At 31.5% G+C, this 72089-nt stretch overlaps 4 long non-coding RNA genes across 5 annotated transcripts; all 4 read left to right on the top strand.

The window, feature by feature from the left end:
• Positions 1-6325: 6325 nt before the first annotated feature.
• LOC134719641 (uncharacterized) lies at positions 6326-11403 on the top strand. Of its 2 annotated transcripts, none has more exons than XR_010107642.1 (5): positions 6326-6364; positions 8862-8987; positions 9353-9494; positions 10308-10378; positions 11321-11403. It is a non-coding gene; the product is annotated as an uncharacterized LOC134719641 (long non-coding RNA). The 2 variants fall into 2 exon arrangements; XR_010107641.1 differs by having other exon boundaries at positions 8884-8987; positions 11321-11400.
• Positions 11404-15364: 3961 nt separating this feature from the next.
• Positions 15365-19923, top strand: LOC134719642 (uncharacterized). Its single transcript, XR_010107643.1, has 5 exons — positions 15365-15439; positions 16684-16760; positions 17602-17746; positions 18508-18579; positions 19853-19923. It is a non-coding gene; the product is annotated as an uncharacterized LOC134719642 (long non-coding RNA).
• Positions 19924-36979: 17056 nt separating this feature from the next.
• On the top strand, positions 36980-38791 carry LOC134719645 (uncharacterized). The gene is made up of 2 exons (XR_010107644.1): positions 36980-37139; positions 38720-38791. It is a non-coding gene; the product is annotated as an uncharacterized LOC134719645 (long non-coding RNA).
• A 13143-nt stretch (positions 38792-51934) lies between these two features.
• LOC134719646 (uncharacterized) lies at positions 51935-56263 on the top strand. The gene is made up of 4 exons (XR_010107645.1): positions 51935-52075; positions 54850-54926; positions 55737-55878; positions 56202-56263. It is a non-coding gene; the product is annotated as an uncharacterized LOC134719646 (long non-coding RNA).
• The last annotated feature ends 15826 nt before the right edge of the window (positions 56264-72089 follow it).

The following is a 72089-nucleotide window of genomic DNA, read 5'->3' on the forward strand; positions in this document are numbered from 1 at the left end:
AAACAATTTACCATCTATGGCTTCACTACTTCCTAACTCATTTAAAACCCGAGTATTACAAATTCGAAATACACGTAAATTTGTATCATATCAACATTTGAAAAAAATACAGCAGTCCTTTGTGTTACGTTTTTCCGTTCTAATAAAGCTTAAGTAAACGTATGGATTATGTATGCTCGATGCGCTGCTCTGAATCCTCTATTATGAATTTGATAGCACACAATCATCATACTACCATCGGAGTTGCCGCATTATGTTTTTTTTGGCAAAGTTTAAAGAACGTGATCTGGTGATCTAAAAGAGCGAGGCTGAAATCATACAAATCTAGTTTGACATAATCACATGTTCATAAGCATGTCCCGATCCCGGAACTTGTCAGTTCATGAAGTTAAGGTTTGACATACTTTTATGAATACGTTACTTAGATATTTTTTCGTTGATATATATACAAAAGAAGATGTGGTATGATTGCCAATGAGACAACTATTCACAAAAGACCAAAATGACATAGACTATATAGCTTTTGTTTTAATACAGGCTGAATTTTGCACGAACGAGAGCTTGCCTGATTGTATAGACTTGGGTGTTTGGCGGCATACTGCATGTTGTCTATTAAATAGTTTTTGGTTTTTGTAATTCTGTCTAATTAACATACCCAACGCAACCTATTTCTATTAATAGACGTTTTATAAACTTGCAAATATAGTTATAAACATTAGTTTCAACTCGATGTGTTTTTATGTGTTTATTGTTGTTGTAGATTTCTTACCACTCAAGTATAGTCAGCACAATTGTACAGACATTCAATTTCATAGAAACGGACACTATATGTAAATTAACTGTTCAACACATTATGGTATTTCAGCTGAAAACATTTTTACAAGTTTTAGTGCATTTGGTCTATAATTACATTTTTGGTATTGCTGTTTAGTCCTTTCCAATCATAATCATTATATTTTGATTACTTTGACTTACTTTGAAGAACGGATGCTAAAATAATTGAATTAAAGCTTAAGTCATTTAAGATACAAATCAAGTTAGATAAATGGGAAATTTAGTAAAACTATCAATTTCAACATAAATTTAGTAGTTCATAGTGACCAGAAGAATTTTACAATGACCATTATATTTGTCAATCGTGACATAGGTCAAAGATAGCTGGCTAACGTATGACGTAACTTGATGACCACACTGACATAATAAAGCCTTGTACGGGTATATAAAGAGACGGTCACCACTCATTGATACATATTTATTCATAGATATACATATAACTGGTAAGTAAAAAATGTACCTAATGGAAACGGTCAAAATATTGCTTGATGTAAACTCAGTTTTTAGTAAGGTTCATGATGCTTAGTCTTTAGTTTTCTATGTTTTGTTCTATTATTTGTCTGTTTGTCAATTTACTTTTGAAGCCATGGCGATGTCAGCTTATCTATTAGTGTTTTCTGTCAGAGACGCATTGCAATGGTTATTTTGAAATTTTAAGATATACGCACAGGTATGCCAATTGCTGTTTATTTTACGATGACTGCTGTATGTATTCTGGTAATTTGTGAAGTTAATTTGTTGTATCACAGACATTAAACTCCACGTCTGCTTATAATAATAATATATGATCAAACAATAAATTGAATTGGAATTACGTAGAATCTAAGCATACATTTTTAAAACGATTTAACTCTGTGTTAATATCTGTGTTAATATGTTTTAAACCTTACAGTATTTAACAGAGACAACGATGTAAGACACCTCGAATGAAACCGATGTTCATGAGTGCATATTTAACCAGATGGTAATGCGTTCAAAAATTCATAAATGTTCCTTATTGAATTAATAAGCACACAAAAAACAACAACTATTATGACCAAATGCGGTTTGTAGTTGTTGAACTTCTATTTTAGTGAAAGTCAATGATAAAGATTAATACCCGATTTTTTGTTGTTGTAAGTATTTTAAGTTGAGATATTCTTTTCTAATCTATTACAGATTCAAGATGAAGATGATCTTTGCTCTCCTCGTTCTTTTGCCAATTGTCTTCAGTGCTCCATCAGAGAGATTTCTTTGTGAGTATGCTGTTATGAATAGCTTAGTCGATGCCACTGCTGGTGGACATTTCATCCCCGAGGGTATCACCAGCCCAGTGTTTAACAGTTCGGTGTTGACATGAATATCAATAAATTAAATGTGGTAATTTTTATAAATTTCCTGTTTACAAAACTTTGAATTTTTCGAAAAACTGAAGTGTTTCTTTTCCCAGGCATAGATTAGCTCAGCCGTATTTGGCACAACTTTTTGAAACTTTGGATCCTCAATGCTCTTTAATTTTGTACTTGTTTGGTTTTATAAATATTTTGAATTGAGGGTCACTGATGAATCTTATGTAGACGAAACGCGAGTCTGGCGTACTACTTTATAATCCTGGTACCTTTGATAACTATCAGAAGTGTACAATTCGTATTTTCAACCATTGCAAGTCATAATGCTCAGTATATAGTATCTATCCAAGATGAACTATGAATGTGTTACTAATAATAAATAAAATTTATCCTAGTGAGTTTAAATTAAATTCGCCAATTATATTGATTCAAATTGTCAAATAATGTATCCTTATATACATTTGTATATGTACTTATCCTGGTAAAAATAATCATATTTGAAAAAAATAAATGGATACACAATATTTGTCAGATCTTTTAACCTTTAATCTGGCCTTTGTTAATCTTGTATAATTTTAAAGTTAAGTTTCTTGTGTATAATTTGGAATTTGGTATCACGTTCATTATCACTGAACTAGTATATTTATTTGCGTAGGGGCCAGCTGAAGGACAGATTTCCCATTTCCATTCTCAATTTCATTTGTTTACCCTTTTTGTGCGTCATGTTTTAGTCAAACAATTCCTTTGACATCCAATGGGCATAAAATCAGTAATTATATTTTGATTTCAGTGAACACATTTGGTTTGGACTCTGTCTTGAAACAGGTAGAACAGTTTGCTCATTCTGGTATGGCTCATGATACATGCGTTGCTGAATGCAAGAAATTAGGTGGATTCTTTACAACCTTCTGTGACCCTGCTTGTACAACGTAAATATTTAATTAACAGCCTGTATAAAATTTTATCTGTGTGAAATAATTATATTGGTGATAAACTCTAACTCGATGAGAGCGGGTAAAAATAAACTATACTCACGCAATTAAATATCGATATTTAAAGGCATACATAGATTGTAAGGCTTACAGAGCCTGGAAATACATAAAACATTATCAATTTTTCATCATTGACACGACATTTATATCAGACGAAGAGTATTTTCTTTAAAACAAATTTCTCTCGAGATGACAGTTTTTACTTATATCAACTATCTGTTGAATATAGATGAAGGAATTTTAATTCAAGTAGAAAGATACTTGATCTACAATCGACGATTATAAAAAACAGCCCATAATACCTAACAATACAAAAGAAAAATACAGCGTTATTGATATAAGAATATGTGGTATGAGTGTCAATGAGACAAATCTTCAATCCAAGTCACAATTTATAAAAAAAAACAAAAAAACATCCTTATAGGTCAAAATACAGTCTTTAACATTGAACCAGCCAGCGAATAATGGCCACACGGATGACCAGTGTAGAACCTTTTAAACAAGAAAACGCATGTTTAGCTTGGCATACATGAAAAGTATAAAATCAGATACTATTTATGGTATGTCAAATTGCATGTATAAGAGTCTTTAATGATTGGCGATTTGTAATGATTGCCTATTGTTTTATCAATTCCTTATTTTGATATAGATATGCCGGAAAAAATAACGGTTTAATATTCAAATTAATTTTCTTTTTTTCCAGAGCCCTCGCATTGGTACCAGCTGGACAATAAATGTGCATTTGTTATCACTTATCAGTCATATATATGTTTTGTAAGAATTAAATAAATTTAAAACTTAAACTAGCTTGATGTGTTTATATTGAGCACTACAAAACGAAAAAAACTTCATTGATGGTCTAGAGTCGTATGATATCTGTCAATCTAAAACGAATATGATATTTATTCTCCATGAACATTAATCTACACTGTGTTGGTTGGGTAGGGGGTCAACATATGAGTTTGCAAATCACTTCTTTTTCTTTCGACCCTCTTTAACGCTGGTTAGAATGGTATAAATGAAGTCCTGCAGTTATATTAATTTTTGAGAGCGAGATTAAAAAAATGAAAAAAAATATGACACTACATTTAAAAATGGGATTGTACTAAAACGAAGATGCAGAACATGGAGGGGTGACTGGTCATCAATTTTAACCGACTGAAACAAAACATATTTCACTGTTTTGTGTTTATCACCTTGCTACTTAGTTATTTCGGTCTTTATTGTTGATATTTATTTTATCTGATTTGAGTATTTCTTAAGGTTCCGTTGGTATGAATAATACATTGATCCTTTTCAAATTGATGCTTACATACTGCTGATAAGATATATTTTCCCGGTTATTTTGGTCATATTATATGCCACTGATTACAAAAAAAAATGTATTGCCTATACTTATATGTTTATTGATTTCATTTAGAAAAAAGAAACTAGATTAATACACAATTATTCGTCACAGAACTTAAATATTCAAGTTTGAAACTTAAAAGGAAAAATATTACTGGCTACTGTGACTATTTTTTTTTTATCGTAACCTAAATGATACAATTACAATTTGACTTACAAAATATACGAAAAAATACGCACGTTATACATTCAAACGTTAATACAAGTACGAATGAATCGCAAGGAACACCACTTCACAAAACAATTTTGTTTATATAATTTATACGTGATTCTCGTTTTTTTTATATAGATTAGACCGTTGGTTTACCCGTTTGAATGGTTTTACACAAGTAATGTTGAGGCCCTTTATAGCTTGTTGTTCGGTGTGAGCCAATGCTCCGTGTTGAAGACCATACCTTGACCCATAATGGTTTACCTTTATACATTTTATATGCATTAATAATATTTTATTTGGATGGAGAGTTGTCTAATTGGCACTCATACCACATCTTCCAACAGTATATATCTACATATTACAAGGCAATTGTACTGTAAAATTTATCAAAAGTACAGTTATTGTTTTCTTCAAAATGAAATTTGGCAATCCGGGACCTATTTTCTTTTGCTGTTCACATTAGTTTTTAATGTTGTATTTTACACACCGCTGGTTTTTATGATAATTTTTAATAATATTCAAGTGAATTCAGCTGAAAGTTTCAATACAATATAGATACCAAATACTTAACATGGATCTTAAAAAAACAAAGATCGGATACAATCACTTTGGTTGATATTTTGGCATGTACGGATACGGTTTCGTCCTCTAAATACAGATCAAATCAAAATATAAACTCATTCTTTCATTTTTTTTTTCTTTGGGAAAATCACAAAATCAAATTTTGAGCAGAAAGCTACATGTAGTTATCCTTGATTAAAAAAGTGGAACCAACTGAAACAAATAAGTATATTATTTTCATAGATTTAAAAGATAGCGAGTACACACCAAAACAAATCACGAGAAAAATCGCTGCAAACAACAGGAATTACAAAATTGTGACACACGAGATGGATGTTTGTTGGATTCGTTTTCACCGGCGGATAATTAATTAACGAAACATGTTGCTTACTAACATGACCACTTTATCAACTTAAAACTAGAAGATCCTTATTTTTTTTTAAGTAATTGGCAAAACCAAAGTTTTTCAATTGTAATTTCTTCAATAACTTTACATACGATTAGTATACTTAATATAAAGTTGTATGTACCGTGGGTTTGAAATGGCATATCTGACCAGTATCATATTAACTAACATTACACGCACAAAGAAAGTATATATCTATATTAAGTAAAGCAAGTCGTTGATCAACAACCGGTCGTCTACCTCACCACCAATATATTGGTAATGTAACTTTACCATTACAAAACAGATCAATTAAACATAGATATTAAGCAAACAACACTACCCACCTCAATCTCAACAAATAAAAAAAAAACAAAAAAACACAACACAACAAAACAAAACAAAAAGCAAAATTAAAAGAACATAAGCAACAAACAAAACTTTAGGGAGAGCCGATGTGCTCTGAAAAAGATAATGACGGCTACTTAAATGGTTTTGGGCATATATTGTCATTGTGTGTGTAATGTTAAATGTAAAGAAATTCGGTGAGCAACTGATCGTCTATCACAATACTAATATTAGTTATGTAATTAAACCATGTGTTTATCGCGGAGATAAATGTTTTTTTTTATACGTGCACTTCGAATGTATACATGCTTTCATGTAAGCATTGATCGACACAACTGTTTCTTCTTCACACAAGGTAGGTCTATTAGTGGCTAACAATCAGCAAAGCAGATAACAGATACTAGCACTTTAACATAATTCATACTAATTAAGAAGTTATATGCTTTTTCTATAATATGACGTGAAAGCTGATCAAATATACCACGCAACATTGAAAAATGTATGTATGTAATACCACGAATACGTAAATAATAAGATACCTTAAAATTATACAAAAGAAACTGCAGTTTCAAAAAATGTAATGCTTACCACACAATTGTATTTGAATATATATAAATGCAGATTCAAAAGCAACACTGACAAGAAACTAAAATAGGTATACATTTTTACGTTTTTAAATCAAGCGCTGTTAAAGTATTGGTTTATTCAGAAGTCTCAATTATAAATGTAAAACTCTGTGTTAATATGGCTGGTATGCAATTAAGAGAAACTATGATAATAAATTTAAACTATAAAAAATGATAGAAACGTGCATGTTTAACATGCATTCACAAATACGTCAATTATTTGGTAGGGTTCGTGTTAATCAAACCTCTTTGTTTAAGTAACATTTAGTAACTCTTTTAAAATTGTTGACCGACATTTTATAAATGTATTTGTTTGTGTTCTAGTTTTATTTATCACAGTTTAGTAGAACCCTTTTTGTTTACAACATTTTATAAGAACTAGAAACTATGCCGAAGTTGTCAGTGTAATTATTTAGAATACTATCGTTACGTTAAAGATATAAAATTGAAATAGAAAAAAAACTATAATAATTATCTCACGGTCTTGGATCAGCTTTGGAATGTTTATTTTAAATAGATTATTAAAATGGAAGTGTAAGTAAATAAAAATGCATACAATACAAAATGTAATACGTGTAAATCGTATAAATTGTTTCTGGCTTCAACGTACACAATACCTGTTTTTATCAGATATTATTAGTTACATAGTGTGCTAGTGACGGTATCAGTCCGGGGCATTACTTAAACAAGTAACAGTTAAAATTACCTATAAAAGTAATGTTGAAAACGAGGCTATTTTAAAAATTACTTATATAAGCAATTTTTATTTTGATAGGTGTCCAACTACACAGAATGTACTAGCTTTAACAAATTTTCACGGTCATCTGGTTATTTTCCCATCAAATATAAAATCTAATCTTTTTAAAACGCTAATTGCCTTTCTGACGCACTTATCTTTCATATCGACGCTTTTGGGTCAAAGATTGGTCACCTTGGACTATTAAAATAACAGGTTTCTCAAAAATCTTATGATATATGGGGTCAGTAAATTGCAGTTTGGGTGAGAGCGAAGCTCGAATCCCCATATGGAACTTACTTACTCAATATATCACGTATTACATCATTAACACACTATGTAACGAATTTATCGTACCGACCATCTTAACGTGTGAAATTTAGACTAGTTTCCTATCCAAATGAGCAACGTATTATTGTCATTTTGTTTTTTTTTCTTTTGGGACTTTTCTTTTGGGACATCTTCTGACATCGGACTCGGACTTCTCTAGAACTGTCTTTTAATGTGCGTATTGTTATGCGTTTACCTTTCTAAATTTGCTAGAGGTAATGGAATCGGGATTGAGATCTCCTGCACATGTTTAACTACGCCTAATTTTTGCGCCTCTCCCAAGTCAGGAGCCTCTAACCTTTGGTAGTCTAGTGTTATTTCTAATTTTTGTTTCTTGTGTATAATTTGAGGATTAATATTACGTCCACTATCACTGAACAAGTATATATATTTGTTTAGGGGCCAGCTGAAGGACGCCTCCGAGTGGGGGAATGTTTCGATGCATTTAAAACCTATTTGTGACTTTCTGTTTCTGTCTGTTCTGTGGTCGGGTTATTATCTGTTTGATACATTCTCTTTTTCAATTCTTAATTATAAGTCTTCAATACTGTTCGCATTCAGAAACTGCTTCCATTGGTCCTACAAAAACAGATGCCAACAATATCGACGTGAAAAGTTTAAATGTGTTTTATGAATTTATTTTAATCTTAATCACCAATTTCTTTGTCTGTTGAAACCTATAAGATTATTTTTTTTATAAAGGGATGTAACACAACTACTAACCGTGTATGAAATAAGCCCCGCCTCCCTTCTAATCGTATTTGAAATACAAAGGGACGCAACACCACTACTAACCGTGTATGAAATACGTTCCGTTCTCTATGCGGACGCTTTTAACCAATCATATTCCAAGAAATGTATTGGAAGTATGATAATGATATATGCACAAATCACGAATGTGACAAATATGTTCAGCCCAACTACAAAGATAGGATGTAGGAAATATATACTTTTAGAGCTCTAAATGAAATACATTTTATCTAGATATAACACAGAATAATAAATGTATTATGCATGCATTAACATTTTGGCAAACTGTTTAAAACTATGTTTATTTTTAACTTATGTTTACATCTGTGTTAATGGAATCGAATATTTACTTCTAAAACAAGTTTTCTATACGCACGTTTTACTATATTTACATGCTTGTTTTGTTTCAGATGCTATTTCATTTACTTTTAGATATTTTTTCTGTTTACCTACATTGAGAACAAAAATGAGATATGTCTGTGCATTCCTTCTAATCATACCTATTGTTTTAACCTCACCTTCAAAGCGATTTCTCAGTAAGTTATCTTATATTTTTAAATTTAAATACAAAATAAACATATTAAGTGACAACTTTGGTGCATAGTTGTCGTTTGTTGGCAATCATACAACGTCACCTTACGTACAATATATAACAGTGTTCGTCTATAATAAAATTGATTTAATTCTGTTTTTCATATTAATCCGTATTCATACCATGTTTCCTATAAATACATATTTCAATCGGGGTAAAGTGATAACAGAGGACACAACCGTAAACAAAAGTTCTTAATGTGTTATCTTTTATATCGTTTTGGCGCTCTGGATAAACTTCCATAGGGATAACATAGTTTATGATTACCATTTGTTACATACGACATAATCTATTGTACACTTATTTTAGTTGATGCATTTGGCGATGGTATAGCGATAGAAAAGATATCAGAGTGGGCTGCATGTAATCCAGATATGACTAATGATACATGTAATGCTGTTTGCCCGAAAATAATTCGATGGAGTTTTTACTGCGGATTGGCTTGCTCTAAGTAAGTTTAATTGTATAGTATCACTATATCATAACAACCTATTCGTAGTTTTTAAAATCTCAACGACGGAAACATGTTTTATTGTCTTTCAGTAATTTTTTTATTTTAATTTATCATATTTTATTGAAATCTGTATATGTGTTATTTGAAAAAAAAACATCAAGTACCGGTACCTTATTCCGGACCCGTTAACATTAGTTAATAACATATTCATACAGCTATTAGTTTTTGTAAGTGTTAAACATACAATTTTCCATACTTGAAAAAAATATATACCATTTCAGTAATATCAAAAATAATGTTTACCATTAAGATTATCAAATATAATTATCTAATATAACAAATGCACAGGTTATGAAAAATATGTGAATGGGTAAAGTAGTGAAAAATAAATTCATATTAGAATATATTTTAAATATATCTGTAGATTATTCTGAATTCAAAATAATAATAATAAAAAAAAAGAAACACAAATAAATAAATAAATAGATAATTGAAAGATAAATAGTTGTTTTTCAAAGTAATTTAAAAAGTTTTTTCGTGTGTTTTGGTTATTTATTTGCAGAGATGAAATATGTAGTTCTTGTTTCATGAAAGATTCAATATATCATATGAGAATTCTATTTCTTCTAATTTATGTACACATATACAATGTAATAGAATATCTGATCATTTACTGAAAAGAATGGAAAAGTATCCATTTATTATATTTTATGATACATTTTAGTTCAAACTTTTGTATCGTTTCTTTTGTTGATTGGTATATATCATTCAGTCTATTGATCAATCATATCCTACTCATTTTTATTTCAGTGTCCTAAAAAGGATTGACACTGGAAGTTTTAATAGAAACTGTACAACTATTTAATGAAATGTTAATAAAGGTACGGTCACTTTTGTGTTGTAAAATGAGTTTTTGATATAAACACCAAAAAAAAGAAACGAACAAACAAACAGAAAAACAAACAAAAAATAAGTAAAAAAGTAAACCATGCCTTTTCAAAAGTATTTGTAAGAACATAGTTCTTTTCGTTATACGGAAAAGGTAGAGAAAATGAGACCATCTTATAATCTGCAATTAAAAAAAAAGCATTTTGTTAGAATTCATAATTGTATTCATAATTGTCCTGTCAATGACATAAGACAGTATAATTACTAAAAAATCAAAGATACTTGCTATTAAAGATTGGAATTATGCAACGTATGAATGAAGCCCCTAAAAAAGATAGGCGAAATATACCTATATAAAGTTTGGTCTGATTAGCCGAAAACTATGTGTTAATGCCAGGACAAACAAAAGTTATAAAACACACAACAAAGATATCAAAAACTGAACAATACGTACACCATCACAAACTGGGACGCCATCAGATGTTACAGAAGGATAAACAGATTTTGCGTCATTTTGTGAAATCAGGCTTTGTGATACCAGGCGAATCAGTAATGTATTGATCTACCTAATACGAGGAAAAGAGAACTGCACTGTAGATACCCAACCTTAAACGTATTCGTCGTGATCTTGGCAACATATTTTCAACGACGGTCAAACAAATTGCGTTCGTGCCCATGGAATTAAGTGGTTTTGCTTTACAAAAAGTAGTAGCAATGTTTCGTTTGCAAACAACTTACCTACCGAAGAGTTTATTTTTTTTTTATGTATTTTAAGTTTTTAGTATTTGATTGTACCTTTAAATTGTTTGTCTTGTATATCCGTTAGTTTACACAAATCATTAGGTGATACCCGATAGTTTCTAAATTAAATATACAATACATTTATATGTATTTCTTAGGGAATACCGAACGTAGTTTTTCCTTTATCATTTCAGATTTTAATCAAGCTGAACACTATCTCATTTTTTATAATTATGTTCAGATAATCACTTACACGTGTATGTTTTATGTATACTCTTTTTGAGTCGATTTCACAATAAGCTTCCTTTCATATTAAGTAAATTTTGGCTGAATTTAAATCTACTTAAAGGGGGGGGGGGAATATTTCCGGAAAAATATTTGAATTTTATTAAAAAGAAATATCGACTTTTTTTTCCCAATTTTGGTGTAAATTGTGCTACATGTCGTCTAGTCGGATAATTCTACATCCTCATATAAAGTGTTAAGTTAAGGTTTTGCTAATTGTTTAATGCTTTACATGGATTGGTATCTGCAATCATCAACGTCATTTTAAAACTGGTTGAAAAGTGTGGACTGATGGCAATTAAGCCACACCTCCTTTATTTTTATATTAAAAGTTATGTGTGATTAATGAATACCACTGTACTGTACATATCAGTAATGTGAATCACGACACAAATGCTATATATAGCATCCCTTGTGTCTCCAGCTTCTGGCTCTTAGGGTACATATTGGAAAAGAAAAAAACATGAACTTCACTCAACCATTAAAGGGCAGACCAAACTAGAAATGATAAGGTATGACCTATTCCGAAAAAAAATTATACGTTTGGATGTGGAGCTTGTAAAATTGTATAGATAATGATTTCCAAATTTCAATCAAATGAAAGATTGCTACAAATGTACTGGTTCCAATAAAAGCTTAAGAAAACTAAAATCCCTATTCAGTATGATATAAAATGACTCGCATTAATGTCAATATTTCGATAGTGTTGATTTTAAATTCAAATTTAAATTCAACATATTATATGTCACATTTCCAATCGTTTCATGTGTCTGAGCTATTGTATTTACTCTTTGTTAAGAGACTTTCAGTGTTACATTTTGCTATTAGTTTGGTATTTTTGTTATCATACTTTATTATAAGACTTTATTACTTTATTAAAGCATTATATGCACGGAAGGCTTGAATTGTCACTTAACTATTAAAAATAGATACGACCAATACAAAAGTCCAAAAGAAAATGCACAGAGAGTTTGGGAAAAATTCCCTTTTTTTGACAATATAATCACAAGCTTCACCTGGTTTATAGACGAACAATTATAAGATGTGAAATGGAATTTCTCGATTTTTTAACATGTGATTATGTTGTGCCAGGGTCTTTATTTCGAACCGACTTTGTATTGAAAATAAAATATCGAATAACTTTACCGAACATTACTTAATGATATCAAGCAGTATTTACAGTTAACTTCAAGTCACACATATAGATTATATAACAGTACATTTTAAAATCCGTATTACGCGACCTTTGTAAAATAGTCTTTGCTCATTGTTGAAGGCCTTATGGTGATATATAGCTGATAAGTTTTGTGTCATCTGGTCTCTTGTTAAAAGTTGTCTCATTAGCAATCATACCACAGCTTCTTTTTTATATGTATATGTTTATGATTATATTTCAACGGTTTAAAAGGAAGTACTCCATCAGGTAAAAGCAATTAATTCTTTTTGTGTGATTTATAAAGACCAATGTGTATTGTATGAATTTTGTTTGAGTGCTGTCTCAATAATATGATAGTATTACTACTGATGCCGAGGAAAATAATTCAACTTCTTAATAAGTTTTATATCTGCCGTTATCAGACATGATAATTTACCATTATTCGTTGAAACCAAAGGCACACAAACAAATTTATAAAATTATGAAAAGAGAAGAAAAGAAAAACATAGCTTGTTTATTGAATGAGTGGAAAAAGCTAGTTTACAAATTAGAAAAAAAGTTGAAACAAATAAGAATTAAAAATAAAAATACTCATAAAAAAGGATTTCAGATTCCAGATAACAACGAATGATTTTCTTCGAATTTAGAACTGCATCAGTAGTGGCAAGTATGGAATTATGCTTTCAAATAAGGAGAAAGCACAGTCTTCACACAGGATGTACATATTACATTTCCCTATATTAAAGCCTATATATTCACATAGCTTGTTTTGTTGTATATGTTTTGCTTAGTGTTAGATGCCGTTCACCAACCAGTTGTTGCCTACATATATATACGAAACGTCTCCCTTGACAGTCGTCTCACACATATCGTTTAACACATTGATATTAAACTATTACATCAAATAAAGGTAATGAGCGGATAATATTGTAAAAATCATATATATGTTAGAATTGCCTTTCTACATTTACTATTTTCAAACCACACAGACCGAATATTTGAATATCAGAGATTAACACGATAGTTGACGAGCTATATTACCCTCATTATCACTTTTACGGAGTTCAAACATTAGTTCCTTAATATGTACTATTAAATTTGTGGACCACATTTTTTAGCCGGTTTGTTTTTCCATGTCGACGATCGTCAGAAGTACTATATAATAATAATTAGTTAGTGTATGTAATGTTATGTACATTATATATCTTCATATAGTACTTCAAATGTCAGAGCTTCAAACATTAAACCCCACATTCCGTAGCTGGTTTCTTACCGTCCATGTTTTGCAAGTACGTTTAGTAATTGGTCGAAAATGATTATGTATTCAATGGGGTTTGAATTTATGTCATCGGCCTGCGTCCGACTTAAAGCACCCAAAGACTCTAACTAATTATAACAATGTGCACCACTTTATCAAACTGGAACAATTAAAAAAAAGGTGAATTATAACAACTCGAAGAAATGTGTTCGATCATTAGATTGTTTACTTCCAATATTAATAAATGCCTCCTATCTCGGAGTATCCGTGTCACATAGAGACAAAACTACAAAAGAACACCAATGAATACATGTTTCGAGTCATTGGTATATTGATTTATTTATCCTCTTTGTTATTTACTCCGTTCTTGGAGCAACCGTATCTCACGGAGACAACACTAAAATCGTACCTTTCGAAAAAAAACCATTTACACCTTGATATTTGTTGTATTCTTCATCTTCGAGTAATTGGCTTCGTTCTAAGAGCACATGTGTAACTACGGGACATACTCTATAAGACTTAGTTTGGCATCAAATTCCTAACGAAGAAGAACTGACAAAATAATCAAACCTATCATCATAATGGATCAGTACTTACAAAAGTTTGAGACAAACGAAACCCAGTCTGTGTATCACCATCAACATTGCAAGCAGTCCTCATATTATGCTCGCTCGGTTTTTTTCATCAATAATTTCTTATTTTTCGCAACGCACCAACTATGAAAGCGTTTGATAATATTATTGGCTTACTATTAACAATACTGTTGTTACCCTCGTACGCGGTAGGCCAAATTGCTATTACGACACAATCATATTAATTATGAAAAAACTTAATAATTTTGTATTCGGTCAAGAGCTTTTCAGGTTAAACTCCATTAAGAACGCTCAAATTCTGAATATTAGAAAGACAAGGATGTTAAGATATGTCATATAGCAGTTGCGTCTCAATAATATGGCAGGGCTCGGGTAACACATTTCTCCTTGTTTTGTTTTTGATACATGTTTGTATTGCTTCTTGACGGAACATTTGTCAGTGTGGTTATTGTGCGCTAGACTTATGAAACACAGGGAATTGACTTAAATCTGTGAAATGATACAATATATTTTCAAATTGAGAATTACTATTTAAATGATCATGAAGTACATACTTAAACTGATTGTTTCTATTCAGTGCGTTTATTATTATGTGGTCTAGTTTGTTTTTAATTTATTATGTTATGTTTAGTGAACATTTTTTTTTAAATGGCCATGTCAGTTTGTTTTCGACTGATGGGTTTTTTAATGACCCTCTTAAACATGTTAAAGCTTTCGTCCCTTTTTTTAACCCTGTTAGAGGTGAACTTCAAAAAAAAATCCGACAATTATTTCTTTCTTTTTGTCTTGTTGATAATATAGTATAATTTATTATTTAGAATGATGTCTAATGTTAATAGAAATAAATAAATGCACATTTATATACAAATAAATCGTTATGAATGGAAGGCCGGATACAAACCGTTGATTTGTTTTGCCTTTACAATTTATTAAATCAACATGTTCTGTCCTTATCATGTATTGATAAAGGCACACAACACGAGTGTAACATACAACGTTTAAGGATTATAACAGATAAGAGGTAAGAAAACAATTCCATTACAGACCAAAACATCATATTCAAAAATAACATTAAAAAACCCAGTACATTGCCACTGCTGGTCGAGATTTATCACCCCCCCCCCCCCCCCCGGGGGGTATCACAAGGCATAGATTACCTAAGCTGTATTTGGCAACATGTTTTAGGAATTTTGGTCCTCAATGCTCTTCACCTTTATACTTTATTTGACCTTTTTAACTTTTTTGGATTCGAGCGTCAATGATGAGTCTTTTGTAGACGAAACGCGCGTCTGGCGTATATACAAAATTTGATCCTGGTATCTATGATGAGTTTATTTACAACCACTGGGTCGATGCCACAACTGGTGGAGATTTATTTCCCCCCGAGGGTATCACAAGCCCAGTAGTCAGCACTTTTTGTGCTGACATGACTTATCATTGCTATATGTTATATTTATAAATTAACTGTTTACAACATTTTGAATTTTTTGAAATACTGAGGCTTTTCTACATCAGACATTGATTACCTTAGCTGTATTTGGCAACATTTTTATGAGTTTTGGTCCTCAATGATCTTCAACTTCATACTTTTTTTGGCCTTTTTTTTTTTTAACTCTTTTGGATTCGAGCGTCACGGATAGGTCTTTTGTAGACGAAACGCACGTCTGGCGTATATACAAAATTTGGTCCTGGTATATATGATGTGTTTATTAATTGTACATGTATCTCATAGTTAAGAGTTGGTAATATTGTTTACATCTCTGTTTATTCAAACCTTTCTAGACTTCTTAATGGAATTGAATAATTACAATCAAACAGTTTCTCTGGGCGTTTTATTATATTTACTTGCTATGTGACTTTTTATATTATATATTATCGTGTAGTTTAATTTTGTTTTACAATACTGGGTTGATACCTCTGCTAGTGGACCCGATGGTATCATCAGGTCAGTAGTCAGTACTTCGGTACTGACATGATTTACAAAACGTTTTTAAAATTGTCCGTTTATAAATTTTGAAATTATTAAGAAACTATGGTTTCAAATCCCTCAGGCAAAGTTGACTTTAGAAGAATTTGGCTATTAATTTTATGTATTTTTGACGTATAGCTTTTCAACGGTTTCGGTTCTTATACATCCTCTGGTTTCAAATGTTTGGGTTTGATGGTTCCTGATGAAGGCAAATCCAGAAAAGTGCTTCGAACGCTTGAAATTATTAAAAGTGGTGCTTTCTTTTTTTTTAGATTTTTTATCTTGTTTACTTACAGAGGCAAGATGAGATATCTCTTTGTTTTTCTGGTAATGTTACCATTTGTCTTTACCACACCGTCAAAGCGGTTTCTCTGTGAGTATTCTTATATTGTTATGTTAAATGCTACAACTATTAAGTGAAAACTTTGGTGGACCGTTGTCTTAACATTTTTGGATTCGAGCGTCACTAATGAGACTTTTGTAGACGAAACGCGCGTCTGGCGATATACAAAATTTAGTCCTGGTTTCTATGATAAGTTTATTTATTGGTTATATTGCCTACCTTTATATTTACCAACATAACAAAGACTGTGTTTGTTTGCTCGTACACAATCATCCTTTTAGTACTACAATGCAACAAATGCTTGACAAAAATGAGAGAATTATGTTTTATTTTAATTTCGTGTCGTTGTTCTCCTCTTATATTTAATGCGTTTCCCTCAGTTTTAGTTTGTTACCCCGATTTAGTTTTTTTGTCCATGGATTTATGAGTTTTGAACAGCGGTTTACTACTGTTGCCTTTAATTGGTCTCTTTTATCGTTTTAATTCAACCGCAGTCTATGCCATCATGAGAACATCAATTATTCAGAATAGGCAAACACAACAATTGAAACAAAAAGTATAAGGCAGTACAACAAAGAACGAACTTAAACAAAAAACAACAACAGATGCTTTTGAGAATGGGGAATTATCAAAGAGACAATAACCTGACCAACGGGAAAACATAGCCGTATACCAGCTATATGTTATCAAACTATTGGTAAATTCAACTCTATGGATGGATTTTAGGTGGACCCTAACAATAATGTAAAATAGTTCAGTGAAAATTGCTATGTTATCAACTATATCATTTATCAGTTCCAAAAAAACTGTCTTTGAAGCTAAGCCTGATATATAATAAGAATAAATAACTAACGACTTCTGTTTATTTCAGTGGATTCTTTTGGCAGAGAATTGGCAATACACGAGATAACACAATGGATTGCCTGTAATCCAGGCATGACTCATGATACATGTGTTGCCGAATGCCCGAAATTACATATCTCCCATACTTATTTCTGCGGCCTTGCTTGTACATCGTAAGTTTAATTACAGCAACGTATCGCTTGCTCTAATAACCTAAACTAAGGAAACCATATTTTATTTTATCATGTAATTATCATTCAAATTGAATTAAACATTAGGCAAACTATTTAGCCGATTGCTATTACAAATGACACTGACATCATTGAAATACATATATTTTGGTATCTTTGTATAAACTGCAATACTAATAGAATAATATATGAAATTTTGTAAACAAAGGTTATTCCATCATATTTTAAAACGTATACGTTTATTGAATAGAAATATTAGGTAAACGAAACACAAAATAGACAGAAAAAAAATATCTTAAAAATCCGAACAAAATTCGCACAAAATGTTAACGCCCCCGAATTTAATGTTATAAGACAATTGGTAGTCGTCGCCGTTTCATTTTGCACTTTCCTGAAAAAAAAATGGGAACAGACATATGAAAGAAACAATCAGAAGAAAAATACCAACCTTGAAAAGTAATAAAAGGTTAAACCATTTGAAAAACATTTCATACAGTTTTTGTTAGACGAACCTAGCAGCAGATTATCTCAAGTAATTAAGAGATAAGACCATCATCATAGGACTAGCATTTTGTCCTTTAAAATAATGATATTAAAAAGATTTCTCTAATATAAAAAAAGAAGATGTGGTATGATTGCCGATGAGACAACTATCCACAAGACGGCTTTAATTTAATATCTTTCCTTCCGATGTATGATTAGGAAAAAAGTAAATATTTCATACTCATTTATTTTAATTTCAGGATCCTTAAGTCGATACAAGATGGCCATTCCAGTGTTACGTGTGCAACTGGATAAATGAAAAGTTTATTAAGGTATGGCCACTTTGTGTTGTATAATGAATCCATGATAATAATGAAGATGTGTGGGGAGGGGTGTAAAAACAAACAAAAAACAACAAAAATATAATAAAAAATTACACAACAATCTCATAGTAATATAAACGTGATGGCCAATCAATGTGTTCTCAATTATATTAAAAATTGATAGCCGTATACAGTTTAGTGGGGTATTTTTCCCGGGTGTAAAATGTCGCGATTTTCATTGAAAAACGATATTATGGCAGTTATCATTTTGCGGATTCAAAATATTGATCAATACCTTTGCATGTACACTTTTAAATTGGCGGAATATATTTAAACGATTTTGTTCTATTCGCGAAAATCAGCGAACATTATGATACATTCCACGAACATAACCCCTTTTTAGTATGTTGCATTTCAAAAGCCAAGTTGAATATTGACGTACAAAGCTATTCTTCGTAGATCATTGTAGAGTGCTTGCAATTTTCACTTAAACCATGTTAACTATAAATCAAACTTTCCATGATAAAATTGCAAATACTTAGGCAAATGATCTTCTAAATCCCGTGAATGTGTTTTGTTACAGTAAATTAAAATAGATCTTGGTACGCCTGTGATGCCCGACATATCACTCATGCTAGATCATTAATCTTATTTGAAAAAAGGGGACTTAAACGTAAAAATATTCGTCTTGATATCTGACATTCACTGTAGCGTTTATTAAAACCAAGAAGTTTTGTCACATAAAGGCCACAGTAGTATTCCACTAAAATTCGTCAATCGATTGAGCGAAAAACTAAATCCGGGTTATAAACTAAAACTTAGGGAAACACATCATATATGAGAGGAGAACTACGACACACCATAAACACAACATAACAATGTAACACACACCGAAACGAACTACAATAAAATAATGGCAATTTTCCTGACTTGGTACAGTACATTTTAATAATAAAAAATGGTGGGTTCATCCTGGTTTTGTGGTATGCAAAACCTCCCGCTTTTATTGCAATGTTAAATATAATATTAAAATGAATTCATTACATGATAGGACTACAAAACAAATAAATGGGAGAATATATGGGACAGAAACACACACTTATAATAGCTAACAAAAGGTGCCAGGTTTAAAATTTGGTATGACAGACGGGAACGTGTACCAACAATCATTTGTTCCGTTTACAGTTTTGTTATTATTGGGTCAAACATGATTACTTCTGAATTAAATATACATATACATGTTATTGTGAATACTGACATTGTGTTTCTATTACCTTTTCAGACTTCTTCAAGATTTCAATCAAGTTGGATATTGACTCAAATTTTAGACATTAAATAAAGTTCTGATATTTACTAACGCACGTGTGTTTTAATACACACTCTTATAGAATAATATTTACCAAACATTTTTTTTCATTCTAAGACTAATGTTGGCTTACCTTACATGCACTAAAGGCGAAATAATTCGGGCAAAAATATTGATAATTGCTATTTTACTTATTTCATCAAAAGACAAACTTTTTTTTCTATTATGGTGTAAGTTGCGCTACATGTTATCTAGTTGCGTACTATTACATCATTCTTCACAGTGTATATGTACGGTGTTGCTCATTGTTGAACGCTTTAGAGGGACACATATCTGCATTGATCCACGGTTTTTGAAAGACCGGGCGACAGATTCCAGAGAGACAGTCATACTCATAGATCGAAAATGAACTGACAAAGTCGTGGCTGAAAAATAAAAAAAGAAAGAAAAAAAAGTACTCTAAAATCGTATGTTCTTGTTAACTCGACCTGTTGATACTGTTTCTAATGTTTTTTTGTTATTTTATATTAATATAGATCTTGTTTATATACCAGCTTTGTTATTTGAAATATCTTCTAATTTTCATTTCGTACTACATTTGTATAAACTTCAAGATTTACCTGTATTATTAAAACCGGTGTTCTTCAAAAGTGATTATTTTCGAAGGGTTAAATATTTTGCAGTGTTGTCTTGCAATGGCTTTGTTTGGACTTGTTTGGTTATTGTTTGGCCTTAAATGTTTGTCCGTAATATTTTATCAACTGTGCATTTGCATTCAGATATTGCAGATCAAATTTATTCGTTCATAGTGTGTTGATTTATTTTTTTGATTGAGTTATGCCTGCCAATTGATATTTCATCGTGTTTTTCTATGTTATGCTATTGTTTCAGAAAAAGGGAGAAGATTTGATACCATTCAAATGTCTAATCCCGCTGCAAATGTTTGCACCTGTCCTAAGTTAGGAATCTGATAGATTAGACTGTTGTTTTCCCGTTTAAATGGTTTTACACTAGTACTTTGTGGGCCCTTTATAGCTTGATGTTCGGTGTGAGCCAAGGCTCCGTGTTGATGGCCATACGTTGACCTAACGTTGTTATATTTTATAAATTGTTATTTGGTCGGAAAGTTGTCTCATTGGCACTCACACCACATCTTCCGATATATATTAACAGACAAATAATAGTACACAAGACACAACATAGAAAACAAAGACTTAAACTTTAATCTCAGGTGCTCCAGATAGGTAAGCAGATCCTCTTCGATATTTGTCACGCGCTCATGTTATTACTTACCTTATAAATATTTTTATTTGGTAGGTCACATCGGTTACTGTATAGCAATGGACTCAGTTTTAATGAGAATCGCGATACAAATTTTATAGCATCTCCACGTGTCTCCAGCTATAAGGAAACATATTTGAGAAACATAAATTTTAATTTACCGTTAAAGAGCACACCAAACTATAAATAACCGAAGATATAGCCGATTTCGAACAATTAATTTAAGTTCAGGTGTTGAACTTTTTTAGAGTTATAAAGAAAACCATTTTCAAATGTCCTAAAAGCAAATTTCCTTTGAATGAAAGGTTATCTACAGTTTAGATGAATGATTTGGATAAATAAAATCGTTCATAAGAATGATGTTGAACCAATCATATCAATTTATGCGATTTTTTCTTTAGTGTTACTATTAAATTCAAATTGAAATTCATAGTATAACATGACAGTTGCCTTTAACGACACACTGTTGTTAGTAGTGAAAAAAACACATTACAGAGAAATGTAATAGCAATTATGTTATTGCTTCCGAACTTATGATAACTGATAGTTCATCATTACCTCTATGGATCGAGTGCTTTATAGAAATGTATTCTAAAATTTATCAATTTTATCGGATTCGGACGATTTCATTTTGACTAGTGATACCTCATGCTATAATATGTCATCTTTATATTATTTTGATAATTCAAAGTATGAGGTAGCAATCTTTTAGACACAGGCACATGAATAGATTGTTTTTGATTGATCCACTGACCTAACTATCACTTCAATGCATGCTTAGGAGGTTCGCTTGCGATGTTCTAGAATGTTTGTCAGATTTTCGGAATCTTCTGGTTTTCTTCATAAGAATGCCTTAAAAAAAATATTTGCCCATTGACCCTAATTTTTCTGTATATAAATCTTTAACATGTATAATTAAAGGCCATTTGTAAAAGTCTTAAAACAATTTAATTATATTTCAACAGTTTTTTTAGAACTTAAACTTGTTAATTTCTGTTCTTAGATGTAACAAAATGCACAATATCCTGGCTTGGTTTTCTTTAGTTTCCTTAGTTTATTGGAAAGAAACAGCCAAATGTTATTTTTTTTCATTCTGGTGTTATTTGTACTACCATTGTCTTGCCTTCAATTTGTACATCTACAAAGTGAACAGTTTAAGTTTTGTTCATTGTTGAAGGGTATGCGGTGATATACGGCTGTATTTATGCAAGTTATTTGAAAACAGGTAGATAGGTGTATATTAATCATGCAAAATCACATTATTATTTGCATGAAATTGATAATAGAAATAGGCAATGTATCAATACGAAAACATTCCGACCATAGAGCAGACAACAGCCGAAAGCCACCGATGGGTCTTCAATGAGAAACTCTTGCACCCGGAGGCGTCCTATAGCTGACCCCTAAGCAAATATGCATGCTAGTTCAGTGATAACAGACGTCATTCTAAACTCCGAGTTATACACAAGAAACAAACTAAAATTAACCTCATACCAGACTAACAAAGGCCAAAGGCTCCTAATTAAGAACAGACGCAAAATTGTTAATTTTTTTTTCAGATTTCAACCCTCCAACAATATCTATGTTGATAGTAATGGCTGGATAAATGTAAAGCACTATACAAAATACGGGTTATCTAATGCGTTGAAAGCTGTGATTTTGCTTAACCTTTATCAGAAATGCTCAAACCTAAACATTAAAATGCCAATGCTGTATAAGGTCCGAAATGGTTGAATGTGCTTATGACAAAAAAAAAACCATCTAAGTTAATTTTGACAGACAAATCAGTAATGAGAGTGACACAAAAATGGCATCTGATGTTTATTTGCATCTATTATGTTATTGGGAAGAATATATGAAAAACATAACACATTCATTAAATAGAGATTAATACATGGCATTTTCCATATCAACCTGGGTATCATCCCGAGACCCCATATCAGCCCGAGACAAAGAAGTTAAATTATGAATCAATTGTCCAACAACAGCATCACTACCTCCATATATATGTATTGTAACATTTTCTATAGAGACATTTTGAAACATTGCAAATTTGGAAGAGTTTTATGATCACGGTAATTATTACTCCATGTTTGTTGTACTATAAAATGATTCAAAATTTTCAATGGCATTTGTTAGCAAGTAGTAAACAATTCCCCAAAAAATTCCCGTAAGTTTTGACGTCGTCATGAAAACATCTGCCGTCACAATGGAAAAGTAAACAATCGATACCAGAAAAACCGGAAGTAACTTGCACGAGAAGCACTGTTATCGGTTTTTGCACGAGACGCCCTTGATATGGGTTATCAGCCAAGGCTGATATGGATTATCAGCCTAGGTGGGAAGTTATGGCTTGTATACTTCCGCTCATTATACATATGAAAAAGCTATCATATCAAATGAAACTAGAAATTAACTAACGTAAAATTCACTCCGACCAACTTTAGATTGTGTATTCCGAGTCAGAATTGTCTTTTCATGTATTAAGTTTTATTTTTTAAGTTATGTATAACTAGTAAATTATTAAGTCAAGTATTTTGTTACCACACAAAATGTCATCGTACACTATAGCTTCAATAGAGACAAAACGTGGTCTGAATGTTTGGCTGTACATGTTTCTGCAAAAAACGTATTTATAAAAAAAATAGCTCATCCTCCGTTTAACGGTGATGTTGTACACCGAGTCCGGAAATTTAGATACAACTCGAGTAAACTTGTCAAACCTTTATATAAACTTAAAACTGATTAAAAAAATGATACATATTCATGTGATTAAATCTTTGAACACTGTTTTATGACGGTAAATATCATTTTTTGTTGTCAGCAAATTAAAACCATACTATATATCACATATTATTACATTTTGTACTTTCACGGTACGCTTCTTAAAGTTTGGCATCTGACTACTTATTGACATCTTTACATTTAATCAGTGTTATGTTAAAAGTGTACTGATTGATTTTAATTATTAAGTAATCATGTTCATAAGTTGTTTTTTGCTTTGAAGTAGCTGGCATAAACTACTAGTACACTTAGATCGGTACTAAGGGTGTTATATTGTGGATGGGTTGTACAAGTACCCGTTCACGTCCACTTGACGTTTGAGTTAGATGTTTTCCATTTGTTTCCATCAGATAAGTTATAGTTTGTTCTTATGTTGTGCTGTAACCCCTATGTGTTCACTCCTTTGGGGAGGATTGCTGAGCGAATAAAATCAGGTTCAAACGCGCATCTATCGTATCAAGGTATACAAGATATAGGAAGATATGGTGTGAGTGCCAATGAGACAACCTACCATCCAGATAACAATTCATAAAAGTAAACCACTATAGGTCAATGTACGGCCTTCAACACGACGCCTTGGCTCACACCGAACAAAAAGCTATAACAGGCCCTTAATTTACTAGCATTAAACCATTCAAACGGGAAATTCAACGGTCTAATCTATATAAATCTGGTATATTTGATAACTATTAACCTCGCCACATTCTTTATGTAGCATTCCCTAGTTAGAAGCCTGCAGTTTAGTAGTTATTGATAGTTCATAAAAGGCAAATTTGTTTTTGTACACTGTTTTGTTTTGAATTAGGCTTTAATCTTTTCAATTGAATTTTTGATAGTTTTTATGTCGGGGTCTTTTATCGCAGACCACGAGATATAAGTATTTTTCTCATTGTCGAAAGTCTTACTGTTGTATATAATTGTTTACATCAATTTAATATACATATTGGTTAAATTGTTGTTTCATTTGCAATCATATCACATCTCCTTGTCGTTATCTACTTGGATGGATGAATTGTAACTTTTTCTAGAAGTTAAAAACACAATGTGAAAGTAAAATACTGTTCAATAAGATCGATCAGCATTTTATATTCTTTGTGTGATTTTTTTTGTAATTAAAAGTGAATGAAAGAATAATTCATTTGATTTTGCAAATAAAATATGTCTTATAATGAGTAAACACTTTCCGATACAAAGATTTGAGTGAAAGCATCTTCCTATTGAGTATACATTCCATTTTGGTCGGAAATAAGGTTATCTTAATTGTGTAATCTCACAATTCATGACACAATATCACACAGTTGTTAAACTTTAAAAATAAATAGCTTTATTTATATAAAATTGGATGTTTTCAAATAGTCATTTATTACATGCATTTAAAAATGTAATTCATCTTTAGCATGTTTAGTACTTCGGTTAAGTCGATAATTTAGCTAAGCAAAGTCACCTTTTATCACAGAACACATTCAGATGATAATAGGACTGTTTTGACTATGGATATTTTTATAACAATTAAAACAATATATCAGCGAAAATAATGTCTTTATATATTACAAATGCATGTGATGATTAGTATTGCTTTTATTATCATTGAACTAGTATATATTTGTTATGGGGCCAGCTGAATGACGCCTCCTGGTCTATGGTCGGGTGGTTGTCTTTTTGAGACATTCCCCATTTTCATTCTGAATTTTAGTATCGATGGTTTCCAAAGTGCAGTTCATTATCGTGATTTATGTTTAGTTATAAATGTGTGATACAAAGTTGATTCTAGTACAGTAGATAATATCTTCAACCCTGACCCAAAACATCAAACATATATAATGTGGTATGCACGTCTACGTCTTTAGTTCCAGTACAATCACAATAAGGTAAGCAATGCTTCTTATACGATTATAATATATGTAGTGCTAAAGGGTTACCTTTATGTTCAAATTTATTATAATACATTGAACATTGAATACTTATTGTATAAGAAGCGGTAAACTACTGTTGTCTAAATCGAAAATAATGTATTTAATTTTTAATTCAATATTTTAATGAATAAGCAATTCTTTGAAGCCATGAATTGATACTGTATTTAATGGCAAATGTGTAAGTACATTTGGAAAGGGATAAGTGATTAAAGTAACCTTGCTGAATGCATCTATCAAACTGACAGTGCTTCTTCGATTACATCAATCAACCAGATGTTTGCAATTTTTATAAAGTTTTCCTTCTAAAACAAACAGAATGAATAAAATTTTACACACAGTGAATGACAGTAGACATACTTAATATTCCCTTTTCTTGTCATTGCAATGATTAATACAATCTTGTTTGTCTAACTTGTCTTTCTATACCAACAATGAATAAATAAAAATTACATCGCTCGTTCATATTGTGTTCATGTACCTCTTTTTTATGGTAGATTACTTATGCTCCTAAATAATCATCAATTTTTTTTTTTTTTAGACAAGAACCATTTTTATTAAAGCATATAAGATATTTATCCTAAATGATTACAAACCTTGGAAAGTATAGCAATTATCTTCATTAAACGGTTAACATAATTAACTGTAGCAAAGTCATTCAAAATTGTGAGTCCCAATGGTCTTTATTTTAGATTTGTTTTGAAAGGCAACGGTCAATATCTTGAAGAAAAATTGTGTTTGACGTACACACTGTACATGTATATATGAAAAGCTTATTTATATTAGTTATACTGTGTATTATAACAATGATCTAATTCAGGTATCAAAATGAAGTGTATGTTCTTGCTAGCCGTTTTGTTGCCTTTTGTTCTTGGAGCTCCACAGGAAAGATTTCTGAGTAAGTACAATTTATTAAACGAAAGAAATCAAATGGAACATTACCAGCTGTGATCCAATTTTTAATAAGATACTATCACTTTTCATTTGATGATGTATACTGTTTATAAGGAATGTACCGAACATACATGACATATGTGTTATGTAATGTAGATCATAACCCATATAACTTAATTTCGTATGTAATAAAATGTACAAATGTAACAATTGAAAGAGAATTATTATAATACACAAACTTAAAATCAACAAGTTTTGATGTAAATATTTGATAAACAAACTTTTGTATCCGCCTATTAAGGGCAACTAACTACGAAGAAAATAAACATAAAAACATATACTTATTTAGATCAATCATTATTGAAAGTCAAAAAGTGAATTTATAAATTTTATAAAAATAATCGACGAAAGAAAGATGATACATGCAAAGTGCGTGTTCAATTTCTTAAAGAAAAATAATATCAACACTGAAATTAAAATCATTTGATTGATTAGTTCAATCTACAATAAATAAAACAGATAAAAACGATGATTAACGTTTAAAATTTTAAGTAATAATATGAACTTAAAAAATATTTGAAAAATCAAAAATGCACGAGCCTGATATTTATTTATACATTGGTCTATCTATATTTATGTTTATATCGCTTATATGGCAATCGGAGGTTTTCGAATGTCAATTTACCAGATAATTAGATAGCTTCTAGACTGAAATATACAAGAAACAAACCTACAAAATATAAAGCCTATGGCCGGTTTTTTGTTTATTTTAATCTTTTTTATAATTTGAAAAAATGGTAACATTGTTACCAATCAAATATAAGAATTTGAATTGAATCTTTGAACATGCCCTTTAGATGTGGTGAATTATACATCTATTATTAATTCCAAGAAGGAATAAAAATGTTTAATGTAAATAAGAATATTTAGGGTGTTCTTACTGTTTGTAAGAATTGACCGAAAGGAAGAAGTATGCCGTTTACTTTTCGAGAATGAATCTCAGGCACTCTGTACGTTGACGAAACCTTCTCGTGTGTCTGTAGGAAGCGGTTGTCATATCTCTCTTTTAAATACATTAAAAATTTCGGTACTTAGTCAGGTCGATCTATTTAGCAGTTCATGACTTTTGTGTTCGTTGTTTGTTATTAGAGTGAACTGTGTTCTACTGGACTTTAGACAAAGAATGCATAATCAATCAATAAAGTTTAAGATAACCTTAACACAAACCCTTACCCTAGCATAAGCAATCTGAAACCTTACTTTGACCTGTATTCTTTAAACGATACCCGTATGTTTAAACGAAAGTCATCATTTGCAAAATAAAAAACCTAACATCTTTTTTGGTTAGAAATTGCGTACAGTGCTATTGCACCATCGATGGATCAGGTATACTTATATAACTTATACATGGTATATGCCAAATAAAATGTAAAAAAAAGAAGTCAACATTTAATGTGATTGTCATTTATATGTCATTTTTTTAACTGCATGATTCAAAATGTACTCTGATGTCTTTTCTGTAGTGTCTGAAGAGATAAAGAATTTTATTGAAATATTATTAGAAATTAACATTTAATAGTCATCATCATAAAATATTGCTGATAAATTTTGTAACAGATAAAAAGTGTCTCCAACTTTAAAAAACATAATTCTTATTACAGTTGGAAAACTCCAGATCCATTTGCCTGACCTTCACAAAGTAACAGAAATTGTTGAAGGGTTTGCTCATTCTGGTCTTGGACAATCAGCATGCGTAACTGCCTGTGGTACAGCTGTTTCTGCAACAGGAGTTGGAGTCATATTGACCCCATTATGCCCAACTGCTTGTTCAACGTGAGTAGTGTAGATGCAAAATCAAAATTAAAACTTTAGCAAATAATTTTTCGAGAAATACGTACGATTCGAGGTAAATAATTATTTTATAATTTTGTTGTATATTCAACTTCTAAACTGACACCATAACACACTAATTGTATCCGCACTGAAATTGAAGCGTAAATCTGAAAAAAAAATGTCATTTACTTAAAGTTACAGTTACAGTTTTTTTCAGCTGATCTGCCATAGTTATAGTGTGTCAAAATCTTGTCCATTGAAAAAACAAAAAAATCCAAAATTTGAATCTAAATGTATATGCAAGCTACTTTGATTAATTGGAATTTTACTAAGACACAGTGACATATTTACTCAGTTCTCAGTATACCGCCACTCACGTCTCTCAATATGTCCTATAAATATCAGCGAAAATCCAAATACGATCTAAATACTACTACAATATTCCCGACCGTGCAAGAGCTGTTCAGCCAGTCAAGGTTTTTTAAAAACTTCCATTCGGCACAACAAGAACGCAGTTCCATATTCTAGTAATAAATGTGTTTATCCTCCTGGAGAGTCTAAGACTACACTCACTTTTTGTTGAGCTTTGTATTTCATTTAAGTCTTCCATCTGTTTGTGTTGGTCTGTTTCAATCCATAATAACTAATGTTTACAACAAGATCAAGCTGAATGAATAGTAACCAACTCCGTGACTAACGCTTTTTATACAGCATCACGAATATGACTAATGTATATTAATAAAATCCTTGTTTAAATAGCTAAAGCAATGTTGAAATGCTAATTATTTAATAGAATATAAATATAAGAAAATACAACATAAAGAGACATTCATCGAAATAATGTGTATGTGTAATCTACTTGTATATACTATTTGGTTACTAATGTACATTTTAAAAAATCTTTTTCAGTGTTCTCAGTAAGCTGAAATAGGCACCAGAAAGAAAAAAGAAACATATTCTGAATAAAATCAGTTACAAATATTTTTCGTTATACATTATTAGTTTGTTCCCTAATTTGTCATCGTCTGTTTATTTATCAATCAGGAAATTATCCTGGAAAAGAGTTTTGCCAATCCAATACACTGTAAACAAACTCATAGATAGAAGGATTGGAATCTCATGTATGTGTGTTTTTTCAGTGACAGTGTCTGTTTGTTTGACTTTATCAGTTTAAAAAATAAAATTTTAAAAAATACCTAACTGCGTAGAAATGATTACAATCGTCATATCTCTGAGTTGGTGTTCTTTTGGGTTTTTTCAGACATGTTCTTATGTACAAAATGGTGGCTCAAACCTGCTTGTATAATCATTTTAACCTCTCTTTGGTATTTTTCGCCCACTTTTAAAAGGCGAAATAACAAATATTGCCTTTTTAACACCATGCCAAATTGATACATGAACTAGCTGATTATTCATGGATGGATACAGGCAAGCTGAGCATGCCAAGATTTAAAGGGCCATTTAACTCATATGCAGTTAATTGCAGCACAATTGAAAAACGAATATTGATATAGCAAATTTATTTTAGCTTTAAATTTACTGTTGTCAACAAGTCTTTTCATTCACAAATCAACATGTTAAAAGCAGTGCATAATACAATCCCTTTTTTTCATACCCCTTTCTTTTTTTATTGTTTTACTTACGTCAGAATAAAACAATTTAATATAATTTGTGTTCCAATGACATCGAAAGTCCAATAGCATGCAATAAAAGCAAAAACATTTATGCTCAAGATCAAACATTTACCGCTTATTTCCCCCCAAAAAAGAAATTCATTTGGATAGCAGGATAAAGAAACACATAATCAGCGTTGCTAATTTTATGACGTAAACTATGCAGTACGATTTCAAACATATCAATGGTTATCTAATGAACATAATTACTGTCAAACGTCAGGTATTGAAAAATATCAGGTTACCACTCTTTGGGCATTCATCGTTTCATGTGGATACGTAAATAATTAACGCTCTCTTCAAGAGTTACAATCAGAGTCTCTTTTTTTCTCGCATGTGTTCATGAAGATTTAATTTACATTGATCTTTCCACTATTTCCCCCTTAATGCTACCATTGGAGTATGGATTGAACAGCCCGAACAAATGATAAATTGCTGTACACTCAATGATAAGCATTATCAAGCATATGTACTAGCCTTTAAATAAATTTAATAAAGAAGGTTGGATCGATAGCACATACATTGCTTAAATTGTATTGTAGGTTTAATCCTATTCGATCATATTATGTCACATCCGGTTGCAATTGAAAATGAATCGAAAATGTGCCCTTGAATTTGGCAGTTGTAAGAAATTGATTCTACATTTCATTGCGGCAAACCATTACTAGTCAAATAAATATCTTCGAGGAGGGTTGGTAAAGCACCATTCTTCTCATTATTTGTTGTCTTTATTGGGGTAATTGGAATTTAAGGGTGCATGGTTACTAAAGCTTGAAAACAGACAAACTGGTGCAAATTGGATTGGTTAACATTAATTGATATGTATTGTCTTATGGGAATGAAATGTTTTGTGAAATTTTGTCTGTAGTTCTGGAAAATAAACCATTTTACTCATGCCGATTATTTCTTTATCGAAAACAAAAATACAGGCTGCAGAATTTGGTGCAAATTTAGCAAAGACTGATTGGTGGAAAATATTTGTGGTATTACACCTATTTTGTGAAGCTGCACGTCATACACCTTTGAACTTGAAAGTTAAATCATTGTAAATAAATCATGTGATTTTAGTGAAATATTACAAAAAGGAAATAGTCTGAGAGGATTGAGTTTGAAGGAATTATATGTGACCATTGCCTTGAGATAGAACATACCATGAATATAAGTAGACCGATCACGCTATACTCAGTGAGTTGGAAAGCGCTTTTTCTCATTTGTTCTGCCTATTTGTTGTATAGTTTGCTTGTATCACTGTTGATTTTCATTTCGTTATACTAGATTTTTTTATAAATTATTTAACTGATTATAACAAAACTTGACAGTAATGCTTGAAATAACATGCATTGCACATAAACAAACATCACATTTAGTTACGTAAAACGAGTCTTCTTTATGTGCTATCCCACCACAAGCATAGTACGATACGTCCTATCAATTACGAAAAAGAGTAAACACAATATTGCCTTGTTGGGAAATTATTTCTTTACTGTCAAAATGTAGTCAGACACATATATCTTGGACGTTTCAAAACACAATTTGTATTGATAAAACCTCTGGTGAAGGTTATTCGGATATGTTCCATACGTCGTAACTACAATCCCCTTCCCTTTCATGAATTTGATCTACCGAATCAGACTTTTGACCGGATTTGTAATCACATAAGCAACACGACGGGTGCCGCATGTGGAGCAGGATCTGCTTACCCTTCCGGAGCACCTGAGATCACCCCTATTTTTTGGTGGGGTTCGTGTTGTTTATTCTTTAGTTTTCTATGTTGTGTCATGTGTACTATTGTTTTTCTGTTTGTCTTTTTCATTTTTAGCCATGGCGTTGTCAGTTTGTTTTAGATTTACGAGTTTGACTGTCCCTTTGGTATCTTTGGTCCCTCTTTTATTCGCCCACATCAAACAAAATGTTCTGTGAAATTTTGTCTGTGGTGATGGACAGGATAAAAATGAGTTGAGTATCATACCAAGTTATTTTTTTCAAATTGAAATTAAGATGAATTCTGCATCAGTTTTAGAAAATTACAAATTTAACAAAAATAATACTGAAACAAACAATTGTGGTATAACACCTAGTTTACTATTTCGAAAACAATAATAGCATGTTTAATATTTCTATCTTATCTATCGAATGATTTATTGTAAACACTGAATATCTTATTTCACCTTTGTGTTACCTAATTAAAAAAAAAACATCTCACAATAGAATAAAAAGTAACGAGCAATGCTAACCAAAATATTAATGCATATTCAATTACTGGAATATTTACAATGTACTAACTAACAGACATGTTAAGGGTATGTTTAGCCTTTATAAAGAATATAATGTACTTGACATAGATTATGTATATAAACAATTGTCATTTAGTCCTAAATTGCATGTTTTTTTTTATTCAAAATGTATTATGAATTAAAAGACGTTGATCATGACTGCTTACTGTAAAATGTGATTGTCATTTTTCTGTATCTAATATATAAATGTCAACACCAAACATGCAAAAACATGTATTGTGTTCTATTTGTTTAAGTTTCAGTAAGAATTGTGTTTTTCTGACGTGAACGATACACATTGTTCAATAATTATTGTTTTCTTTATTTTCATTTACAAGGACTTTTTTCGGGACGATTTTTTTCTGGCTTATACGAACATAAAGTTTCGAGTAACAAAACATGTGTGAATGCCTGTAGAATTGAGGAAATAGCTGTTAATCTGGATGTCCACTAGTAACTAGAATTGATATATTTGTTGAGGCAACATATGTGATGTCATTTTCAAAGACACAGATGCAACTCAACAAATAAAGGTATTGTCCGCACATATCGCCGCATTTAACAAAAACTGAATCGTTTTCTACTTTAACTGGAAAAAATACAAGGCGACCCTAGTTTGGACAAAAGATAAGTCAAATATGCCCTGCAAAAAAAAAATAGACTGTTTATGCAACAATTCACTGATGTAGTCCATTTATCAGAATTTACATACTTTCCTTGTTTTTCAGTCAAAACAAATCATTCCAATTTTTCATTTTTAAATATTTTCCATAAGACACATACACCTGCTTCTTGTCACAATGGTTAAATGTTTGTCTAGTAGATAGCCTTCATGTTCTGATTGGAATATTACCTTCATAATATAAGGTAATGCACGTCTAGTTCCATAGTTTCTGAACCTTTATATTAAGGTAAGCAAGAATTATTCCTTTAATACTGTGTATGCAATACTAACTCAATATTTTTGAGTAAAACGTGTTAAAAATAGATAAAAATATACAAAAACCAAGATTTAATTATCATGCACGCAATTATGTATGTAAATATTCTATAACATATTAAAAATCAAGTGATTTTAAACGAATAAATCAATTTGTGTAGCATATTTGACTGGACAAGTTTTGTGTGTGAAAGGTTATCTTTTTTTTAACAGCAAAAAATGAGTTGTGAAATTTCATGTTGACATATAAAAATAACAGCATATGCAACAAGTGCATTTAAAAGACACAAAACTTTGGCGAAGCCGTTATCTACGGAAAACAATAAAATTGTATCATGATTCAGGACTATAAAAAATAGTATGACACGGTGTGAATTATATTCATAACAAAAAAAGCCTACAGAAAACTACCTATGAATATAACTGACGACATAAAAGCTTTGGTAACACGTTAATCGAAATCGGCTAGATAGAACATATTTTCTAAAGTCATCTGGCCTAAAGAGTTGCACCATGATTGAGTAAATAATTCCTAAGGATACACGCCTTATAACTTAATGTGCCATTACAAAAAAAAACTACATTACAATTCAGAGCTTTGTCAACATGTTTGCTATTCTCGCTTAATATTTGTACGTTAATGGTATCATCGATGCATCTTTTAAATGGGAACAAACTATGCCCCTCTACTTGCCGATTTGTTTCTTTATTTTTATGAGGTGACTTCATGCAGGAACTTCTTAGGAAGAAAGATAAGAAGTTAGCAATATCCTTTAACTCTACTTTCCACTATAGAGATGACGTTCTTTCACTAAACATTTCAAAATTTGGTGACTATGTAGAACGCATCTATCCTATCGAATTGGATATAGAGGATACTACAGATACAGTTAAGTCAGCTTCTTATCTTGACTTACATCTAGAAATTGACAATGAGGGTCGGTTGAAAACAAAACTTTACGATTTCAGCTTTCCAATTGTGAACTTTCAATTTCTAAGTAGCAACATTCCAGTAGCACCCGGATACGGGGTATATATCTCCCAATTGAAACGATATTCCCGTGCTTGCATTTCCTATCATGATTTTCTTGATAGAGGATTACTGCTTACAAGGAAGCTATTAAAACAAGAGTTCCAAATGGTAAAATTGAAATCATCCCTTCGTGAATTTTACGGACGCCATCACGGGTTGACCGTTATGGAATAACCGTTTCACTAATGGTATCGGATATGTTCGTAGTAGCTACAATCCCCTTCCCTTTCATTAATGTGACCTACCGAATTAGACTAATTACCGGATTTGTAATCACATAAGCAACATGACGGGTGTCACATGTGGGGCAGGCTCTGCTTACCCATCCGGAGCACCTGCGATCACCCCTAGTTTTTGATGGGGTTGGTGTTGTTTATTCTTTAGTTTTCTATGTTGTGTCATGTGTACTATTGTTTTTCTGATTGTCTTTTTCTTTTTTAGCAATGGCGTTGTCAGTTTGTTTTAGATTTATGAGTTTGACTGTCCCTTTAGTATCTTTCGTCCCTCTTTTAAAGACGAAACGTGCGTCTAGTGTGCAAAAGGTATAGTCTGCTATCAATTGTGAGTGTATTTACATGAATAAACCGTGTTTTCTAATATTTTTTCGATTCAGATTTAAGATGAAGTGTATAATCTTGCTATGCGTTTTGCTGCCTTTTGTATTTGGGACTCCAAAGGAGAGATTTCTGCGTAAGTATATTGTTAATGACGGACGCAACACTAACGAGAAATGAACGAAATTTACGAGAAATAGATAACACTTTAAAAATAGATACAAATGTGTTTAACTAATTAAATGTACATCCAGAACTAGTATTATTTGGTTTTCTTACATAATGATACAAATTAACCTGAACAACAAGATACATGTAAATAGGAGATACATTAAACATCAATTAATAGCAAACAAACTGATTGTTCTATTCGATAACCAAACGTTCAGTCAGTAAATTTTGTTTTTCTTAAAATTTGTTAAATATAAGTTTTACATATATATCTTATAAAAACATATAAGGATTTCTTTTGACACTATCGGGGTAAAATTATAATACATTGACCAGCTTTGTTGGAACACAAGTAACAAATTTTTACGACCAAGTGTGATCAGAATGCCCACTTTGTGTCATCATTTTACAGATACAGGCCTTCATTAACTTTTTGACCCTACAAATACATGTGTTTTGATAGGAAAGGTTAACCCTTCATATGCATATTTGCCTGTATGCATTGTTAACAATAAAGAGTTCCGCTAATCTTATCTCAAACTATTTTAAAACCTTGACCCAGAATTTGTATAGAAATAAAGCAATGCACTCAACACCCCTTTCGTATCAACATTACAATTGCTTATTAGTGAAGGCTGACTAGATCAAATAGATTTAGAAATCAAATCCTCTTTCTTGTGAAATAGGAACTTAATATTCGATTATGTATTTAGGATGAGTGTCTTAATATCCGCAAATTAGGAAAACCTCGAAATATTCATCTACGTAAAACAGTGTACGAAAAATAGACGCATAAACATGCATTACTCTACTTATTTAATCTAGATTGGTATACATGTTTATCAAACCAATTAATAGTCAATGTAGGAAAGATAAATTCGTTAACAAGTATAACTAGTTATAAAAGGTACCAGGATCATAATGTAAACGCCAGACGCGCGTTTCGTCTACATAAGACTAATCAGTGACGCTCATATATGTCGTACCTTTTTCTTTAAATTTTGTCTTGTATTACCTGTTATGCTTATCCCTAATTGTCGCTATTTAACGCATTTTCTTTTGATCTTGTTAACTTATATTTTCTTTTCTCAGTCGATTGAAATGAAAAATTCTCGCTAGAAATCAAGTGTGTACTTGTCGTTGTCAAAGAAATTAACAAGAAAATTGACAACTTCGTCATACGCAAAATAGCGGTAAACAGATTATCATCGGTCATGGGATAATCAACGATAACCTATAATTGATGTGTTTTTAGACGAATTAACTTTTCTATAGAAGGAGATCCTGGTAGAATTAAAACAACATGTATTCAACTCACTTTTGGGTGATATGAACTTGTTTTTTGAGGATATTGACACGTTGTGTAAAACACTTGACATCTATTTTAATCTCAATATTGTTATGCTTCTAAGCTTTTTTTGTTTTCTTTCTGTGTGTTGCTTTCAATTGATCGAAAACGAAAAAAGTCATACCACAATAGACTTTTCGATAAACAAAAAACAATCGAATTCCAAAGTCGGTTCTTTCGAAAAAGTTTATGTTAAAGTATGAACTATCATGTATTGCACAGTTGTTGTAACTTAATTTCATTTTAACGGTTCTTTAATTTGACCATTCAAATAAAGTAAACTAAATCCATGCATATTCTAACTATTTCCACAATTACGAAAAAAGGTCATGTATTCAATAAAATGTGGGAAACGACTAACAATTTTGACAAATTATGTTCATAATTTATTTTTTCGTTACAGCTGGAGGATTGATCAATTCTGAAAAAATTTTGTCATTAATGACAGAAAAGGTTGAAGGAATTGCATATCCTGGCCAAACACAATCTGAATGCGTAACTGCCTGTGGTACAGCTGTAGCTATAACAGGACTTACATTGGCTCGATTATGTCCATTAGTTTGTCATTCGTAAGTACTGCTGACAAAAAATGAGAATTAAAAATTACACTCTGGCATATGTTTGTTTGCAAAATAATGCAACATGTACAACTAACATTTGTAAACCTTTCATAGTAAAAAAGTAAAACAAAACATTACAATTTAAAGTCAGGTCTTTGAATATTTTTGGAATCAATATCAAAACTTCTACTAAAAAACTTTTTTGATTTCAAATGTAAAAACAACGTGAGAACACACTATTTTTTCAAAAATATCTATTACATACGTGTCTTTACTTTTTATGAAGCAGATCCGTCATGCTGCTTGTATAGTGTCCATAGAATACATTCATGATATGTATATTTTTAGATTATCGGTCATCATCTCAACGAGATTGATGTTCTCGATTGAGCCGGGTCGCCAAAAGCGAGAAAGGCATTTGGGTGGAGATGAACGATAATAATCTTTTTATCGCTATTTTAACTATGACGACATTGTCAATTTCATGTCAATTTCGTAAGCATCGCCACGTGCATACTTAGTTTCCAGTGATAATTTTCCATCTCAAGCGAGTAACATGATATGAAAATTATCACAAAATGAATCAAAGGAAAAATGCACAAAATAGCGATAACAAGGTATATGCAATTTACTCAAAATTGTTTAAGATTTTATGAATACATAGTGCAATATATGCCTATATATGATAGACCGCAAATCACGTCTCTCAAATGCAATATGTCAAAAGAATATCTGCAAAAAAAAACACCTACACATATGATTTGTTTTTTATCACAAAACACAATTCCTTATACTAACACATATTTTCTGTTTATGCTTCCGGGGCATTTTAGAACACACTTGAGTTTTGTTGAGCATCGATTCAAGTAACTATTAGTAGCCTATCTCTTCTATTATAATATGTTAATTTCTTCAGTTCCAAAACATACTAACTACTAATTACCCCAATATCAATCTAAATGACATTAATTTAATTCCATGACTTACACTTTGTATGCACTATCACGCATAACACAACTATTACAATAAATAAACTCATCATATATATCAGGATAAAAATACTATATTAATGCCAGACGCGCGTGTCATGTACAAAAGACGCGTCAGTGACGTTCGGATTGGAAAATGTTTTAAAGGCCAAATAAAGTTCGAAGTTGAAGAACATTAAGGACCAACAATTTCTAAATGTTTTGCCAAAAACAGCTAAGTAATCTATTCCTGAGGTAGAAACACCTTAGTATTTAAAAGATTCCAAGGTTTGCTAAAAGGGAATTTATTATTATGAACATATCAATACAAACTAAGGTCAGCACAGAAATGCGGACTACTGGGCTTGTGAAACTCTCGGGGAAAGAAATCTCCACCAGCAGTGGCATCGACCTAGTGGTTGTAAATAAACTCATCATAGATACCAGGATTGAAATAGATAACTTTAAATAACAATAAGTCGTCGAAATCATTACAAAAATAGCAAGTGAAATGCGAAAATACTAATTATTTTGATTAAATATAAATGTAAGAAGCTTTAATATAACTTGTTTATAATATTTGTATTCGAATGTGAATTATTTTTATTTAAACTTTTTCAGTGTTCTCAGTAAACTGAAATAGACACCGGAAAGGAAAAAGAAGCATTTTCTGATTAAAACCAGTTACAGTTACTCTATTTGTTTCCTTCCAAATTTAAACTAAAAATTTAATAGATACAATCACAAAAATTATCTTAGAAAAGTGTGATACAGGTCAATTGTAAAGTATATATCATAACAACCTGCCTATAAAGGGTAAATGTTATTCAAGAACCATCTTTCATTGTATATGAAACTTTGTATACTAACACGAAAATATACATATTTTGATGTTCAGTGGTTGATAAGAATTTCTCATTTCTCGTTTTATAACTTATACAAATAATTATTTACCTTGGCCTTTATGAAGTTCACAACAAATTATTTCCCTTTTATCAAATAATTTATAACTTAGCCTAAAGGTATAAATGTTCAATATGTGAGTACATTTAACAAATATATTAGCAAAACTGTTCAGTTTAGTAGTCAAAAGTAAGCAGTAAAGATGGTAAACAGTATAAAAAAGAAATTTCATGATGAAATTGCTAAATTTAGTGATGACAATAAATCTTCTAATATTTCAATTTTTACACCTGAAATATACAAGGAAATTATTAGTAATGTATACACCGTGTAGAACGCCACATGCGGGGTGTCGGCTATGTTTGACAAGGGGTGGCAATTTTGAAACGACAAAAAAGTAACAAGGTAAGTTCAAGCATCAAAATTTGCATCTAAAGCCACAAAATCTACAACACGGAAAGCTAGGGCGAGGTGTTTTAGAAAACTGAGCACTGAAAACGACTGCTTCTGATTTCAGGAAATAGGTTACGTTACGGTTCCGTCAGTGTAATACATTTTATGGTATAGAGAGTTCTTAAGATAAAACATTGATGCTTGAACTAACCTTATTACTTTTTTGTCGCTTCAAAATTGCCACCCCATGTAAAACATAGCCGACACCCCGCATGTGGCGTTCTACACGGTGGTATAGGAAGTAAAATTGAGTTCCAAAAAGACTGCACTTTAAAGATATTTAGTAAATATAAGGCAGTATGATGTTTTGAGTGTAGAAGGAATTGAAAAACACGTTCGACGAAGGCATTTATAATTGTACAGTTAATGAACTTTACCTGCTGATTAGAACTGCACATTCCGGAGTTGGTCATGGAGGCTTCTACAAAAACATATAAAGAGTTAAAAAAAACTATTTTCCAACGTCAGCAGAGAAATTTTCAGACTTTTCATTCAAATGTGTGAACAGTTTACGTGTATTTTAAAAACAAAGTCGTTATTAAACCACCAAATAAATCGATTGTCCTATCACTTCTACATACCTTAACTCCCGTCGCCGAGTAGACCTTGTTGACTATCAGTCATCTCCAGATGGAGAATATACGTGGATCATGCACTAACATGATCACTGTACCATATGCATTGTACTGCGCCCTTTAAAGTCGAAAAGAGCAGCAGAAGTGGCTTACCAACCAACTGACATTTTTCTACTTTTGGGAGCTCCAAATATCCTTCAAAGTCATAATGGAAGGCAATTTACGACTAAAACTCCTTTGTTCAGAGCTAAAATTGGTGCATGGTCGACCATGTCACCTTCTAAGTCAGGGGTCCGATGAAAGAGCAAACGCTAACATAAAGAGTATCTGAACATAAACACTGAAAGTAATGTTGCAACTAGTACGAGCACTGAAACTGGTGATGAAGATGAGGGACGAAAGATACCAGAGGGATAGTCAAACTCATAAATCAAAAACAAATTGAAAACTCCAGGACTAAAAATGAAAAAGACAAACAGACAGACAATTGTACACACGACTCAACATATAAAACTAAAGAATAAGCAACACGAACACTACCAAATACTAGAGGTGATCTCATGTGCTCCGGAATAGTAAGCAGATCCTGTTCCACATATGGCACTTGTCGTTTTGCTCATTTTATTCGGTCGGTCAAATGCATGACCAGAAGTGTGGATTGCAGTTACGCCGTAAGAAACATATTTTAACACAGACAAAAATTTCAAATTAGAACGTACGAGAAAACAAACCCTGTTATGCCAACAACTACAAGCCGATAAAGATTAAGAAATTAAGAAATTGGAAACAATGTTATTATACCAGTGCAATAAGTAGACTGAGGGCCGATGGACTGTAGAAATATCAAAGATGGTGTGCTGAATATTACACAAAATGGATATAAATAGAAACAAAATTTGGAAGCATGATTTGTTTTATGAGTCGAAATCAAATCGAAAAGATTCAGAGAAAGGACTCATGCACGCCGCAAAAATGCATCACCCTTAAACGAATAAGAATACTCTCTGCAAAGAAACACTCACCGGCATCTTTTTCATCGAATGACAACACAACTTCAAGTAAACCTGAAGACAATGATACTATAATTGTAAATCATTTCACAACAGCGATTTAAAATTTAAAAAAGGTTAATTTGGCTGCTGAATTTCTATCATTTATCCAAATGGTAAAAGACAATACATTTCCTCTAGACAAAATTTCGTTTTTTTCTCCCTGGAAACGGTCAGCTTCATGTTAAATAGAATAGCATCAGATTGGACTGTTCAAAGCATTTAATTAATTGTATTCCTATGCAACTTAATTTAAGTCATTAATGATTTGATAATAAATCGGGTACACCCTTCTTCATTCATACTTGTAATTTTCATATTCCTGAGTGCATTTGTCAATATTTTTGTTATTTAAAGGTATAATGTAAAACAAATAACATTTTACTTCTATTCATATACAATTATTTTTTCTACTTTGAAACTCTATTTGCTATTTTTATCAATAAAAAATCACATTATTTAAAAGAATAAAATATGGACCAAATGACATACCTTAAGTTTGTAATTTGTCATCATAACAGTGTAGGTGTGTTTGAATTAAAAAGTATCAGACAGTGACCATATTTACAAAAAAATATATTCATTTAATGACAAGCCTCTACCCCTTGACATGCAAAATCTGACACCCCGAGCGACACTTTATATTTTGATGAATAATAGTTTAAAACCAATTAATTTTAACTAAGAAACTGGTATTTGGTAGAAGTCCATGAATGGAAGAATTTTTTTTTATAAATAATACGTAGGGTAGTTGTGTAAAGTTGGTTTTCATACCGAAATTTGCATATAAAGCCACAAAATCTACAACATGGAAAGCTAGGGCAAGGTGTTTGAGAAAACTGAGCACTGAAAACGACTGCTTCTGATTTCAGGAAATAGGTTACGTTACGGTTCCGTCAGTGTAATACATTTTATGGTATAGAGAGTTCTTAAGATAAAACATTGATGCTTGAACTAACCTTATTACTTTTTTGTCGCTTCAAAATTGCCACCCCATGTAAAACATAGCCGACACCCCGCATGTGGCGTTCTACACGGTGGTATAGGAAGCAAAGTTGAGTTCCAAAAAGACTGCACTTTAAAGATATTTAGTAACGCAGTATGATGTTTTAAGTGTAGAAGGAATTGAAAAACACGTTCGACGAAAGCATTTATAATTGTACAGTTAATAAACTTTACCTGCTGATTAAAACTGCACATTCTGGAGTTGGTCATGGAGGCATCTACAAAACATATAAGCAATTAAAAAAACTATTTTCCAACGTCAGCAGAGAAATTTTCAGACTTTTCATTTAAATGTGTGAACAGTTTACGTGTATTTTAAAAACAAAGTCGTTCTTAAACCACCAAATTAGTCGTTTGTCCTATCACTTCTACATACCTTAACTCCCGTTGCCGAGTAGACCTTGTTGACTATCAATCATCTCCAGATGGAGAATATATGTGGATCATGCACTACCATAATCACTCTACCAAATGCAATGTACTGCGCCCTTAAAGACAAAAAGAACAGCTGAAGTGGCTTACTAAACCAACTGACAATTTTCTTCTTTTGGGAGTGTTACGGCCAGAAATCGCCTTTTAATTGTAGCCAACAAAAGACACAAATCAATACTTAAATTTAACAATATTTATTGTACAAAAGTTTACAAAAAGTATTTTACAAATATTACTGTTAACTTAACTGTCAAAATATGAGTCCACTCTTTTATCTGTATCTGTATCCGGAAATCTTTCGGAATCCAATCTGAATATTATGTTCACTACTAAGGTCACAATCCAGTATGATGTTGTTTGTATAATAAAAGTGTCAATCCAAATGCCGTGAATACTAATGTCTATCAATATCTAAGTATAAGTCTAATCCTAATTATGAGAGTTTAACTTTAGTGTCTGTATATATATATAGATGTCACGACAATCTCTAGAACATTCTATAAATGGAAAGTTCTAGAGAAGTATAACAGAAGTTTCTGGAAAAATGTAGAAGTTTAAATTGCCCATCTTTTATAAGGATCATTCTAGAATCGTCAAATAGAATGTTCCAATCATTCCATAAGTATCTGTGATTGTTCCAGTGAATTCTAAACTGCACAGTTATAGGATTATTTGGTCAACAACTATCAGGCCATACAACACAAATTAGGCCAACATAAATAAATACAATAATTACAATATCATAACACCTCCCCCTTAAAAGAAGTTTTAGTGTAACAAAAACTTATCCTGAATAATATGAACAAAAATACATAGTATATACAAAGTGATTGAATAAGCTTTAGATAAAGCATCTGCTATTACATTATTTTTACCCTTAATATGTTTCACAATTACATCATATTCTTGTAACAATAAACTCCACCTAGTCAACCTCTGATTCTTGTTTCTCATTTTATGCATGAAGGTAAGAGGATTATGTTCAGTATAAACAAGAATAGGATGCACCGTTGGATTCAAATATACATCAAAATGTTGAAGTGCTGACAACATTGCAAAACACTCTTTTTCAATAGTTGAATAATTTTCCTGATGTTTATCTAATTTCTTAGAAAAATATGAAATAGGTTTCTCAACATTATCATCTGTCTCTTGATATAAAACAGCTCCAATTCCTACATCGCTTGCATCAACAGCAAGTTTAAATTGTTTTTCAAAGTCTGGAGTAATCAGAACTGGACTATTTATTAAAAGTAATTTACTATTTTCTAAAGCTTTTTGACAATATTCACTCCAGATAAATTTAGAATTTTTCCGTAAAAGATGATTCAATGGTTGAACAACAGTAGCAAAATTTGAACAGAATTTCCTGTAAAAACCCAATCATGCCTAAATATCTCATAAGTTGTTTTCTATTTGTTGGAGGAGGAAATTTGGAAATAGCTTCCACTTTAGCCATGATAGGTTTCACTTGACCTTGGCTATCTGTGTGCCCTAAATAATCAACAGTGACTTGACAAAATTCACTTTTACCAAGATTAACAGTCAAATTTGATTGTGACAATTTATCAAAAGTATCATACAAATGTGTTAAATGCTGTTCCCAGCTATCACTACATACAATAAGATCATCAATAAAGCATAACAACAGTATAAATCTTTTATAACATTATTGATCATTCTTTGAAATGTAGCTGGTGCACTTTTCATGCCAAACGGCATTACAGTAAATTGAAATAAGCCATCTGGTGTAACAAAAGCTGATATTTCACGAGCTCTCTGTGTCAATGGAACTTGCCATTAACCTTTCAATAAATCAAATTTGCTCACAAATTTTGCTTGACCAATATTGTCAATACAATCGTCTATCCTCTGAATCGGATAGGAATCAGATTTTGAGACTGAATTTACTTTTCTGAAATCAGTCACGAAACGAAAGGTTTTATCTGGTTTTGGCACAAGGAGACAAGGAGAGCTCCATTCACTGTTACTCGGCTCAATAATATCATTGTCAAGCATATACTTAATTTCTTTTCTCATAACTTCAAGTTTGAGTGGATTGAGCCGGTAAGGATGTTGCTTAATTGGAGAAGCATCTCCTACATCAACATCATGACAAACAGCAGTGGTTTTGTTTGGAACATCTGGAAACAGATTTTTAAAAGAAAATACCAAAGCTTTTATTTCTTCTCTACGATCAAAAGACAGATGTGCAAGTTTTGAGTCTAAATTTGACAAAATTTCTGAATTTTCAATCTTACTGTCTCTTCCATAGTTTTACAACTAAAAGGTGGTTCAATTACATCTGGTTTGTCATGATTGTTCTCAAATTCAACCATGCCTTAAGTAGCAACTGGTTTACTCTCATATACATTAGTACGCTCAAAATATGGTTTTAACATATTAATATGACACACTCTTTTTTGTTTGCGCCGACCTGGAGTTTTTACAATATAATTCAAATCATTAATTTTACTCTCTATTGTATAAGGACCACAATGTTTAGCCTGTAAAGGATGTCCAGGGACTGGCAAAAATACAAGTACCTTATCACCAGGCTCAAAAACTCTGTCCCTGGCATCTTTATCATACCATATTTTCATCTTGTTCTGTACATTTTTTAAGTTTTTCTGTGCAATTTGACAAGCAGTAAACAATTTTTTTAAATCTAGATACATAGTCTGAAAGATTCAAGTCAGTATGTTCAGTAAGCCACTTTTCCTTAATCAATTTTAACGGTCTCCTTACAGTATGACCAAATACCAATTCAAAGGGACTAAATCCAAGGGATTCTTGAACAGCCTCTCGGACCGCAAAAAGTAGAAAATGAACTCAATCATTCCAGTCTCTGTCAAATTGAAGACAAAAAGTTCTAATCATGTTCTTCAATGTTTGATGAAAACGTTCTAAGGCACCTTGAGATTCTGGATGGTAAGCACTTGATCTGTACTGAGCAATCCCTAATTGGTACACGACTTGCTGAAATAAACCTGACATGAAATTTGATCCCTGGACTGTATAGACTTGGGAAGTCCTACTAATGTGAAAAATTTGATCATATTTAAGGTTATACATTGCTAAATATTTTTGTCTGACCAGCTATACGAAATATTTATTTTGCAGCCGCAAAGGGAACGTGAAATTCGATGCCTTATGTCTTCCTCTTAGCACGTTGAACAACTAACATAACATATTCCCAAGGAGTCCAAGGGAAACATCTTGCAGTTTGATAAAGTATGCATCTCTCTTATATTTAGATGTCATTTTTTTACCATTTATTCTGAATGGATTTTTCATCTTTCTTCATTTGAACAAAAACAATGGAGAAAGTAAATCGCTGTAACAACATGTTCTTACTTCCTTTAAAAATACGAATAAATCAAGATAAACAGATCTAGAATATTAACGACATACACTTTCAATAAGAAAATGTATCTCATTTTAGTTGATAAACAATCTATCCATCAGACGGTACTATGGATGATAATAGGACTTGTTGAAATGCTTGCGCTTTCTGTTAAGGGACTATCTGAAAGCGTATTTAGTTGTTATTCAGCTAGGGACAATAAGAATGCGCAATTAATTGTAATTCAGCTATTTCTGGTGCGGTTATAAACACTCCCTTATATCCAACAGCTTGTTCACAGTGAGTATTGTTTAAACAATTTCAAAATAACATTTTGGCAAGTTATATTTAGAGAAATACGAACAACATAAGGTATCACATAAACGTCATGTTTGTTAACTATTTTTTTTTACATCAATAAATTGACATTGCAAAAACTGAATGTATTCGAAATTAAACTCTGGAGAAAGTTTAATAAAAAAAACTGTCATTCATATAAATTGCCTTACTAGGTGTATTAATTACGTAGGTCCGCCATGTTGCATATCACGTATCCACATCTCTACAATTGTAAAAACTGTGAACCAACTTATATTCGCGGGCGATTTATTTTCGTGACGTTCACGAGAAAAAAACTATTGCAAAAATAAATTGTCACGATTATGAGAAAATTAATTGTTTCTTCACTAAAATACATTAAGTAAATTTGAGAATCGCGAAATTAAATCGCTGCGAAATGGGATAGTTGGGCTAAACGCGAAATAAAGTATCTTCGAAAATAAGTTTGGTTTACTGTATGTAATTCAGACTGTTTATCCTGAGCTATATGCTTGCTAATAAAAAAAATGTGTAAGACTTTACAAAGATCTGTAATGAACGTCTTTAAAAATGAAAATTAAACAACAATCTGACAAGAAACAAATAAGATGCAATTGTTACTACAAGAACGCAGTAGAATTAAACTTCAATACACTATGTAGCTATAAAACCAGGTTTAAACCATTATTTTCCACATAATGACATGCCTGTACAATGTCAGATATATGATATTTTTTCTGTTAGTTTGATGAGTTTCAGCTTTTGAGAACGGAATTCGGTATTTTTCTTATTTCACTTATTTCTACATATGATGTATTCATACATAAATATGTGCATTTATTTTTACGATTTTTTAGAACAGAAAAAATGTCAGATATATTATTGCGATTTCACAAACATGCAGTTATATGAATCGGATGCAAGATTTTATCGTTGTCCTACACAACCCAAGCAATGATTTCTGAATTAAAATTAGTAATTTCATTTTCTAAAATCACACCTGCATTTTGTTGAGCATTTAAATCCAAGTGTTTTTTTTAGTATTTCGTTTTTGCAATGTTTTGACAGTTTTTCCTAGACTTATAAAAAATAAAATCACAAAAATACTAAACTCAAAGGAAAATTCAAAACGGAAAGTCCCTAATCAAACGGCAAAATAAAATTATAAAACACATCTAACGAATAGACAACACCTGTCATATTCCTGATTGGTACTGTCATTATCAAATGTAGAAAATGGTGGATTGAACATGTTGTATAGCGCCTAACCTCTCACTTGTATGACAGTTGCATCACATTCCATTTTTTTAACAACGATGTGTCAACAAAACACACATAATAGGTATTATAGTCAGAATATGGTATAATACACATAATTCAGACACTTACTTTGATACCCTACCCTCGTTTTGTCTCAAACCATACCTACTAATGTTTACACCATTATCCGGCTAAATGAGATTGATGAACCTTGACTCGCACGTTTGATGCCGCGTCAAGCTTAGAACATATTATTCAATATATCGTCTAACACGTGGTTTGTATTATTCAATTAGAATATGTTAAAATCATGCAGATAATAATTTATTTCAATAAAAGAAGTCATAGAAATATTTTTGATGCATATTTTACTTGTATATACTATGTGTATAAAAATGTCCATGATTGTTTTATCTTTTGTAGTGTACTCAGCAAGCTAGAATAGGCATCAGGAAAAAAACATACATATTCTGAATAAATTCTGTAATAGTTACATTCAATTGAGATTATGTGTTTCTGCTTCAATTAATTCTAGTATATTCCTAATGATGCGTGGCCTACTGAATTACACATACCACCGGTTTTGTACTTACATGACTACATGACGGATACAAACTTTATCTATATTTGGCAAACACTTTATGATTGTGGTTACAACGTCATTGGTGGATATTTTGTAGACGAAACGTGCGTCTGGCGTAAAAACAAAATTAAATCCTGGCATCTGTAATGAGTTGATGCGAAACACGTCAGCCAATCAGAAGACGCGTTACATCAAAAATTAATTCATAATTTGATAAATAGGACAAAGGAAGAGAAAATTACTCTATGAACATAATACGCTAATCATGTCGACATAAACGTACACACTCTTTTTTGAAATTCAGACATTTATCTATTTGTACCCTTATTTTGTATTCTTAATCGATTTTCAAGATTTAAACATATATTAATTGGTGTTGCCTACATTTATTGATTCGTAGAAGCAGAAAGTGATGAATGTTTAGCTGGTAACATTTTTGCTGACAAAAAGTATATCAATAATAGTATCGACCAAGTGGATGCACAAACGTGGCAAATGTACCAGTTTAAATTATTTTAGCACTCGATGCAAAATAGTTAATTAAATAGTATATGATGGCGTAAAAGAATATAAGTGGAGTTTTTCTTTATTCCTTTGTTAACTTCAAATACACATTTCTTTTTTAAGGTAATAGAAGTTCACTAATCATCTCAAATAAACAGTAAGCATCATAATGCCACTCTTGTCTATGCTACCTACTAAATTATAATGACTAAATGGCGTTTTAGTGGATGAAATATTCGTTGAAAGAAAGTTGAATGTGGTTCTAACGATAAGATGATGCTTTCAGACGAATACACATTAAATAATTGTTCCACATTCGATCAGATATAAACGCTTTCTACATATTTGCAATTGATTTACTACATTCAATATTTTGTACGTTGGAATACTTGGTAGATACCTCTGCTTGATGACCGATAGTCTCCGGATGAATGATCAGCACAGTTGTCAGTACTTCGGATATTGTTTGATTAGCATTTGCTGTTGTAAATAGTTTTAAAACGATATAGAAATATTTTTCTCTTAAAAAGCTGTAATTTGTTTGACCGGATTTGGCTATATTTAAGGTCTTTTTTTATTTATCAGCTTTTCAAATTTTGTAATATTACTTTTATGTTTTTTGATTTCCAAAAGTTTGCCTCTAACATTTCTAGAGACGTTAAGTTTCGAAATGTGCATCGTTTGCATTAACAAACTAGTTCCTTTTATAAAAACAAGAAAATGTGGTATAATTGCCAATAAAGCAAAAATCGGTCCAAGTCACTGGGTATAACAAAGGTTACCAATCAAGGTCAAAGTACGGCATGAAATGTAAGGTCCACACTGAACATATAGCTACATGTATAAAGGACTTAGAAATGACGAGTGTAAAACAATTCAAACAAGAACATCAACGATCTAACCTATATATAAAAAACGATAAACGAGAACAATAAATATAAACCACACTGATAAACGACAGTCACGTTACAACAAACTTAGAACAGATTCTTTCAAATGCAACGGTTTTAAACAGACGACAACTGTCACCCATTGAGACAGTAAATTTACAAAACACAAAACACACTATAAAATACCGAATAAAAATCGATCAAAAAGAAATCTAAATAAAAACATGTTGGCATAATTGAACGATTATGCTCGACAAATAGACACAATCTAAATACAATATTAAAAGATAGGTGTATATATGACATAGCCGTTACATTTAGGGTAACCACAGATTTTCCTGATCGACAAAGGTTGGACTATGAAATGTACATGCTGTGTTTGGTGTCAACTACACAATTGTTTTTGTTGTCGTCTTTGTCAAACATACTCAATTTTATTCAATATTCGTTCTTTATAGTGCTTGTTAGATTGATTTATATATATAGCAAAGACGATGCTCCTCAACTTTGTACTAGTTTGGCTTTATAAATATGTTGATATGAGCGTCACTGACGAGTCTTATGTAGACGAAACTCGCGTCTGGCGTACTTAATTATAATCCTGGTACCTTTGATAACTATTGTATAATTTCAATTTGACAACTACTCACAAGAGTCCAAAAATAAAAAAAACAACACGTTAAATAATTTCTGGCGTTCGAATCGTTTTTCTGGATTTACCTTCATCAGGATGCTCAAAGCTAAACATTTGAAATCCGAAGATGTATAAATACCGAAACCGTAAAAGAGCTACATGTCAAAAATACAAAAAAATAATTAGACAAATCCATCTAAAGCCAACTTTGCCTGCGGGAGTTGTAACCTTAGTTTCTTAATAATTTCCAAATGACACATACATTTACAAATATAAGTCATCGAACAGCCTCAAACAATAAGCCATACCTCAAGAAGGCAACATAATTTCAAAATGATGATATAAAAAAATTAAAACGAAAAAAAACAAAATTCTTTTTTTATGTACAAAGCAAGGAAATAAAATAAATGATTGAACAAATCATCAAACAAGAATAACTGAATTACAGGCTCCTCACTTTCGGCAGTCACTATCATTATCACTGAACAAGTGTATATTTGTTAAGAGGCAAGCTGAAGGACGCCTCCGGGTGCGGGAATTTCTCGCTAGATTGAAGACCTATTGGTGACCTTCTGCTGTTGTTTTTTCTATGATCGGGTTGTTGTCTCTTTGACATATTCCCCATTTTCATTCTCAAGTTTACATTCACATTGTGCATGTTGTGGCGGGTTAAACATTTAAGAGGATGATTCCAAAACTTGGACAGTGGCGTAACAGTACAACAGAAGAAAAAAGTAAAATCACAAAAATACTGAACTTAGAGGAAAATCAATTCGGAAAATCCACAATCAAATGGCAAAATCAAATAACAAAACGCATAAAAAACGAATGGACAAGAACTGTCATATTCCTGACTTGGTACAGGCATTTTCAAATGTGGAAAATGGTGGATTGAACCTGGTTCTTTAACGCTAACCCTATCACTTTAATGACAGTCTCATCAAATTCCGTTATACTTACATTGATGCGTTAAATAAACAACCACGATAAATAAAAGTCAAAATATGGATACATCAGTCATCATCGTATAACAATTTTAAAAGGAACAATTTAACAGAACACAGACTATCTACGAACACATTGATTTATTTGAGTGTCTGACGTCAGAATTTTCTTTTAATAAACTATAATACAAATAGTTGAAACATGATTCATACCAATAGAAATACATCTATCAGAGTGAACGTGGCTAGGTTCTTTTACAATAACACATTGATAATAAAAAGAATCAAGCATATTTTATAAATTTGTTTGATTTTGTAAGTCTGTTGTGTTGTACATGTATGTCCAAATTAACTCCACATTTATCTTTTTTTACTTCTCGGGTTGCTCACCAAATAAAACAAAACTATAAACAACTGGTATACAAAAAGACTGAAACCCGCCATTTATTTTCAGAAAATGTATGTTCTAAGTAAGAAATATGACTATTGCTATCCTTCAAACTACAAAAATGTATTTGTTGACGAATCCAAATGTTTGAAGTTGTCAACATGTTTGAACTTTGGTTCTAAAATTTACCTTGGAAAACCGGGTTTTTTTATTACACGTTTTATATTTTCATATATTCCTAAGACATAGCCTTGTTACGAGTCGTTAATAATATTAATCTGTTAATCTATAAATAGAAATGGGGGCACAATTATTAATTTCACCAACAGCTTAATTAAAGACACACCCACAACGCAACTTCGTTAAACGTCAAGGGACATAAACAAAATTGTTCTTATAAAAGTATAGAAATATCAGTATTGGACCTATAAGTCCAACAATTGAATCAGAAGGTAACTATTAGAACAAAATTGGATAATCGACGACAATCACACCACATCTCCTGATTGTAATAAACGAATGTTCTGTAATCAAGAAAAAAATGACCCAGTAACATGCACAGCTGCATTTTCTCATGTAGTTCATTAACACGTGCTGGTATGCATGTAGACACAAACATGTGCACTATATAAAGGGACGGAATATATTGTCGAAGTTGTCACTAAGAAACACTAGGACAGGAAAACAAACCCGGTAAAGTATTTTAGCAATTGTAGGCTTATTTGAAATTGGTTTAAGTTGAATTGTGTATAGAGACAAAAAATATTTGGCTCGTAATAATGTAATATAATATTTGATTTGATATTTAAGGAGGTGTTCTCCATTGAGGTACAGTTTTAAGTTAACTTAAAAATTCATCTTCAATGTTTTAACTACAATTCAACTTTATGTTTAAAATATGTGATAACAGTGGTCCTAGGACAAATATCATTTTGTCGCATATTATATTTCTTTTTTTTTTCTTGTGATTGTTATTCATGTCATTGTAATTGTAATAATATTATTTGACAACTTGTTGGATACCATATGCATGATATGGTTTTAATATCCTTACATCCGTGGTATAATACATTGTAAATTGTTAAAAAAAAAAGAAGACATAAATCAAATAATAACTTACCTTAAACATGAGACAAACTAAAAAGATGCACATGTTAATAGATTCATTCGGATAATTGTTTTAGCTTTACCAACAGCCTAATATTGAGATAAAAAGCGAGTATTGTTGAAATCACAACTTTCACAAGAACGAGTTTATTTAATGACCTGGTTACGATTAATCCCAAAAATGAGCTGCACTCTCCAATTTTAAAAACAAGTTATTTAAATCATCGTAGATCGATTTGAAATTTACCTTATGTATTGTATCTTCCTTTTTCAATTCAAATAAACGATAAATTTTGAAGCATTACTACTTTAATTTCATTAAAAAGAACAATTGCAATTGTAATAAAAAAACTAACAAAATAATTCAAATATCGACAATTAATCAACTAGTGACCAAACAAAACTGACATTCGTGAATTAATGTGCTGTCCGGTAATTCGTTGAATACTTTTTCTATATTTAAATCTTTTAATTCGTTATTTTATGATTATCATTAAAAAATTGCAATACAAGATAATAGTTAGATTTAACATTTTAAACTATTGTATACAGTCTGCCAAATGTTAAACACCACCTAAATATAAATCGCAATATTATTTTGACTCTTGCAAAAAAAAATATGCGTATTTGGTGTTATGAATTGCCTATAACACACAAAAATAACTAAAAGATCCATATCGACCAAATAAAATAAACACGCAAAGCAACTTTTATTTAAGGTCATCAGCACTTTCTCGTATACACTGTATTGATGCCTTTAGATAATCTTTCTACTGTTGCGCGTACAGGTGAAATTTGAACTTTAACATGACAAAGCGTTAGTTATCTGTGACTGAACGTTGACAAGAAATTGGCATGTCAAATGCCGATAGAAGCACTAGGAGCATAGGTAACAATTTTTATGTTAATCACACCGTCAGTGTCAGATTTTTAAACGTCATGTTGACACAGGAACAATAAATGATAGACCAAGGTCCAGAAGACCCCGCTTAATTACCGATCGTGTTTTAGATTGTACATGCTAAAAGCAACCCATTTACTCCCACATCATAGACACCATTGACCTCCAGAAGGTCGTGTTAGTGTTCGACAATTGTTCTGACGACGTCATAGAGACTACATAAGAGCACGTCGTGTTACCAAGGGACCTCCCCTAACAGCCAGGCACCGTATAATCAGATTTCAAAGGGCTACAAACCATCGACGTTGGAAGATGAGAAGCTAGTAAAATGTTTAATGGTCAAATTAGAGTTGGTTTCTGTAACGGCCAATAGCCGGCAGAATACGAATTTTGGCATAAACTTCTTATAACCAAAACATTCCAACAACGACTACATACTTTGCTGGTGGTGTCACATTATGGTATTCCTTATCATACTGTTGTAAGGTGGGAATGCATTATCTGCAGGGTAGGAACATTGCAGTCCACCATTTTGATAATCATCCACTTGCATCAAGACCCTTCTATATGTTCGGCAATGCAAGACCACACAGGGTAAGGATTGTAACTGGGTACAAAGCGCAAGCAGCCATTGACACTTACTTTACAATTTTGCCCTTCCATATCTCCAGACATGAACCCTATTGAACACGTCTGGGATGCCATTGTCAGAAATCTTAATTGCAATATTAGCAATTTTAGAGGGCATTTGTTGATAAATAGAAATAATTTGCTCATCTAAAGTTCAGAAGACTTATCTAGAGTGTGTAACGCTGTGTTATGAAACTATACTGGAAGAGAGATGATTACACATCCTTTTGACTGAAATATTCACATTAAATTTGCCGAACATACCAATTGAGAGACTTTTAATGATAGTGGGTGATTAATTGTTGAAGAAAAATAAAATCACTGTGAAACTTATATTCAGTTTCTGATTTGCACTATTTTTATGAACGCAACATTCAAGTGACAAAAGTTAATTGTATGGTTTGTTATGGTATATGTTAGCATTATTGTTACATGTATATTTTCTATTTTTTTAGGATAAACAGATTTTTTTAAATGAACCAAAAAAATCGATGCAATAAAAATAGATGCTTAACTTTTTTGCGGACGGTATAGTTTAACATTGAAGAACAATTCTGCTCTACATTGTTTTTTCATTAATGATTTGTTTTACCGTTGAAACTAAGTAAACGATGAAGAACACTGCATAACATTTAAGTGATGTAACACAACATACATTTTTTAAAATTATTTTAATATAATGTAGTTAAACAATAAATGTCATTTTTGCTCTACTTTTTTTCTTATCAATCATTTCATTAAAGCAAAGTAACCCATAAGGAACACCGTCTACCATTTAAGCAATACATCACATGAGAACAAATAATTTAATTATTCCAATTTATTGCAGTTTAACAATGAAATACATCTTTGCTCTCTTGGTTTTGTTGCCAATTGTGTTCTGTGCCCCCAACGAAAGATTCATTTGTAAGTATTAATTTGAATAATGAATGCAGTGATTCCGAAGTATTTTGGGTCATTATTTCTTCAATCATTACTGCTCCTGTCAGTTTTTTATGAGTCATTTTCAATATGAGTATTCGGACATCTACTCTAGCCATTTGGCTAAGTATCATTTTATTTGATCTTTTCCGCATGATTTTGACCAATATTGCCCTAACAACCAATTATAAACGAGCATATTAAGGCCGATACAACACAAAATGAATAACACTATGTAGGTCTTTTAACCTATGTCATCCGGGATGAGCGTTCGAGAAATCTGGACTGCCACTTAAAAATTATGGACAATTGGAAAGGGACAGACATTTAAATTTGAAACAGAATGCATACGGTCCCCCAAAGAGTTGTTTCCGGATTCTTAAAGTGCAGACATTGTGTGACTTTTTTTACACATTGCACAAAACACCCGGGGGGATTGGTTTATACAGTTTCTACTATATTGTATTCAAATAATGTATGCAAATCTAAGCAAAGTACAAAAAAAAATCTAGCGGCATACTAGTTTTACTAGATACTTAGAATTTCATTAGTTATGCATACACGAGATTTGTTTTCTCTTCTCGAAAACGGGTTACTGCAATACATAAGTCCTTACTTTTAATTCATATTTTGTACCAGGATAGTTACTACAATGTTATCTTAGATGTTCTTACGTTATTTTCTCTGAAAATCCGACGACATTTCAAATATAGTTGTATAATATGCTTACAATTTTCGTGTTCTTCAATAAAATGTAATACATATCATTTTTCTTAATCTTTTATGTTCTTGCAGTGGATACTTTTGGACTTGACAGTGTATTGAAGCAAGTCGAGGTGTTTGCCCACTCAGGTATGGCACCAGATCTCTGCACAAGTGAATGCCAAAAACTCGTTCACGGATTCCTTGGAAGCATGTGCGGAACAGCTTGTACAACGTATGTTTATTATCCATATTTATTTAAATGGCATAATATGTCAAACATGAATTATTTGATATAATATGATTACTGCAGCCAATTTATATAATAGCTTGGTAGTACTTTGGCATTAATTAAGGAAGAGTCAATCTTAAATGCTCTTTGTTTTGTTTTTAATTTTCCACATTACCTTTTTTCGTTTGAGTGGCACTGATGAGTTGTGTACACTTTAAAAACAGAAGGCAATAGATTTTAAAACGGCGAATTATCAAACTATTATGACATCTCATTTAAAATGGTGTACTTCTGTAAAATGATGAGTTTTTTTATTCTTCTTTCAGTGTCCTCAACTTACTGAAGTAGGAGACTAACATGATCGTTTGAATACAAGTGAACAATGTAATTTGTCTTGTTTTTATTAAGAAAGAAAAAAAAACATAGTTCATACTGGTTAACATCACGATTAATTAAGGAACTAGATGAACTTACAAAACAAAACGAATAGAAAATATTCGGATGTTGCGGGGTTGTAGTCAGATCAATTTGATATTTTTGTTTTTGTGCAAACACTCCTTTTACCTTGTCTATAGTTGGTTTAGTGTTTTGTGACAACAGGCTCCAGACGTAGGACCGTTGTTTTCAAATGCAACAGTTTTTAACATGTGATAACTTTCACCCTAATCCGAGGTAGTTAAATCACAAAACACAACACACACTATAAAATATCAATTGAAAAAGCTAAATTGATCAAAAAGAATTCTAGATAAACATAAGTTATCTTACATGAACGATTTTGATTGATATATGACACATTATAAATACAATATTAAAAATTAGGTTTCTATATGAAAGAGGGAAGGAAGGTACCAGAGGGATTGTCAAACTCATAAATCGAAAATAAACCGACAACGCCTTACTTAAAATAAAAAAGACAAACAGACAAACAAAAGTACACATGACAAAACATAGAAAAGTAAAGAATAAGCAACATGAACCCCAACAAAACTAGAGGTAATCTCAAGTGCTTCAGGTCCTGCTCCACATATTGCACCTTTCATGTGGTTCATGTTATAACAAATTTGGGTTAACAGCATAATTCGGTAGGTTACATTCATGAAAGGGAAGGAGATTGAAGTTACGACGTTAGGAACATATCCGATACCATTATCGGTTATTTCATCACGGGCAACCAACTCGTGATGGCGTCCCTAAACGATTTAGGGAAAGTGTCAATTAGACAACTCTGACCTGGGACAAAATAATGTTGAATAAACAACGTAGACAGGTAATTTTACATAATAGTGTTGTTGTTAGGAGTACAGAAGTAAACATTTTATTAAAATTAATAAATGTGATGCATAGAGTACGAGTACAGATTTGAAAATGTATCGTCATACCTGATACTTATCAAAGATTGTACACATTAAAAATAGTGACACAAGATACATTTGTTACTAAATATAAGTAGACAATTAAATTATTTTACAGAAATGCATTACACATTGTGTCCACATGTCAAATACCACACGAGTACGATTTGAAAACAACCTCGCAGTTACTGAAAGCTTTTAAAACCAAAAACATTTATCAATAAAAAAAATCACGCATTATAGATTATATTCAATTGAAACACATCTCAGTGGCTTAGTGTGTTATAAACATGTTAGGGCCACGGACAGCCAAAGCACACATTTTGTGGTATGCAAAAATAAAAAGATCGACAGGCAATAGGTACGTTAGAATTTAATCTTATAATAAATATACATCAAGTCATATATAGATAAAGCAATCTCTAAATAGAAAATTTACGTAGATGTGTATTTATACCTCCCAAAAAAACAGTGTTTGTATTTCTTTTCAACTGTATCTAACCTATGTATACAGTGTTTACTGAATTGCTGCTCATCGACAAAAGTTAAACTATGTACTGTCAAAAATTAGACCGTTGGTTTTCCCGTTTGAATGGTAATTTTTGGGCCCTTTATAGCTTGTTGTTCGGGGTGAGCCAAGGCTCTGTGTTGAAGGCCGTACATTGACCTATAATGGTTTACCTTTTTTTATATTGTTATTTGGATGGAGAGTTGTCTCATTGGTACTCACACCACATCTTCCTATATCTATTCAATATTCATCCTTTATTGTCTTTGTTAAATTTATTTGTATATATAGTAAAGAAGATGTAGTATAATTTTCAATCAAACAACTGTTCACAAGAGTCCAAATGACACATACATTAACAAGTATAAGGCATTGAACAGCCTCTAAAAATAACACATACCGCATAGTCAGCTATAAAAGACAAAAAACATTGCAAAATTTTGGTGTAAAAGAATTGAAACGATAAACTGAATACCTTTTCATGTACAAAACAATGAGCTAGAATAAAATATTGGACACAACATCAAACGAGAACAAATGAAATACAGGCTCCTCACTCTGGGCAATCACATTCAGATTGTTGCTATTTAAACATTTCAGAGGACGATTCCTAATCTTCTAAGACAGTGGCGAAACAGTACAACTTGATAACAATAAACTATAAATCAAATAGTTGAAACAAGATTCATACCAATAGAAATACATCTATCAGAGTGAATGTAGCTGGGTTCTTGTACACCTCAACAACAAAATGACAATAAGTATTGAGAGTTATCGCAGTCACTGATAGCTAGTTTAAAGCTAATAACAAAAAATAAAAATTATCATGCATTTTTTAATAAATTTGTTTGATTTTGTTAGTGTGTTGTGTTGTTTGTCTGTATTTAAAAACAGTTTTGTTTGCTGCGTCCAAATTAACTTTACATTAAACTTGTTCTGACAACACGGGTTGCTCACCAATTGTTGGGAATAAAACGAAACTATAAACAACTGGTATACAAAAAGGCTGAACCCCGCCATTTATTTTCAGAAAATGTATGTACTAAGAACGGAATATGACTGGTGCTATCCTTCAATCTAGATGTTGACGAATCCAAATGTTTGAAGTTGTCGACTGGATTGAACTTTGGTTTTTGAATTTACCTTGGAGCGGGTTTTTTATTACACTTTTTATATTTTCATATATCCCTAAGAAATAGCCTTTTCACGAGTCGTTTATTATATCAAATTATAAATGCACAAGGGTGCACAAATAATGTATTCATCCGAAGCTTTTTTTAAAGACACACATCAACTAATATAGCTACACAAAACTTCGTTTAATGTCACGCTCCATAAAAATAATTGTCCCATAAAAGTATTGAAATTTTAATACTGAACCTATAAATCCAATATACTTGTACATTGTACCTAAAGGTAAGTATTATAACTCTTTAGGATAGTACCACTGACAATCACACCACATCTCCTTATTGTAATAAACGAATGTTCCATAATCACGAACACAATGACCCAGTATTATTTCAAGCTGTCTTTTCTCATGAAGTTCATTAACACGTTCCGGTATAGAGACCAACATTCACACTATATAAAGGGATGAAATATCTGGTCAAAGTTGTCACTTAGATACACTAGGACAGGAAAACAAAACCGGTAAAGTAGTTTAACAATTGTAGGCTTATTTAAAATTGCTTTAAACTGACAGTTGAATTGTGAAGGGAAAAACATGTTTGGCTCGTAATATGGCATAAGCCGAGTATCAGTGAATGATGTGCCTATTTTTATTTGTAAGGTGAACAATTGCTCTTTTATTAAATATCAATACAATAATTATTTGATATTTGATACGGTAGTTTAGCAGCTGTTCTCTAAAAAGGTACAGTTCTACGATTACTTAAAAACTTATCATATTTGAAACTCACTTTAACAAGTCAGAGATAAGACAGTTGTTAATATACATTTGTTTGATTTGTATCAAATTTGAGTTTATCATTCGGTTAAGGACTTTCCGTTTTTAATTACGTTTTTTTTTGTTGTTGTTCTAATTTTTACATTTTCAAATAGTTCAAACAATTCTCACGACTTCTGTCATTTATTGTGTCTCAAAATAGCAACAGTGTCTTGTACAAGTATTTTGACTAAACATTTTAAATGCTCCAATTGTTTGGTGAAGGCATAGGTCAATTTTGAATTCAACAACATTATAGTAGCAAAAATGGGAAAACGAAAAACCGTTGTTGTTTTGAGTTTTTAAAACTGCACATATATAGTTTCTTTCTAATGTAACAGTTAATACCTTTTGAATTGTGATACTTCTGGCCACAAACCTTTCAAAACGTATAATCATTCTATAAATTACTGAATAATAATGCATATTATATCGCAAGGAGATGAGGTGCATACCTTTTGCAAGAACAAATTTATTTCATGACCTGATTACGTTGACCTGAAAAAGGATCCGGACCAATCTTTCAATAATGTTTTTTTCGTTCACCTCAGATCGATTTGACCTTCACCTTGTGAATCGTATCCTCTTTCTCTTCAACTTAAGTTATTGATAATTTTGAAGCATTTTATATTCGATGTTTTTTGTTATGCTACCTTTAATGGAACCTTAAAGTATCTAATAATTAGCATCTCTTTTTTTTTAATTAAATTTTATACCATCAATCGATGTTTCTGATGTTGAACACTCATTATCACTACAGCATAGCAACACAAACAACTATGTATAATGAAGGTTTTGTTTGTTACTGATCAATATTTTTTTTTAGAAAGCAAAGTTAGTGATGTAGAACACTAGCTATCATGAAAGCAATGTCACACAAGATAATAATTAATTGAAATATTTTTATCTATTGTAGCTTAACAATGAAGTACATCTTTGCTCTTTTGGTTTTGTTGCCATTTGTGTTCTGTGCCCCCAACGAAAGATTCATTTGTAAGTATTAATTTGGATAATGAATGCAGTGGTTCCGAAGGTATTTTGGACCTTCAAATTTCGGTCCGTTTGTAAAGCAATACCGTTCCAATAAGTGGTGTCTCCTTGACCATTGGCGGATCTACGGGGGAAGTGGCTGGGAGTCCCGGCCCCAAATTTGTGGGTAAAATTTGGTTGATGTTATATGATAGTCAACCACAGATCGCCTCTCCCCCTTTATGAAAAGTTCTGGATCCGCCACTGTTTACGTTTTGAGCATACGTACTTCAACACTGGTCATTTGGTCAAGAATTTGATGACATTTTACTGGATCTGTACCATATGTAATATTGCCATACAGACCAACAAGAAATATTACAAGCATATAAAGACCGACATCATATAAAACATAGGCAGGTCCTTTAACCTATGATAACCGGGATACAAGATTTTGGAATTTCAGACTGAAACTTAAAAATGAGGGACATACATGTTGAAACGGGATACCTACGGATACCTACGGTCCCTTAAAAATCTGTTGCCAGGTTTGTTAAAGTGCAGAGATAATTGTAGTATTTATACATATTGCATAGGCTTTAAAATCCCCTAATACTCTCATTGAATCCCCGTGGGGGAACATTTAAAAACATTTACCATTGTACATTATGCAAAACAAAATACAAGCAAATTTACAAAAAACAATTCTAGCTGCATATACATTTGAGTTGATACTCATGTTTTTATTAGTGATGCATACCAGATATTTATTTTCTCTCTTCTGAAAATTACGAAAACGGATTGACGCCATATATAAGTCCTTACTTTAAATTCTTTTGTTGCATCTGAAGAGTTAGTACAGTATTTTATGTAACTAAGATGTTCTTACGCTGCATGAACCGACTATTTACAATTAAAGTTGTATAATATGCTTACATTTTCAGAATACTTTGATAATATGTAATACATATCATTTTTCTTATTCTTTTATGTTCTTGTAGTGGATACTTTTGGACTTGACAGTGTATTGAAACAAGTTGAGGCTTTTGCCCACTCAGGAATGGCACAAAGTACCTGCACCAGTGAATGCCAAAACCTCGTTCACGGATTCCTCGGAAGCATGTGCGGAACAGCCTGTACAACGTAAGTTAATTATCGATATTTATTTTAAATGGCATAATATGTCAAACATTAATCATTTGAAATAATATGGTTTTCGTAGCCCATGTATATAATGACTTGGTAGTATTTTGGGATTAATTTAGGAAGAGTCAATCTTCAGTGCTCGTTTTCTGTATTTGATTTTTCCCATTACCTCGATTCGTTTAAGTGTCACTGATGAGTCACTGGTAGACAAAAGTTGTGTTTGCATTACAAATGTACCAAATTTAAAGCCCTGTATACTTGATATAAATTCATTGTATGTTTACACATGGTGCTTTATAATGACAAATATTTCGCTAAATCAGGATTCTGTAAGAAATGATCAACATATGATTTCAAAGTTGTTTATGTAATATTGTAACAATGTCGATTGTCGAAGAATATGTACTCGCCGTTTAAGAATCTAAAAGACTATGGATAATTTTATTGGGCGTAACCTTAAATGAAGATAACGTCACTACATTGGTAGAATTTCCATTGTTTTTTGACGTTTTCAACCAATCACGACGTTTTAGGTACGCTTTCAAAAATATTGCCCATAATGCATTAGATTCAAAAACGGCGAATTATCAAATTATTATGACATCTCATTAATTATGGTATACTTCTGTATAATGATGAGTTGTTTATTCTTCTTTCAGTGTCCTCAACTTACTGAAGTAGGAGACTAACATGATTTGTTGAATACAAGTGAACAATGTAATTTGTTTTGTTTTTATTGAAAAAGAAACAAAAAACATATTTCATACTGTTAAACATAAAGTTTAATAGAGGCACTAGGTGCACTTACAAAACAAAACGAACAGAGAACATCCGGATGTTGCGGGGTGTAGTCAGCTCAATTTGATATATTGGTTCTTGTGCGAACACCTCATTTGTAGTTGGTTTATTGTTTTGTGTTTGTTCCCCTTGTTTAAAGTTGAAATTGAAAATATCTCTGAACTTAACGTTAATGTTTGCATCCTTTTAGCTAAACATCCCTTTTTCAAAATATGTTGAATTGGTGGGACATTTTACAATGTTTTGAATTTTTTGAAATACTGAGGCTTTTCTACCTCAGGCATAGATTAACTTAGCTGTATTTGGCATAACTTTTAGGAATTGTGTTTCTCAATGCTCTTCAACTTCGTACTTTATTTGGCATTTCAAACTTTTTTGGATTCGACCGTAACTGATGAGTCTTTAGTAGACAAAACGCGCGTCTGACGTATATGCTAAATTTAGTCCTGATAACTATGATGAGTTTATTTAGATGCTTTCCGGGTTGTCTGTTTCTAATGTTATGACCTCTTACTGATTAATTCTAGAATATTGCTCCATAATTTGATATGATCGGGTAGAATGTGTGATATATGTCGTATATCGTATTCCTCATAGACTCATAAAATATATCATGCAGTGCTTGGTTATTGTAGATATTAATATAAGTCACAATACTAATGTTGTTCTATACATTGATTATTGGTTGCGAAATGTCCAGTTAATAATCTATCTATATGGTTTTAGTTTGGCGGGAAAATCAACCTCATTTTCAACTTTCGTCGGGTAAACAATTGTTGATATCTTGAGAATTTAATATATCGACACGATTCGACGGCTAACAATTATGTTAGAAATATTAATCTTATATTGTTGGTCAAACAATTCAGTTGTTGCTTGTGTATATATGTATAACAGAATATGTGGTGTGATTGGCAATTAGACAACTCTCCACAAGAGACCAAATGACACAGAAATGTATAACTATAGGTCACCATACGGCCTTCAAAAAAGAGCAAAGCCATACTGCAAAGTCAGCTATTAAAGGCTCCGAAATGGCAAATGTAAAACAATTCAAACTAATTTAACGGCATTATCTATGTCCAAAAAATGAACGAAAAACAAATATGTAACATATCAACAAACGACAGGCTCTGTTTGATCTGTCGATATTACGATATCGATTCAACATTTATTAAGATCTTCATGATGTTTTCTCTTAATTTCATATACTTTGTTTTATGTTCCTCATTTCATTTTGCAACTCGGCAATGAAAAAATATAGACACGTTTTACATCTCCCATGAAGCTTCCATACGATTTCTTATGATACTAAAATAACCATTCGAACTGACTTGTCTGTTAAGTGTTCAAAAAGTAAAAATCAAAAAAATACTGAACTCCGAGGAACATTCAAAACGGAAAGTCACTTATCAAATGGCAAAATTAAAAGCACAAACACATCAAACGAACTTTGCTCATCAGAAACAGATGTTGATATGACGATATCGAATACATTGAGTCGATAACAACCAATTATGTTCCGAATATCAATAGACAACAGTTATTTCCGTTCTTTATAATATTTTTCTATATCAGTTTTGTAAAGTTTAGTACCTTAATTAAGTGGTTTCAGATGATATTTAACGATTACCAATGATACATCAAACCACCAGCCACAAACAGATGAGAATGCAAATAAAGCTTATACCGGCAAAATAAAATATCTTACATTTCAAAGGTAAAAGCAAATATTATAAATTAATGTCTAAATGATATATGAACATCAAACATCACAAGCAACAACCTTTTACAACGATTAAATCAAACAGATTTAGAGTAGAGTCAGTCACATCGAGAATGTTGCGGGATTGAATATGTTTACGAGAGCCATTCTCTTACGGTGGTGTGACATCAAAACATAAATACAGAGTGTACACATCAGGTGAAGAAGGAGATCACTGGATTATTTTGTATGGACAAATACATTGATTACAAGTTATCACTGTTATCGAGTAGCCATTGTGGACATTTGGGTTATTCTTTGACCTGTATGATAATTCTTTATCGGAGTAAAGCAATCTCTCTTGGTCTCTCTTGAAGAAGGACGAAATATACTAGAGGGACAGTCAAACTCATAGATAAACTGACTACGCCATGGCTAAAAATAAAAGAAAAACAGACAAATAATAGTACAGAAGACACAACATAGAAAACGAAAGACTACGTAAGAGTTCTCTCATGGACAAGCATACCACAACTTCTTTTTTATATTTAGATGTACTCAGTAATGCTTTTTCATTTATTTAAGCAAGATAACAATCTAAACTTCCTCCAAATTCACAGGTGAATGAACTACTAGGAAATCATGAAAAATGACTCTTTGAACTATGCATCAGGTGACTCCAGTATCACAAAATCAATTATTGACAGACGTACGCGTGTTAGGTAACATGATAGAAATCTATATAACTACCTTGGTTGTCCTAGCAACCTTAATTGCAAATGAATAGGTTTTTGACGGACTTGAATCGGACGGATCCTATTTATTTCAAGTTTTTTCACATGCCAAAGTACTTCATACAACACATATGACGTGTATGATAAGTTTTAATATAACTATTCATACACAAATATGTTTGCACATCAAATCATTCATTATTTTATGAAGAAACGATCCCCAGTCAGTATAAAAATATATGTTAAATGTAAATGGGAATATGTCAAAGAGACAACAACCTGACCAAAGAGCAGTATACATGATTTATGGTGTAACGATTGTGTTTGCCAGCTGTTTTCATAATATATAACTATTTATCTTGGCTGCAATATACCCGACTTTGACTTGTGTGTCTAAGTGTTCAATGTCAAAATTGGCACATTTTTATTACATATTGTGTGCGATTACGGCAAAATCTGAAAAAAGCAAAAATCATCGCATTTTGACAATATTTCTGAAACATGCTGACTTTGGATTAAAAAAGATTTTATTAAGAAGGCATTTATTCTACCTAAAATGCAGGCTTTTGAAATATATAATTTTAAGATCAAACCTGTGAACATTTTAATATTTTTCTGAAACAATTGAAATTTAAAGCTATCTGTTGCCAAAATGAACCCTGTCTATAACATTTAACATCTCTTTAACTGATTGAGGATAACGAATAAAAAAAAAATTCGTCAATTCAAATCCTATATCGTCTATGTGAGCACAAACAGGATGAATTTGTTTGTAATCAAATGCTTTTTCTGATGAACCGTTAGTAACTCATATGGTATAATAAACAGTACATTTAACTATAGAACAACGAACTAGGAAAACAGCGTTGAAATAATCATAAATCATGAACGTATTGTAAATATTTTTTACAACCGTGCCTTACTTTTCAAGAAATTAAAACTTTTAAAAGGTATATACGACATAACAAGAAATATTCTATGTCATAACAATGTGCCTTAGAATCAGACAAACTGAGCCATCACTATTTGATCTCATTAAACTAGTACTTAATATTTTGTTAAACATGTAAAATCAAAGTGTTTATACAACAGCCATGCTCAAATAAAAATGTTGAAGAGAAAAATTTATGTTTGAATTAGCTCATCAAAAAGTAAAATCACAAAAATACTGAACTCAGATGAAAATTCAAAACGGAAAGTCCTTAATCAAATGGCAAAACCAAGAGCTCAAACGCATCAAACAATTGAAAAGAACTATCATAAGCCAGACTTGGTACAGGCATTTTCTCATGTAGAAAATGGTGGTTTGAACCTGGTTTTATAGCTAGGTGAGCCGTTCACTTGTATGACAGTCGCATCAAATTCCATTATATTTACAAGGATGCGTGAACAAGACAAACAGACATAACTGGTACAAATGTCAACTATACAGCAGTCAACATAATGTATGTGAAGTAAGCAGCTGGTTCATTATTCGATATTCGATATTCAATATCCAACCGGCTGCAATCATTCTGTTCGATATTCAAATTTCGACTTTTGGTTGAAAATTATAAAAAAAAAATATTTGATAACATTAAAATAATGATTTTCATGGTTAAGAGGAGTGATAAGGTACATTTTATGATCAGAGCGTCACTAATGAGTCTTATGTAGAAGACACGCGCATCTGGCGTATTAAATTATAATTCTGGTACCTTTGATAACTATTTGTCTTTATGTAATGTAGACTTTTATCAATTAGACGACATTAATATATAATATTTCTTAAAACAAATCAAAAACCGATCACTCTAGAAACATTTGAATATTTATGGAAAGCCCCCCTCCCAACAATTACGATGAGACCCCCCTGGTCTTTGAATTTCCATAAAATTAGTCGAAATCATTGAGTTTGATTTATAAAGGTTGTATCAAAAGAATTTGAAGTATAATGTCACCTTCGATATTTACAGAGGGCTTTGATTATCACTTTTAAGGACAAAAATGTAAACAATTCAGCACAAAGGGCAAGAGGCAATGGTGAGACCCCTGATCTCTTAATCTTCCTAATATTATTCCATGACTAACAGTATTTTGGGTACACTTCATGTCTTTTATCACTACAAACTACTCAGAGTCTGAATTGACCATTTTTTGTGCTCGACCAGTAAAATCGAGCACACATTTTACTCGACTAGTCTCGACATTGTCTCGACTGTACTTAACTGTACTTAAGTGTACTCGACTAGGTCTCGACTTTACTTAATTAGTCTGATTCAGTACTTAATGATCTTGGTGTAGCCTGAAATGGTCTTGACCAAGGCTCGACCTGTATCGACTAGTCTCGACTCGGTCTCAACCAGTCTCGACCTGTCTCGACTAGTCTTGACCTTCAAATTTAGTTTTGACTGGTGTAAATCAGCCCATTTGACTAAATTAAATATTGATCTTACAAAATTCAAGATTATTTGGTAGTTTGATTTATTGCTGTTTTTCAAATCAACTTGGATTTTCATCAAACTATGCAGCTATCTTAGATATATATTAAGCTTACTGAATCCCAGGTCATTTTGTTTTTTGTTGTGTTGCTGTAAAATTTAAGAATTAAATTAATCTTGGTAAAAAAAAGCTAGGATTTGCAATTCGAACAAAATAGAGATGGTACACTTGAATTTTTTTTATAACTTTTTCAGATAAACTTGGATTTTCATCAAACTATGCAGCTATCTAAGATATATATTAAGCTTACTGACACCCAGGTCATTTTTTTTTGTTGTATTGCTGTAAAATTTAAGAATGAAATTAATCTTGGTAAAAAAAAAGGTAGGATTTGCAATTCGGACAAAATAGAGATTGTAGACTTTAATTTTGTTTATAACTTTTTTAAATCAACTTGGATTTTCATCAAACTATTCAGCTATCTTAGATATATAGAAAGCTTACTAAATCCCAGGTCATTTTGTTTTTTGTTGTATTGCTGTAACATTTAAGAATGAAATTAATCTTGGTAAAAAAAAAGCTAGGATTTGCAATTCGGACAAAATAGAGATAGTACACTTTATTTTTTTTTTATAACTTTTTCAAATCTACTTGGATTTTAATCACACTATGCAGCTATCTTAGATATATATTAAGCTTACTGAATCCCAGGTCATTTTGTTTTTTGTTGTTTTGCTGTCAAATTAAAGAATGAAATTAATCTTGGTAAAAAAAGCTAGGATTTGCAATTTGGACAAAATAGAGATAGTACACTTTAATTTTTTTTTAATAACTTTTAAAATCAACTTGGATTTTCATCAAACTATGCAGCTATCTTAGATATATATTAAGCTTAGTGAATCCCAGGTCATTTTGTTTTTTGTTGTATTGCTGTCAAATTTAAGAATTAAATTAATCTTGGTAAAAAAAGCTAGGATTTGCAATTCGGACAAAATAGAGATAGTACACTTTCATTTTTTTTATAACTTTTTCAGATAAACTTGGATTTTCATCAAACTATGCAGCTATCTTAGATATATATTAAGCTTTCTGAATCCCAGGTCATTTTGTTTTTTGTTGTATTGCTGTAAAATTTAAGAATTAAATTAATCTTGGTAAAAAAAAGCTAGGATTTGCAATTCGGACAAAATAGAGATAGTACATTTTATTTTTTTTTATCATTTTTTAAAATCAACTTGGATTTTCATCAAACTATGCAGCTATCTTAAATATATATTAAGCTTTCTGAATCCCAGGTCATTTTGTTTTTTGTTGTATTGTACAAATTTAAGAAGTAAATTGACGTAGGTAAAAAAAAAGCTAGAATTTGCAGTTCAGAAAAAAATTCAGATAGGACACTTTAGATTATTTCAAAGCAACTTGGATTTTCATTCAAATCTACTGCTATCTTTATTATATATTATTCTTACAAAAAACAGGTTATTTGGAAATTTAGTTTATTGCTGTCAAATTTAAATATTTAAATTATAGGTATCTATCTGAATTTTGTCAAAACTGAAAATTTTATTACCTATTAACTAGGTCATTAAATTTGACAGCAAAACACCAACATACAAAACAACCTTGGTTTTTGTATGAGAAATATAAAATAAAGATAGCTGAAAAGTTTCATTACGATCAAAGCTGATTTGAAAAAGTTATGAAATCTTAAAAAAGACACCTTTTTTTGTTAAAACAAGAATTTAATATCATGAACTTTCATAACAATCCTTGATAAAGGAAAGGTGTTCCAAAGTTACAGTAAAAATTTATTTTAATCAAATCTTTAAATATTTTTTTGGTCAAATTTAATGGCATGGCACTATACATGGTTTAATTACACCAGTACAAGTGAGTTTTACAGGTAAAAAGAAAGCCCTATTTTTTTTAAACTCGTGTATTACTTATCTAGTGGTGTTGCAACTTTGAATGAATGTTATTTAGAATTTAAAGCTCTCTGGTAGATGTGATCTTTTTAATAAGTTTGCCCCAAGCAGGAGGTATTGCTATATAAATCACCACAAATCAGAAGAACTATTTTAATAATTTCTTTAATGTTTCGTCCCTTTTTGATATATTTATATAATATATATCAAAAAGGAATAAAACGTTAAAGGAATTATATAACTATTTTATATATACTTTTTCCCAAATTATAAGGAAATATATATTTCTAATATCGTAGCTTTTTGATCTAGATTAATTATTTTTTTTAATTTGACAGCAATACACCAAACTAAATAACAACCTAGATTTCAATAAGATCAATATATTACAAAGATAGATGTAGAGTTTGATGAAAATCTAAGTTGATTTGAAAAAGATATGAAAAAATTAAAGTGTACTATCTCTATTTTGTCCAAACTGCAAATCCTGGCTTCTTTTACCTAGATTAAATTAATTCTTAAATTTGACAGCAATACACCAAACTTCATAACACCCTGGGATTCAGTAAGATTAATACATCACCAAGGTAGCTGTATAGTTTGAGGAAAATCCAAGTTGATTTGAAAACATTATTAAAAAAATTAAAATGTACTATCTGAATATAGTCCAAACTGCAAATTCTAGTTCTTTTGACCTAGATTAATTTGATTCTTAAATTTGACTACAATACACCAAACTTCATAACAACTTGGGATTCAGTAAGATTAGTACATCACCAAGGTAGCTGTACAGTTTGATGAAAATCAAAGTTGATTTAAAAAAGTTATGAAAAAATTAAAGTGTACTATCTCTATTTTGTCCTTACTGCAAATTCTAGCTTTTTTGACCAAGATTAATTTAATTCTTAAATTTGACAGCAACACAACAAATAACAATATGATCTGGGATTCAGTAAGATTAATAAACCACCAAGGTAGCTGTATAGTTTGATGACAATCCAAGTTGATTTGAAAAAGTTATAAACAAATTTAAAGTGTACTACCGGTATCTCTATTTTGTTCGAATTGCAAATCCTAGCTTTTTTCTACCAAGATTAATTTAATTCTTACATTTTACAGCAATACAACAAAAATCAAAATGACATGTGATTTAGTAAGCTTAATATATATCTAAGATAGCTGCATAGTTTGATGAAAATCCAAGTTGATTTTAAAAAGTTATAAAAAAAAAAAAGATGCCTATCTGAATTTATATAATAATTTTTATTTTTACCTATTGTAAAATTAAATTCTTTCATTTCAGAGCAATAAATCAAATTAAAAAATGAGCTTGAATTTTGTAAGATCAATATTTAATTTAGTTAGATGGGCTAATTTACACCAGTCAAAACTAAATTTGAAGGTCAAGACTAGTTGAGACATGTCGAGACTGGTTGACACTGAGTCGAGACTAGTCGAGACAGGTCGAGACAGGTTGAGCCTTGGTCAAGACCATTTCAGACTACACCAAGATCATTAAGTACTGAATCAGACTTATTAAGTTAAGTCGAGACCTAGTCGAGTACACTTAAGTACAGTTAAGTACAGTCGAGACAATGTCGAGACTAGTCGAGTAAAATGTGTGCTCGATTTTACTGGTCGAGCACAAAAACTGGTCAATTCAGACTCTGAGCAGTTTTTAGTGTATGTTTACGGAGGGTCCAAAGCGTCAGTTGGATATTCAAAATACACAGTGAAAACCTTACCCGAGGTCTCTTAAATGTCGTGAGACCCCCCTGGCTTTTTTTTATGTCTATCAAGTGCAACGAAATTAAAGAGTCTGTTAATATAATGGTTATATCAAAAGGATTTTCCAGAATAATGTCGAAGAAATTATCACTCTTCAGCTCAAAAATGTTAAAATGTTACGACAATGGGCACGGGGCAATAATATGACCCCCTTCTGGTATCTCAATCTTCTTAATAGTACTATAACTATATTTTATTTAAAAAAAACATGTACATGACATATACATATACATGCATAAATACATTAATACCTTATATTAATCCGTCCCCCTCTAATAGTATGCAGACACATAGTTCATATGAAGATACAAACGTGTCTACCAAAGTTACTTTAATTCACGTTTGTATCTTCATATTAGCTATCTGTCTGAATACTATTTAAAAAATTGAATGATCAGGTGTGTTTCACCAGTGCCCTGTGCCTTTTATTCTTACATGTTGACAATTTTTAGCTAAAAAGTGACACTCTAAGCTCTTCGTAGATATCGAAAATGATTTTATTCCGGGAAATACTTTTGATTCAACCTTAAAAAATACAGAGTATATGATTCAGTCGAATGTTAGCTGCTGGTTGGATATTAAAAATGGAATAATGAATAAAGAATCGGCCGCTAACTTTACATATTTGTCAACATTGTTTTTATAATCTTAAGCACTATAAAAACTAACAAATATGTAACAAAGAACACAAAGTGGCATACATTTGCCATTTTACGAAAACACAATGACGGGATGTACAAGTACTTCGTCCTGTTTTATTTTAAGGATTTGAGTGTCGCTGGTGATTCTTATTAAAATAACCGCATATCTGGTGAACAAAATTGTGAAACTGTTATCCGATGAGTCAAATGTCTTCTTGTGAAGATGTTCCAACTATTATATATATATATAGGAAGATGTGGTATGAGTGCCAATGA

The sequence above is a fragment of the Mytilus trossulus genome, chromosome 5 (assembly GCF_036588685.1).
Source record: "Mytilus trossulus isolate FHL-02 chromosome 5, PNRI_Mtr1.1.1.hap1, whole genome shotgun sequence".
In the NCBI taxonomy this organism is placed as follows: domain Eukaryota; kingdom Metazoa; phylum Mollusca; class Bivalvia; order Mytilida; family Mytilidae; genus Mytilus; species Mytilus trossulus.